General features: G+C 47.2%; 1 pseudogene across 1 annotated transcript; it reads left to right on the top strand.

The window, feature by feature from the left end:
- Positions 1-31,386: 31,386 nt before the first annotated feature.
- Positions 31,387-63,885, top strand: LOC309361275 (inositol polyphosphate 5-phosphatase OCRL-like; annotated as a pseudogene). The gene is made up of 14 exons: positions 31,387-31,425; positions 33,900-34,017; positions 34,100-34,294; positions 50,346-50,528; positions 51,253-51,352; positions 51,483-51,733; positions 55,117-55,170; positions 57,003-57,106; positions 58,517-58,651; positions 59,152-59,255; positions 59,733-59,898; positions 60,712-60,920; positions 61,300-61,323; positions 63,770-63,885. The product of its transcript is annotated as an inositol polyphosphate 5-phosphatase OCRL-like (transcript).
- Positions 63,886-71,618: the final 7,733 nt, after the last annotated feature.

The following is a 71,618-nucleotide window of genomic DNA, read 5'->3' as shown; positions in this document are numbered from 1 at the left end:
GCATTGCGTATGAAGGTCCAGGAGCTTGAAGAAAAACTCCAGGCGTTGCCAAAAATACTCCAAGATCCGCAAGGAAGAGGCATTTTTGAGAATCCTGTCTTCACAAATTCCGGGGACATGGCCCTCCCAGTGTTAAGGTGGGGAGGTGGGGTTGGGAGTTTGCAGATAAGAGTCCAAAGTTAAAAATGTAAAGGCTAATGGAATTCTGTGCTCCGAAGGCTTGCGGATTGCCGCCTGAAGCCTGGAGAGTGAGAGGGGTCTGTGCACACCGATCCCTCTTGCTCTCGAGGCTACGCTTTGCTGGAGAGGCGCTGCACAGTTTTCCCTCTCTGTGCAGCGCCCCTTCAGCGAAGCGGGAGGAGAAATGGAAGGGGCTCCGTTTCTCCTGCCACTTCGCTGAAGGGACGCTTAGCAGAGAAGGGGAGAATTTTTTTCCCCTGTTCTCCGCCTCCTATGGTCCGGTGCGTCTTATAGAGCGAAAAATACGGTATATATAGAATTCATTAATGAGAAATTTAAAAAAACTTTTTTTAAAAAAAAGAAAAAATGAGTAATAATAATGAAAATGAGTAAATGAGTAAGAAGTGAATAGAAATGGATGAATAATGAGTAATAATGTATTAATTAAAAAGGGAGGGTTGTGTGTATAACTAAAGAAGAAGGAGGGGAGAGAGAGAGAAGGGAACAAGAAAAAGGGGCAGTTTTAATTCTCCTGTGGGACCCCCAGGGCTTGGTGTCGGGTCCCTAGATCGGGGCTGAGGCGGCCGTTCCAGGAAATGGGCTCCAATGGTTCAGGCCGCCTACCTGGGTTCATAGGGCTTTAAAATACGGATAAGAAATGGACTGAAAATAAACTAAATAAAATAAAGCATGGGTTTTGCTGTGCCCCCCTGCACTGGCAGGGCAGGGTCCACGCCGCGTTCTTCTAGCCCCCAGCCGGTCCCCGGTGCGCGGTTCCTCTGCTCTTTTGCTCCAGCCGCTGGTGATATTGGCTTGGGGTCGGAGCTGGGCTAGCTGGGGCGTTCCCTCCGGGCTTCCCTGTCTCTCCCGATCCCCTCCTATCCTTTCCAATACAGTCGTACCTTGGATCCCAAACGCCTTGCGTCTCGAATGTTTTGGCTCCCGAACGCCACAAACCCGGAAGTGAGTGTTCCGGTTTGTGAATGTTCTTTGGAGCCCAAATGTCCGACGGGGCTTCCGCGGCTTCGGATTGAGTGCAGGAAGCTCCTGCAGCCAATCGGAAACCGCGCCTTGGTTTCCGAATGTTTTGGAAGTCAAACGGACTTCTGGCATGGATTCCGTTTGACTTCTGAGGTACCACTGTATATCTTCTCGGAGCAGGGGCAATCCCATTGCCGCCTTCAGTTCTGGTAAAGCTAAGAATTGCTTGTGCAGATCTTGATGCCTTCAAGGCCGAGGCTGTCATCTGATGAGACCCAGTACTCCTATCAGAGAAGCAAATCCTCAAATACAGTCATACCTCTTCTTCCGCTCGGCTCAGGTTACGTCTTTTCAGGTTGCGTCCCGTGGCGACCCGGAAGTAACGGAACGGGTTACTTCCAGGTTTCGCTGCTCGCGCATGTGCAGACGCTCAGAATGACGTCACACGCATGCGCAGAAGCGGCAAATCGCGACCCACACACGCGCAGACGCGGGTTGCGTTCTGCTCATGATGCGAACGGGGCTCCGGAACGGAGGCCCTTCGCAACCAGAGGTACCACTGTAGTTGAAATGCCTGGCTTGTTCAATGGCTTGTCCATTTAGGAGCCATTTCTGCTTCCTGGGCTGTGCCCCCAATACTACGGCTTTTGTCTTGGAATAATTTGTATTCAAATCTTTGTTACGACACAGTCTCCCAAAGTTCTTTAGCAATCGCCTCATACCCACTTGCGTTTGTGCTAACAACACCGTATCGTTGGCATGTAGCAAAATGGATACATTATGGGATAAAACTGAAACAGGGAAATATCTGGCCATTTGGGTTCCTTTATTACACCATTTACATAAATGTTAAAAAGCAGAATTTTAGAAAGTATTTCAAAGTGTTTAAAATGATTTAGGAATTACAAGGTTAACTTTTTAAAAAAGATATTAAATAGGTTTTAAAAGCCTGTATGTGTAACTACTGATGATGTTGGGGGGTGGCGGCAGCTGTGGTTGTAAGACTCCCTTAAAACTGATTTACAGTGCTGGCTCTTGGGGACTGAAAGGGCACATAAAAAGGCCTTGCCCAAATTAAAGAAAAACCAACAAACCACCCCAGTCAAACAATTAGAAAAAAAGCCTGTGGAGCTCAGATGAACAAGCCCCACTTTGGTGCAACTTGACCGGAATGACATGCACAGATGCTCCCTTCTTTTTCTCAGTGATTACAGCTCTTTTGGCTGGGGTGTGGCATGCAGCTGAAACAGTATTTAAGGAAGCTCAAGTGTTCCGTGTGAAGCTCCAGGAGCTTGAAGAGAAACTCCAGGCGTGGCCAGCAACACTCCAGGAGCCGCAAGCCAGAGGTATTTTTGAGAATCCTGTCTTCACGTGGCCCTCCCTCCCAATGATGTTGGGTTTCAAGTCCCATCATCCCTGATGAGCGCTGGCCATGTTGGCTGGGGCTTAGGGGAGTCCCACCACAGTCTGGAGCCCAGTTCAGTGCGCCTTTGTGGGCAGCTGGTAGCCATGCCAGGGTCGCCTTCGCTGCGTGGAAGGGGTGGCCTCCCCCCCACCCCCACCCCATGCGCAGGAGACCAGAGGCCAGTAGCAGACTGCGCATGTGCCTCTGAAGGGCACAAAGGTTTGCTGCCTCCTTGTGTGCCCATTTTCTTGCCAAAAAGAATAAAAATACAGCATATGGTTGCACATACCAGGCACCAATTTTAATGGTGGTTCTTTGGCTTTTCCTTCAGGTGAGGAACACGAGGAGGAGGAGGAGGAGCAGCAGCAGGTGGAGAAGGAAAAATAAAGAAAAGGGGGGGATATATATTTCCCTATATATTTCTATTCTTAGTTCTATGTATTGCTCCTTTATTTAATAAAATTTATTTTTAAAAGCCTGCAAAGTGGTTTACCAAAACAAAAAACAAAAAAACCACCACAGCAGTAAAATTAAGAAAAATCAATAATCCTACTTTAAAACATACAAAATCTAAAATATTAAAAGAGATGAAAATTACTTCAACTTCCTAAGCTTCTAGGTATGCTTGCCTCAACAAGAATGCTTTTAGCAGGTGCCTGAAAAGCGTCTAGCAAAGGCACGTGCTTTGTTGCAAGAGGCGGGGAGTTCCAAAGGGCAGGTGCTGCCACACTAAACCATGCAGTACAGATATTCTGCGGAACCTGTGGTAGCGCTTGAAACTGTGAGAATTCCAGCTCCATGATTGCAGTCATGGGATTGTTGTCTATGTTTTGACTCCACAGAGTGGGAAGTGACGGCGACAGGATGTTTGTGTTCCTGTGTTCCGTGAAGTGGGACTATTGTCCTTTGTTCTTTTTCTCTTTGCTGTCTGATGCTCGAGAGAGAGGGAGCCATGTTGCAGTGCTCCGTGTGTATGTTGATATGTAAATAAAGCCGATTAGCCAAAATGCTGAGTTGCTGAGGTCTGTCACGCATGATGCACAAACTCTGCGGATCCCTAAGTGTGCCGGTGTCACTTGGCATCAGTCGCTGTGATGTTCGGGCTGAAGGAAGCTTATGAAGATCCCAAACGATCAAGATTCCTTCTGCATTTGCAGCGCTGTCCCCAAAGTGTCCCTTTCAATCCACTTGGTAGTCCAGCTGTAGGCGCTGGTCTTCCAGGCAGAATGAAAGGCGCACCCACCAATCCCGCTTCCTTCCTCTCCCCTTCCTGCCCCCCTCCGTTCTTTGCTCACCTGCCTCCTTCCCGTCCTCTCCCCTGCCTGCCTCCTCCAGCCGGGAGCGCCCACCCATGACTCCCAGCTTCCCAAGCCACCAGTGAATGCCCCCCCCCCCGCAGGATGACACCCAGTGTGGACCGCCCCCACCCTGCTTCGCCACTGCTCTGGAAGAAGCTGTTCTGCTGAGAGCAGGACATCTCTGAAGACTCGGCTGGGGTTCTGTAATCTCTGGTGATACATCCCACTGGCTGTGGTGTGGTGAGCTGCAGACTGACTCCCACAAGTCACCAGCTGAGAGGTCCATGGTCCAGATGCCACTACACCCCTAGGTGCTGAAAAGTACCAACTTGAATGGCTCTGAAAGGAAATCAGACAAATTCAACCTTGAGATTTCTATGCTGTCCATCGGACTGGGTTGCCCCAGCCATTCTGGGCAGCTGCCTCACTCTGGCTCATCAGAGGTCCGGCCCTGCTTGGGAATATGAGTGGGAGAGGGCCATTGCACTCAGGTCCTGCTTATGGGCTTGTTGTGAGCCTCTGCTGGGCAACTATGGGGAACAAGGTGCTGGACTAGATCATCCATTGGTCTAATCCAGAAGGACTGTTCTTACATCCGGGGTGGACTGGAGGCAACTCCAACTTGCAAAAAGCCCTGGAACACCAAGAATTGCAGACTCCCACACTCGCAAGCAAATGAGCTATTGCTTCGCTTCTTAAACCAAAAGAAAAAAACAAACCCACGTCCAGTAGCAAACAGACCAATGAAAGTTGCATTTTTGCGTGGGTAGGAAGGGTGTCATTTTCCTTTGGCTGATTTAGGTCCTCGGCTTTTAGACTCCAGAACTGGCACAAACAGGGATGGAACTCTGCTTCAGTTCAAAGGGAGGTATGATTGGCAGGCAAGGTGACACAGCCAGTTAGGTGGGAGGGAGGAGGAGGCGGGTGGGGAGGTCACAAGGGAGGAAAGAGCTGTGCACCTCAGCTCGGAAGTATTTTGGAAGAGTGGAGGGGAACAGAGGAAACCTTTCTTCCCTTGCAGTCTTTTCTCTCCCCCTCCTTTTTCCTTTTTTTCCTTTTCTAAGAATATGCTACACGGAATTTCCGAGGGGGGAATTCGCTAGGGATCTCGCCTTCCCCAGAAACCCCTCCACATAGCTAGGGCGCGAGACAATGAGCTCGAGAAAGCCCTTTCCTTCCCCTGTCGCACCAAGCACCGCATCTTTTTTTAAGAAGAAAAGACCCTGCTTCCCTCTTTCTGGTATGAAAGCCTATCAATATGAGCGGGGACTTGGGCATGAACTCTGTATTTACATACTGCTGCGTATAGCCCAATCAAAAGCATCGGATTTGGACAGCTAGCCAATAGCGCTTAGCGGCCTCTAGTGGACAGAATCTTTCTTGGGCCGCTGCCTGTTTCCCTTCTGCGGAGCAGCGGAGCTTCGCCAGCTTGACTGAGCTCCTGAGTGGCCGCCGGCTGAGAGAACAATGGACTCCGTCCATCAAAAGCCCATGAACTGGTTTCTATTGCCCAAAGTGATCCTTTGTTGCAAGAAATCTGTCAAGCCACTTCACCTATGGAATGCTGGCTTAGGAAAAGCCCCTCACTTCAGAAAATCCACCCCCTGCATCAATTTCCTCCATTCCAACGCCATTCTTGCCCTTAAGGAAAGGACTCTTTCCCCCTCTATCTCCCGCCAGAATCCCTCAAGCGTGAGGACACGTGTACACCCAGGGAAGTGCCCAAAGGTGACACTTACTGAGCAGTTAGTTGGCCAAAGAAACCAAGAGCCCATCCCCAGGCTTGCCCCAGGGTATGGATGTGCAGGAGGGACGCGGGTGGCGCTGCGGTCTAAACCTGGCGCTGTGATCTGTTGGTGAAAACAGTACCAGGAGACTCTTTCAGGTGGTTCATAGTCTAACAGAACCACCTTTGCCATCAGGGTCTGATACAGAGTCCAAGATCTCCTGTCATGACTCCTGTCATGAGATAAAAAGAGGTAGACTCCACCAAGGGAGGAGGGTGCCAGAGCTCTTCCTTGCCAGTTCCCGGGGCCACGTGGAGGAGGGGGTAGGAGGGAGGGAAACAGACGGAGTATGCATGCGCATTCGACTGCCCAATGGCATCCACATCACCCAGGGGATCACAGCCACAGAGATGAGAAAAGAAGAGCCACCCCATTGTCTGGAGAGGTCACTTACCTGATCGCATGGACAAGCCGTTGTCATCGGACCCCAGTGATGGAAGCGTGCAGCTGTATTGAGGCAGCACCAGGTGCTGAAATTGTGCACCTCTTACAATTTTGTGCCTGGGGCAACTGCCCCTGTGCCCCGCAGCCCACTACGCCACTGGGTCTAGTCAAGTAAAGTGAAGTTGATCCTCCACTGTGGGTTACTTTTGTTCAAAGCAAGATTCCTCTGGGGGGAGAGGATGTTGCAAAGTAAGTCAGAGGCAAAGCAGCCCCAAGCCAGGTTCTGTGTTTGCACACATGATTTGCAGTGAGCCAAGGGCTGAATTGCTGCTCTTGTTTCATAGCCCAGAACAGCAGCTGTAGGCGAAAGGTCTCAAGTTAGACAACCAGGTCTTGGTCAAGGCATCCGCTGACCAGCAGGCCATAGAGAAGAGGAACGTCAGCATTTCAACTCTGAGCCAAAAGTTTGGCTTTTGCTATTTTTGGACACCCTTGGTCATGAGCCAAGTGTGATTCTCGAACTGTGAATGCTGACTTTGCCAAATCCACACAGGCCCTTTTCATCTCTCATGCTCAGGAAGTCGCAGCCAGAGCTCAGGAGAGGATTTTTCATTTGCTCCTTTTCCATGGGGTGGGGAAAACTCAACACTTTTAATCTTGTCTTATTGTTATGCAAATTGGGTGGTCCAAAAGAAGGAGACTTATAGCTGCACCCTCTCTTTAGCACAGATGGCCTGCAGGAGAATTTCCTGTCCTTAAAAGTAAAACTGAACTTTTTTGGCAGTGCAACTGCAGGGAAGGCATTGTCTGCCACGTTTGCAGTTGAAGGCAGAGCTGGGGGGGGGGGGGCAGGAATGTTCAGCAGAGGGCAACCAAAATTATCAAGGGGCTGGAGCAACTCCCAGATGAGAAGCTAAAACATTTGGGGCTTTCTAGTTTAGGGGGGAAATGAGTAAGGGAGGACACGGTCAGGGGTACACGCCTGGTGTAGAGAAAGTGGAATGCGGTAAGTTTTTCATCCCTCCATAATTCCAGAACCCAATGGGGCCATCCAGTTGTGGGTTACTGGGTGGTTGTTGTTTTTATTTTGATTACAGTCGTACCTTGGAAGTTGAATGGAATCAGTTCCGGGAGCCAAAACGTTCAAGAACTAAGCTGTTTGAAAACGAAGGTACAAGAGCAAAAAAAGAGGACAGCCTGAGGCACTGCCAGCCCGAGCTGGGAAAAGAGGTGTTCGGGGTCGCCACTGCCATGCCCCTTTCCCCAGCTCGGGCTGGCAGGGGCCATGATGGGCAGAGCAGCCCACTCCCGAGCCACCTGAGCCTGAGACCTCAACAACTCCCCCTCAACCTGGACATTTCCTTTAAAATGTAAAAAATCGCCCAGATAGGCATGTTGGTCCCCCAAAAGAGGACATGTCCGTGTTTCCCCAGACATATGGCAACCCTAAATTGTGGTGGAAGATGACCCTGAAAATACTGGCAAAGCCTTGTATGGTACGGCATGGAAAGGGGAACTAGAATAAAGGACTGAAGGGGCTGCATTAGTGAGGTTGTTAGAGCAAGTTTCCTTGGAATGAGGCTCAGCGGAGACTGTGGTGTCTTTATGATATATGGTTTCATCACACACATATACAACCTGAGCCGAAGATGGAGAGGCTCACAGCATTAACGCCCCAGAAGGTCTTGCTTCTTCCAGTTACAGCCTTCGAATCAAGAAGAAATCAGGCATGGCTCTCTCTCTGTGACTTCTGCCAACTTCCAGCCCAGCTCTCTCACACAACTCTGACCTTTTCCTTTCTCATTCCCAGCCAGGCGACGGAGGAGGCCCACCCTCATTTGCCCTCTGGCACAGAGCAACCACAAGGTACATAGTGGCAACTATGACCCTTGCTTGGTTAATTCAACAATGGAATCCTCCATTAGATTTTCACCCTTGCAGACTAGCTCCTAAACTCACAAGGCTGAGGGACTAGGTAAGACCAAGGCTATTTCAAAACCAGTTTTTAGGTGCATTTAGCTTTGTGTTCTATAGCTTTTAGCCCAATATTGATTGATGGGGAATGGAGGCTTATTTGGGGATGGTTTGTGGTGCACAGCCCTGTCTTGTCTTGTCCGTGTGTGTGTGTGTGTGTGTGTGTGTGTGTGTGTGTGTGTTTTCAAGGGCTTTTGGCTTGTTCACGGGGATCCTTCAGAAGGAAGAGACAAAAGAGTAGGGGCATTTTAGGACAACATAACAAAAACTTATGCAGGCATAGCCTATTTCATCAGAAGCATATAGGAGACTGAGGAGGTTGATTGATAGTTTGAGGTATTGGTTGAGGCTAAGGCACCTGAAAAATCATATCACCCCTTAATGGATGGCTCTGCTCTGCAGATGACGGCTTCCTGCAGGTACCATCTTATCGGGGGTCCCTTCTCTGCTATCTTTTCAATGCCTACTTCCTCTTCCTCTTTCAAGAAGCCTTCTAAGGAGAGATTTTTCTTAGTCTGCTTCTGTGTAGGAACCGTTTTTGGATGTTTTGGTTGTTTAACTGTTGTGTCTTTGCTGCCCTGGACTCCTTTGGGAGGAAGGGTGGGATAATATAAGGAGGCCGAGTAGTGCCTCCTGCCCATACCTGAAGGTTTTGTGGAGGCGCCAGAGCCTCAGTGTCTCAGCACCTGCATTGCATGCAGAAGGTCCCAGGTGCAGTCCCTAGCACCTGCAGTTAGAAGCTCAATGTAGGTAGGAGCCTCTCTCTGCCCAAGACCTTGGAGAGCTTCTGCCACTCAGGCCGGAAGTGGGCAATACTGGGCTAAATGGATCAATCAGGTTTAGGATCAGGGACTTCCTTCTCTTAAATGAGCTACCTTCCCAGGTGGATGAGCCCCACTGCTCGTCACTTCCCTCTACAGCACGGGCAGAAACCACCTTCTTGACTGTTGGACCCCCTAGTGGTCTCATCTGCTCAATTGGCCGGAGCCTGGCTGTCAGGGCTGATTCAGCTGCAGTTCAGCATCAAAACTCAGAGATGAGCAGTAAGGTGGACTCTTTCTTCAGAGAGACAAAACCCGACAGAGAAACTCCACAGGCAGGACTAGCCCCAGTTGCCAGAACGGAGGATCTTAGCCTCCTCCTAAGGTAGGGCTATCAGACATCAACAGCTTCTGGGTCTTCCTTTAAGAAGCTCAACAATGTGGGGGTCTTCCTAAAAATAGCTCCACAGCTTTCGGGGTGTCTTGGTTTCTACTATTAGAAATATGGCATCCCTATCCTAAGGCTCCCCCTCAGTCGGCTGACTTCCCAACAGTCGTGGAGGGGCTCTCTGTGCCTTTTGTTCTGCTCCATGTAATGCCTCCCTTGTTCCTGGGGACAGAGGAGGAGGGGAGAAGGGAACAGCGGACATGGCAGGTGCCTGGGGATCTGTTGCAGCCTCAGCCTCCACCTCCTTCTCCTCCTCCTCAGCTGCCTCAGTCTCCCTTAAACCTGTTGCTTGTTTAGCCTCCAAGCCATCTGCTCCCCCTTCTTCTTCTTCTGACCTGTCTCCTGCACCCCACCAGCAGTCTCCTGGCTTGGAGCCTTCCCACTTTGATGCTTCCCACGGGGGTTCCCTGGCTGTAGCCTCCCACCATTCCTCCTCCTCTAGCCAGTACCCGACACTAGCTTTGTCTACAGAGGAAGCCCCTAACTCACTGAGGGTTTGAGACCCATCTACACCCCTCACCTGGTTAGCCCACCAGTTGAAGCCATTCCTGGGGTGTGGCTGCTGCTGCAGGCTGACAGTTTCTAAGAGAAGAGCTGTAGTGACCAAAGGTGGACAAACTACCCCAGAAGGAGCACAACGTGCCCCCCACCAGAGGTACTATCCCTCCCCTCACACCCTTGAGTCATGAAGGACAGAGAGTGGAGAGTTGAATGTGTGTAGAAACCAGCCTTCCTTAGGAAACCAAAGTTTACATTCATCACTCCACCCACTTTCACCTGTGGCCCCTTCCACCACAGGCACACGGCCCCTGGAAGGCTTCCCAGAGGAGAATATGGCCCTTAAGACTGAAAAAGAGTCCCCAGCTCCAAACTAGTGACGAACTGCTATTGATGGCTCCAGCTGGAGGTGGAAATCTCCCTCTAAGCTCCTTCTCAGATCCATGTTCCCTTTCAACAACTGGCTTCCTCCTGCAGGTCAGACAGTCCCCTCAGTTCAAGGACCCATTGTTTCTCCATGTGCATTTTCAGCAGCCTCCCATGTGACTGCCAGTGATGTCATTTTTCCCATCCTCAGATTTTGCCCCACCCCCGGCAGCCTAAAATTCTAATCAGCTTATATCTTCAAAGGAAATAAGACATCTCCATCTGAGCAAGACCTCCATGTGGCTGGGGTATTCTGGGGCTTCTGTACCTTGAACTAATAATTTCTTGTTTGCATGTTCTACCCCAGCTGCTGCTCCCTGTTCAGTTCAGCTGGGGGATTAATTATGCCTTGTCATTTGATTCGTCAGGGTCTGTTCCATACATGTCTAACTGGTTTGAGCGAAAGGCTTCTCAGAAGCTAGGGCATGTCATAAAAGACAGCAATGTACAAAAGCGGGTGGAGGGTGGACATTAAAATCAGTCCAAAGAATTCAAATGTCTGGGTGCTCAGGAAATGTTTAAATGATAGCACAGAGCTGTTGGCATAAAAAAGGTCTTCAAGAGATGCTTGAAAGTCAGCATTTCATTCCAGATCAGCCTTCTCACGGATTCAGTCACTTGTGCAGACAGCTCAACTTCTGCAACCAATGACCTCCTGCAGAGTGTAGCCACAAAAGAGAGTTTTGGGAGGACTGGAGGACAGGCTTGCAGTTCATTCAGGGCGGAAGCAATGGGAGAAGGGCCATAGCTTAGTGGTAAAGCAGCTGCTTACATGCAGAAGCTCTCCGGTTCAATCTGTTGTATCTCCAGCTAGAATGTCCTCTGTCTGAAACCCTGGAGAGTTTTTGCCATCCATTGTGGACAAGACTGAGCTAGATAGAGCCATAGTGGGACTCAGTATAAGGCAGCCTCCTATTGTCCCAGCAAGAAGCCTTTGCCACGCACAGAGGACTCCTTTCAGACATGAAATAAATAAAGCTGCCCTGGAAAGGGATGCTGAAAATTAGAAAGCCCTGGGACAACAAAAGACTCGGACACAGTGCCTTTAAAGCACGGACCTGGGCCTAGGAAGCATGGGGCACCAGGAACCTGTGGCTGAGCCTTGAGAGACTGCTGTCCAAGGTGCTGAAGGGATTGAATACCAAGATGCAACTGTTAGCATGTCAAGGGGCATGATGGTGCTTTGAATGCATAAAGCAGATGCGGCCTAACTTGCACAGTTGCAGAATGAACTGAACTGAGCTGGAAGAAGCAGGACTACATGGGATGTAGAACGCTATACAGCAAATGGCTCGGGGTGGCCCACTGGGAGAGGCACATGATGCAAAAAGCGGCAGTTCCAACCCATTCATGGGAAAGAGAGCTCTGAAATCCTGGAGAGCAGCTGCTGGCTGTGACAGACCATACAGAGCTAGATGGCCCAGTGGTCTCACTGGCTTTTCAAGCCAGAACACAGCTTCAGCGCCCCCAGGACAAACCAATTTTTAATCCCCCAAACTCTTACTAATCAGAGTTTCCTTTTTAAAGCGACAGTAGTTCAAAGCATTGACTAGGGGCTGTTCAATGTTCAAAGGCACTTTGGATGCCTTGACTTGCAATCCCTACAACAACCCTGCAGAGCAGTTCAGTGTTATCTCGAGTTGCAGAATAGCGAGGCGCGATGCCGAGGCGGACGCAGGGTGGCCCACCTAAGGAGTTCATGGTAGGGGGACCTAATGAGGCCAAACTCCGCCTTTTGCAGCCCACTCCTGCATATTGTAATAAGCAAAAACCTGTCCTTATTCCCTTATGGGGAACACAAGAGCCCTTCTAGAGTCCTTTGTAGGCTCTCCATCGGTCGGAGAAAATAACAGAGGCCAAGCAGAGAAGATTGAGAAGCAAAGCAGCTAGTAAGCCTGATCTTTATTGAACTGTTGCAACAGGGTGCTCCCCCCCCCCCCACAGGCAGGAGAAGGAGGAGGACCCACAACAAAGATGTGCCTGCCCTTATAGAGACATTTTAAATTGCCCGCCTTGGAGGCCAAGACCACCCCCAGATACATCGTACCTACATCACAGAAAGGGCGGTCTACAACAGACATCTGAGTGCGTTGTTTACCTCCTCTCTGGCAGGTGACCTGTTAGTGCTCACTTGATTGGGTACCCTGGGGAGCCTGGCCAGTCTTTTGTAATGACAAAGACTTAGTTCCTGAGCCAGGTCACAGGCTCAGCCTATGTAGGAGTGCAAATATCCAGAGATGTAGTGATCAGATGGGATTACTATGAGGAATTATAAAAGACCCTGATGCTGGGAAAGATGGAGGGCACTAGGAGAAGGGGATGACAGAGGACGAGATGGTTGGACAGTGTTCTCGAAGCTACCAGCATGAGTTTGACCAAACTGCGGGAGGCCTGGCGTGCTCTGGTCCAGGGGGTCACACAGAGGCGGGCACGACTAAACAACAACAACAACAAAGCTCTCCATTCCTTTTCTGCACCAAACTTGATTATCGGAGGACAGGAAAATACTAGCAAAAGAAAAGGGGGGGAAAAGCTGACCTTGTCTTGTGTTTCTTTCCTGGAATAAGAAAAAAATGAAGAGACACGAGAATTCTAAGGTGCCAGAACAAGCTTTGCTGGCTACTGGTAGTAAACAAACCAGAAGAGACAGAAGATGACCGACTTTCCATTGAAGAAGCCTTGACCCGTTTGAATAAAGGTAAGAAGAAAGATAGGGCTCAGTGCTTATGCCCCAATCCAGCAAAGAAGAACAAGACATGTAAATCAGCTCCAGTACGTTTGTCTCTTGCTGGGTCACGAACTAGGAATAAAGCTGGTGCATATCTGAGTGTTAGTACTGAACTGCATTGTTTCCAATATGATGTGCTTCTGAATGGGTACTCCTCTTCATCTTTTAGCTCATCAAGCCATACTTTAAAATGGTGTTTCCATGTGACTAGGGTTGGGTAAGGTCCTTACCGTCAGGATGTTAATACTTGGATGCTCAGTTGAGGTTTATCCCCTTCTCTTCAGCTGTTTAAGGACTGCCCCTCTTTCTGATTTACTGCCAATGAACTTTGTGCCATCTGCAGATTTCAACATGCTTCTACTTAACCTGACCCAAACCATTGGTTGGCTTTCATTGAGTTCTGTGGACACAGTAAAACATAGCTGCCATCTGGTTTCTCTCGGGATGTTCGGATTGTGGAACACAGATTTGCTCTCCACCGTAACCATGTCTCTCAGCATACCACTTTATTTCCCCCCAGATAGGTGGCTACTATTCACTTGTAGGAAGATGTGCTCATTTAGATTACAACATTGCAGCTGGGAGGCTGCTCAGAGCCCGTGGGTCCCTGCGGAACAAAGAAGGAGTCCAGCCCCCAACCGGAGCAAATAGCGGAGACCAAAGTTTATCGCACAACAGGTTCAGAGAGGAATTGAACCCCGAGAACGGGGTGACAAGGACTTTTAAATGTTCCTATCTTATCCCAGCAGGCAGTTCGCTAAACATCACCACTCCATCAGAAAAGGGGCCGGGTTATGCATGATTAACATAGGAGGAATGTGTTGGGGTAACATGCAAATACAGGATATGTCTTGGGAAATCCGCTCCACTTCCCAGTGGGGAGGAGTTGCGGTGGACCACGTGGCCACCCACTCCCCACCAGGGGCGGGGGACTCTGTCCCCCATTGCCTATGGGATCCTGCCCACGTCAGAGTCCGGCCAGCCAACCCCCAGAGAACTTCCTCTTTGGCTCGCTTCCTCAATCACCCGCCCTCCCTCCCGATTTTGCAGGTTAGGCAATGGCCTTGCTATGGACTTTGGTTGGTCGCCTTGGTTGTCCGAGGGGCCTGGTAGGAATTTTTCCACTTGGCAAATTGGCACTGGACACTTGGTTTTTGTGGGAATGTTCAGGGGTGCAGGAGAGGATATATTGACTAATTATATCCTTATCCAACTTGTGCTAACAAGTTCCCAAAATATCAGCAGAGTTTATAGACATTCCCCTTTAAGTTCGCAACGGTAACGTCTGCACAGGTTCGCTAGAACCTCTATAATAATTACTCTGGTAATTTCCCCTTTGTTCCCTCTTAAAATACAAGACACAACACAGTCTTTATAAAAGTATAAAAGAGTTTACTCACGTTCTGTTCACAATATGATCCCAGAAGGCACACAGACTTAAAAAGGTAAAATTCATTTAGAATCTATCTTGTAGCAAGATAGTCCTTATCTCCTCTCTTGGCTGGGAGCCAAGAGAGCATCCTTAGATGTTTCCCCATCGAAGGAAGATGGCAGAGAGAGAGAGATGGCTGCCTGCCCTGTGCTTTTATCATTTACCTGCACAGGTGAGGCCACACCCACCTCTGGTCACATGCGGAGGAAGTCCGTACCCAGGAAGTTTACCTGCTTGCTAGACAGACATCCCTCCCCATGTTCTAACATGTACACTCTAGGAATGTTGTCATTGACTGCTCCTGTGTTTACATCCCACACTTTTCGCCTACCTCGTAGCAATCGTCACAACTTTGTTAGGGTTGTGGTTAGGCATTGTTTGACCTTGTGTGGGGGAGGGGAGGTGTGGCCACCACCTGCCCCTCCATGCTTAAGGGTATTCCGTTAAAGGGTGTTGATCTAGTCTGAAGCCCGGCTGGGGGGCTAAGGCCTTGACACGACCCCGACGGGAGCACCAGGCGGAGCTTGAGTTGGTTCGCATCGACAGGGCTCCCCCTACTGGGACTTCCTGCACAATGGGCAGGAGTCAGATATAGTCAGGTCCAATCAGTGCCTTGGCCAATACCGCTCACATTCTTTAATTTCAATAAAGTTGTGGCCAAAATTTGCCCAGTAACATAAACCTAATATCCGTGTCCTTGTGTGAGTCATTTCCAACGAGGGGGTGGCTGCGGGGTCTCGACACCCAAGTACATTCTAAGCACCTACTGGAAGAGGACAATAGAACTTTGGTTTGCATAGTCTGCCGCCTGGGTAAGTCCGGAGGAGAGCTTTTGCCCAGCGATTGTCACCTACGGGTAAAGTACCTTCCTGTGAGTAGGTGACCTCCTGCTTGGGGAATTCTGGCGGGGACCCAGGGGTTCCCAAGTCCTTGGCCAACAACGCAGACTGGCGGTGGAATGAAGAGAATCGGTGAAACCAGTGGTTTTCTATGAATTTCCAAGCGTTTTTAGGCTTTTTTTAATACAGACGGTTCTTTTGGGAAGTGGCCTGGCCTGACATTGCTACTTTGTATCTAGCTGGACCATAAAGAAGGCTGTTCGCCGAAGAATGGATGCTTTTGAATTCTGGTGCTGGAGGAGACTCTTGAGAGTCCCATGGACTGCAAGAAGATCCAACCTCTCCATTCTGAAGGAAATAAGCCCTGAGTGATCACTGGAAGGACAGATCCTGAAGCTGAGGCTCCAATATTTTGGCCACCTCATGAGAAGAGAAGACTCCCTGGAAAAGACCCTGATGTTGGGAAAGATGGAGGGCGCAAGGAGTAGGGGACAACAGAGGACGAGATGGTTGGACAGTGTTCTCGAAGCTACCAGCATGAGTTTGAGCAAAGTGCGGGAGGCAGTGGAAGACAGGAGGGCCTGGCGTGCTCTGGTCCAGGGGGTCACGCAGAGTCGGACACGACTAAACGACTAAACAACATCTAGTTTTGATTGGATTAACAGGGTAACGAGGTTTCGATTGCCTCAGTCCGTTGTTCTCGCAGCTGGAGCTGTCATCACCTTGTCAGCGCTCAGTGGAGTGTGCAAAACAGCTGGAGCTGAGCTGCCTCTGCAGAGCCATGGCATTGCTGCGATTGGCTGAAGGGCTACAATCAACGCCATCTGATTGGCTAGAGCGCATCCTCATGCAAATACATTGTTCATTCATAAAATGCATCAATCGTGTATAGCATCGGGATACGGGGTCAGAAATGGCGCTTTCTTCTCGGGGTTTTGGACTTTTGTGCGGTGCTTGGTGCAACGTTGGGACGGGGCGAGGGGAGCCCTAGTGTGGTAGGGTTCCCTTGAGGTCATCGCCTCGGGCTCTACGTCTCTTACTCGGGAGTAAGACTTTGTTCATATGCCCCCCCTCCATTCCGTAACACTCTTCATATGGACTTCATGGAGTGTGCACTACTGCAGGGTCTGCTTCCAGAAACTCCTATTGCAGATGTAGATATTTTGGCAGAAATGGTTTACAAATATGCACGATGGCAAGCAGGCAGACAGGAACAGTTACAAAGCAACCTTGGTCCTGCCTAGCCTGGAAGCTGTTTCCAACTAGTGAAATGGAAACCTTTACAACCATCTACAAACCCCAAAGTTTGTATTTTCTTGAGCTTTCTCTAGAGAAGGGGCTGTTTTGTATATTGGAGCAGAATAGTGTATTAGCTCTCATGTTTTGTGTAAAGCAAGCCCTTGTTAAGTACCGTCAGCTGAATTGGGCTTGTGCCCAGATCTTAGCACACTAACTGATAAAACAGGTGAGGGTAACCTCTGGCTCTCCAGACGTTGCTGAGCTACAATTCTCACCATCCTGCCCATTGGCAATGCTGGCTGGGGCTGAGGAATTTTAAGGAAGCTTTCGACTTGCCCCGACCTACACCTACCTACCCACTGAACGAAGGAGCAAGAAAGCAAAAGGCAAGTTCAGCATTCCAGAGTTTTCCAAATGCCATGGCATCTCAATGGGGCTCCCTTGCCAATTGATGGTAAAGCAAGCCATTGGAGAGGCCATCATGCATGAGGACGGTTTTTCGAATGGATTTGAATCACACTTGGACTTTTTCCTAATTCAAGATAGTGCCTCACGGAAGCAGGGAGCTTTGCAGAGTCCTTTGGAGACTGTGGAAAAGATTGCGCAAGAGAGAGGCTTGGCACCAGAAGAAATTCAGAACTTGCTGAACTCGCACTCAGTGCCAAGCTTGGTAAAGAAAACATGTTTTGGCTTCTTCTCTTTCCCCTTGGCAGCAAAGTATGTCAACGGAGCTGCATTGCCCTGCCTTCTCCCTTAACAAGAACCGGGGCTGCTTCGAACTTGTGAGAAATTATCAAGAGTGAAGTTGTTCAGCATGTTCAGCAGTGTCTTTCAAGGTCTTGCAGGCACAGTGATAAGCACTAGGCTACTGAAGACTCTGATTCCCATTTCCGTAAGAACAGAGGATTCTCTTCTTTCAGCTGTGTCTTGGCTCTGTGCTCGCAAGTGTTGTAGTGACTTTCAGGTAACTTGGAAAGCATGGTAATGATGTCTTGGTTCTGAAGAATGATATTTCCCCCAGCCTGACTTAGTTATCCTGGTGATGATTCAGCTAGATGTTGTACACGCTGACCATATTCCAGAAGGGGTTGGTTGTCTTGGCCTTGCTTTGGCTTACTGAGATCTGTCTTCTCCCTATAGGTGCTCATTCTCAAATGGATAATTGTAACGTTTGACTTCATTGATCAGAAGGAAAATAGGAATGCTCTCTATGGTTTCTTCTTCCGCTTCTTACAATGTGAGAAATTGGTAAGATAAAAAGGAATGTGTTGTTTTGAAGGAACTCGCTTTTATTCTGACATTAACCCAAATCAAACAATAAAGAGTACTTTCCGACCACACAAGAGGACACCATGGGAAAAGTGGGGCCTTACAAATACCTCTCCCATTTCCTTCCTTTTCCTGTCTTGTTCCTTCCCAATGGGCGCCGGTCACAGCGCCCCCCGGGGGCACGGCATCTTCAGGCAGGCAGGCAGGCATCGGATGTCGATCCCGCCCGTTCCTCCCTCCACCCCCCCAAAGACAGCCGCGCAGGCAGCTATCCGATGGAGGGAGGGGGGAATCCTGTTCTGCATAGCTATCAATTTGGGTGTGATAGTCTTATGTTTGCATACTTATGGGGAAATACAACTAATTTATTTTAGAGCTTGTATTTGTGTGTATTCATGGTATCATTTGTAGACCCAGTAGATGGCAGTGTGGTGTGGAGAGTGTTTTTGGCAGCTCCTGAAAGGATAGAGGGTGGAACGTTGACCGTTCAAAGGCACTATAAGCAAGATATATATATCTCCACATTGTCCTAGCTACGTTTCCCCATAAAGGTATCCACTCGAATACATTTGAATCAAATACATTTGGAACAACTGATTGTTACATTTAAGGAACATCCTCTTTAAAAAAAAAAAAAATTATTCATTTTTCAAACACATAATAAAAAACAAACACAACACAAAACAAAAATATACACAACATTAAACATATACCGACTTCCCCATACCTCCCTTTCGCTGCATCCTTATTCCACAATTCTTTAGCAACCCTTTAGTCAATTTATCTATTAGTTCCCTTTCATTAAATTTCCTTAAACTTATTAGTTACAGCTGTAATTCTCTACTTCTTACCCCTTGACATCTTAACACTCCTCAATTTTACAACAGTTTTTAAGATATGTTTTAAATTTCTTCCAGTCCTCTTCCACTGTCTCTTTCCCCTGGTCTCGGATTCTGCCGGTCATCTCTGCTAGTCCCATGAAGTCTGTCACCTTTGTCTGCCATTCTTCCAGAGTAGGTAGTTCTTGCATCTTCCAATACTTTGCCAGAAGAATTCTTGCTGCTGTAGTAGCATACATGAAAAAAGTCCTATCCTTCTTTGGCACCAGTTGGCCAACCATGCCCAGGAGAAAAGCCTCAGGTTTCTTAGGAAAAGTCCACTTAAGGACCTTCTTAATTTCATTATAGATCATTTCCCAAAAGGCTTTAATCTTTGGGCAGGTCCACCAAAGGTGGTAAAAGGTACCTTCAGTCTCATTACATTTCCAGCATTTATTATTGGGCAAATGGTAAATTTTTGCAAGCTTGACTGGGGTCATGTACCACCTATAAATCATTTTCATTATGTTCTCTTTTAAGGCATTACATGCCGTGAACTTAACACCAGTGGTCCATAACTGTTCCCAGTCAGCAAACATAATGTCATGACCGATATCCTGTGCCCATTTAATCATAGCTGATTTCACCGTTTCATCCTGTGTATTCCATTTCAACAGCAAGTTATACATTCTTGACAAATTCTTAGTATTGGGTTCTAACAGTTCTGTTTCTAACTTTGACCTCTCCTTCTGAAATCCTATTTTCCTGTCCTGCTTAAATGTCTCATTTATCTGATGGTAATGTAACCAGTCTCGAACTTTGAACTTTAGTTTCTCATAACTCTGAAGTTTAAGCTTCTCACCATCTTGTTCTAGGATTTCACAGTATTTTGGCCAATTAGAATCCATATTAAGTTTTTTCACCGCCTTAGCTTCCATTGGTGACAACCACCTGGGAGTTTTACTTTCCAACAAGTCTTTATATCGAATCCAAACATTGTATAATGCTTTCCTGACAATATGGTTTTTGAAACTTTTATACACCTTTACCTTGTCATACCATAAATATGCATGCCAACCAAAATTATTATCATACCCTTCCAAATCCAAAATGTCTGTATCTTCAAGAAGTAGCCAGTGTTTCAACCAGCAAAAAGCTGCTGATTCATAATAAAGTCTTAAGTCCGGCAGGGCAAAGCCCCCTCTATCTTTTGCATCAGTTAAAATCTTAAATTTTATTCTGGGCTTTTTGCCCTGCCAGACAAATTTGGATATGTCTTTCTGCCACTTCTTGAAGCAGTCCATCTTGTCCAAAATCTGTAACGTCTGAAACAAAAATAACATTCTAGGCAATACATTCATCTTAATAACAGCAATTTGACCTAACAAGGAAAGTCTCAGTCTAGACCATATTTCTAAATCTTTCTTTACTTATGTCCAACACTTTTCATAATTGTCTTTAAATAAATTCACATTCTTAGATGTTAAGTTCACCCCCAGGTATTTCACTTTTTTTGTTATTTCCAACCCTGTTTCACTCTGAAATCTCTCTCTTTCTTCCATTGTTAAATTTTTTTCCAGCACTTTCGTTTTCTGTTTGTTCAGTTTAAATCCTGCTACTTGACCAAATGTCACAGCGCCCCCCGGGGGCACGGCATCTTCAGACAGGCAGGCAGCTATCGGATGTCGATCCCGCCCGTTCCTCCCTCCACCCCCCCAAAGACAGCCGCGCAGGCAGCTATCCGATGGAGGGAGGGGGGAATCCTGTTCTGCATAGCTATCAATTTGGGTGTGATAGTCTTATGTTTGCATACTTATGGGGAAATACAACTAATTTATTTTAGAGCTTGTATTTGTGTGTATTCATGGTATCATTTGTAGACCCAGTAGATGGCAGTGTGGTGTGGAGAGTGTTTTTGGCAGCTCCTGAAAGGATAGAGGGTGGAACGTTGACCGTTCAAAGGCACTATAAGCAAGATATATATATCTCCACATTGTCCTAGCTACGTTTCCCCATAAAAGTATACACTCGAATACATTTGAATCAAATACATTTGGAACAAGTGATTGTTACATTTAAGGAACATTCTCTAGGCGATGAGATTGGGGGAAAATACAAAAACCCATTCGGATACATTTGGATACATTTAGAAAAGGACAGCATTTTGAGGAAAAATACATTTGAGTCGAAAAATACATTCAGATCCATTCTTAAAGTCAATGAGAAAGATACAGCGAAAAAGGATCCATTCCCCAAGGCACCGTTGACCTTCTTGTAGGGTGTGAAGGCAGAATACGGTCTATTTGATATTGGTAGGGTCCTTCTCTGTGTGGTTTGGGGCAGATCCAAGAAGCACCAACACCACGAGGTGATTCCTCTGGAAGAGGCTGCCGAGGAATACAAGGTACCTTGAGGGGGAGAAATAGCTGTGTATTCTTCTTGGCAGGTGATCTTCTTAATTCTCAGATCCAGAGTAGGCATGGTGGTTGTTTATTACCTTAGAAGCAGCCAAGGGGAAGCCTGAGGGCTGCTGGGATGGCTGGGAGGAGGGAGTCAAAGTCTTTCTCTCTGCCAGGGGGGCCAAGGGATCTTCCCTTGAAATACAGCAGCTTCAAAGATTTGGGTTGGGACCATGGCAGGGAGAGAAAGGGTTAACCTCATCCACATCCCCCAGCAAGGTTGCTTTGTACACATTTAGAACACTACAAATGTGAATTGCACATGTCTCCTTTGGCTAGCAGGATGCCTCCTCAATACCCTGCCAAGCAGAGAGCAGCAAGGGGTCAGCTGCAAGGGGGTGGGGACTGGGGGCTCCTTTTCCCTTCTGGGGTACCTCAGAGCCCATATAGGGTCCTTTTGTAGCTTCTCTATCGGTAGGAGAAAATAACAGAGGCCAACCAGAGAATACTGAGAAGCAAAGCAGCTAGTAAGCCAGATCTTTATTACCTGTTGCAACAGGGTGCTCACCCCCCCCCCCCACGCAGGAGGGAGCAGGAGACCCCGAACCAAGTCCTTATATAGACATTTGAAATTGCCCACCCTGGAGCCCAAGACCATCCCTCCATACATCATACATACATCATAGAAGGGGCGGCCTACAACAGACTCCTGTCTGGCAGGAAACCTGTTGATGGGTTTACCTGGCTGTTCATGGGTTTACCTGCATATTCTTTTGTGATGAGAACTACTTATGGTATTTATGGATGTGTTCTGTACTTTTCTTTCCTCCAGTAAATTACTTTGCTATTATACTATTGCTGATATTATGGCTAAAAGGTTAAGAAAGATACTGGTAGAAGAAAGCCATAAAGATCAAGCGGGCTTTCTCCCGGGGAGACACTTGTCTGACAATACGAGGAATATAATTAACATTAGAAAAAATTACATTAGAAAAATTACAAGTGAAGATCAACACAAAAGCAGTTTTGATATTTGTGGACGCGGAGAAAGCCTTTGACAATATTTCTTGGAGTTTTATGAAGAAAAAATTACAGGGAATGGGGGTAGGCCAAGGTTTTGAAAACGGTATAGGTGAAATTTATTCAGAACAAAAAGCCAAATTGATTGTGAATAACGTAGTTACAGAAGAGTTTAAGATTGAGAAAGGAACACGGCAGGGGTGCCCAATCTCTCCATTGCTTTTTATATCGGTCCTGGAGGTTTTGCTAAATATGATTAGAAAGGACCAATTAGTTAAAGGCATACAAGTCGGAGCTAAACAGTACAAATTGAAAGCATTTGCGGATGATTTGGTATTGACATTACAGGAGCCAGAATCTAGTACTAAAAGAGTATTGGAATTGATTCAAGAATTTGGTCAGGTAGCAGGTTTCAAGTTGAATAAGTTGAAAACTAAGGTTTTAGAGAAAAATCTAACACCGATTGTGAGAGAGAGGTTTCAGAAAGAGACAGGATTAACATTGGTTAAGAAAGTGAAATACCTTGGGGTTAACATGACTGCTAAGAATGTGAACCTATTTAAAGATAATTATGAAAAATGTTGGACGGAAGTGAAAAAGGACTTAGAAATATGGTCAAATTTGAAGCTTTCATTGCTAGGCCGAATTGCAGCGATAAAAATGAATGTATTGCCAAGGATGTTGTTTTTGTTTCAAACATTGCAAATTTTGGACAAAATGGACTGTTTCAAGAAGTGGCAGAAAGATATTTCTAGATTTGTGTGGCAGGGCAAGAAGCCCTGAATAAAATTTAAAATATTAACTGATGCAAAAGAAAGAGGTGGATTTGCCCTGCCAGACCTCAAACTTTACTATCAATCAGCCGCATTTTGCTGGCTGAAAGAATGGCTGCTTCATGAGAACACAGACATTTTGGACTTAGAAGGTTTCAACAATGTATTTGGGTGGCATGCATATTTGTGGTATGACAAGGTCAAAGCACATAAAGCATTTAAAAACCATATTGTCAAGAAAGCTTTGTTTAACGTTTGGATAAGATACACGGATCTGCTTGAAAATAAAACCCCAAGGTGGTTGTCACCAATGGAAGCTAAGGCCTCAATATGGAGGCCAACTGGCCAAAATATTGGGGGATATTGGAACAGGAAGGAGACAGCTTAAAGCTGCAGAGTTTTGAAAAACTAAAAAACAAAGTAAGGGATTGGCTTCATTATTATCAAATAATGGAGGTTTATAATTTGGATAAGAAAATTGGGTTTCAAGTGGAGAAATCAAAATTGGAAACAGAATTGTTAGATCCTAAAACTAAGAATCTGTCAAGAATGTATAACTTGCTGTTGAAATGGAACACTCAGGATGAAACGGTGAAATCAGCTATGATTAAATGGGCTCAAGATGTTGGACATAACATTATGATGGCTGACTGGGAACAGTTATGGACCACAGGTATTAAGTTTACGGCATGCAATGCCTTAAGAGAGAATATAATGAAAATGATATACAGGTGGTACATAACACCAGTCAAGCTTGCAAAAATCTATCATTTGCCCGATAATAAATGTTGGAAATGTAAAGAGATTGAAGGTACATTCTTTCACCTTTGGTGGACGTGCCCAAGGATTAAGACCTTCTGGGAGATGATCTATAATGAAATGAAAAAGGTACTTAAATATACCTTTCAGAAGAAACCAGAGGCCTTTCTCCTGGGCATGGTCGGCCAATTGGTGCCAAAGAAGGATAGAACTTTATTATGTATGCAACAACAGCAGCAAGAATACTCATCGCAAAATACTGGAAGACACAAGATTTACCCACCCGGGAAGAATGGCAGATGAAAGTGATGGACTATATGGAACTGGCGGAGATGACTGGCAGAATCCGAGACCAAGGTGAAGAGTTGGTGGAAGAAGATTGGAAAAAAATTAAAATTTATTTACAGAAACATTGTAAGATAATATTCATCTCCTCTTTTTGTGTCTCAATCAAAGCTGAGTTTTCCCTTTTCTTGTCAGGGAGAGATCTGTCGCCGCCTGGAGATTCGGAGGAAAGAGAGAGGGGAAATTCTGGCCTATCAAGCAGACCTGGACAAGGAAAGCAAAGACCTCCTTGGAAGTGTCCCTCTTGTTATTAGTGAGGGAACAAGCACTTCAAGAAGCAAGTCCGGACTGACTTCTCATTTCAACTTCTCCCCATTTCTCCTTTTCCCATATCGGTTTGCTATTTATTTATTATTCTGAAAATGAATCAAATGCTAGGGTGGCTACCCGCCTCCGGCAATGGCGGAGCTCCTCCGATCAGGAGGAACTTGCTCCATGGAAAGCAGGGTCTGACCACCACGGCGAAGGCGGAGACCCACTGAAATCACAAGCGGGAGAAGCTTGTGAACCTGGGATTCGGCTGGCACCCTTTGCGCCTCCCCTACTCGCGGGGAAACCCTGTTTTGGGGATCCAGAGTGACGTGGGGTGAGTGGCGCGGTGCTTCGAATTGACTGCTTCTTTCACGGAGTGAAGCCGCATTGCTGTTGCCGGAGAGCGCTGACTTTTTCCTGTGGACAATTGGACTTTAAACAACTACCCGTGAGTAGAACGGAAAATTGGATCTTTAAATACCTTAATTTGGCACCAAAGCGGGAAGGTCTTAAACAGGAAGTCCGCCTTCCGCTTTTGTAAATACATTGAAGCAAAGACGGTACAAGCTAAAGTCTTTGAAAGCTTTTGGCAAAGGATTAAATTTCCATCGGTTAAAATTACAAAACCCCCCTTGGAAGCAGGACAAGAGGGGGGAAATTTTGGACCTAGCGAGCCTGCAGGAGAGAGTGAAAAATCAAATTACCACTGCTCTGAACCTGGAAAGAAAAGAGTTCATTAACTGCGAACAGACCATATTTGACAGCTAGCTAAATAAGAGAAAGATACTGTTTCCATTGCCCTCTTCTGCTCTTAAAAAGGAGGAAAAGTAACTGAAAATGGAAACTATTTTTATGGTTTGAGTTGTGTTTGAAAGGATTGATACAAGTGGAGACTGTTTCCCTCTAGAGGGAGCTTTTGAAACTGTTACAGGAGTGTAACTGGGGAATCGCCAGCTGCAAGATAAGGAATTGTGAGAACCAGAGATTGACCTTGGACCATTTTAAAATGTTGACAGGAGAAGCCATAGTGACTGTATTATGTAAGATAAGCTATTCGCTGGAACAGCTTCATAAGAAGACGGATGACATGACTTTTAAAATTGATAACTTGGAACAGAAAGTGATTAATTTGAGACAAAAAGTGAGCATCAACACAGAAGTAATTCAGGACTTGGTACAGGAATCTACTTGGGCAGGACAAATTGTGGAGGAGAAGGAGAAAGCTGTTGTTGTTGAACCTAAAGTAATACAAGCGGGATCCTTAGTCTTACAGAAGCAAATTGAGGACTACAAATTGAGGCCTTTTATGATTGAATCTAGAAGAAGTCAGATTTTGAGGATCGGATCCCGGCTTGGACTGAAGAAGGAAAGTTGGAAAGATCCCTCTATGCAGGGATTAACTGACATGGACTTGGGTCTGGAGGAGATTGAAGTTCTGGGGGCCTTTGGATTTGGAGGAATCCTGAAACATGTTCTGAAACACTTTATGGATCTTAGCTTCAAATATGGAAATTTGGCTGACCTGTCCAGAAGGAATAAAAGTATTGTTAGGTTGGAGTTTTCCCGAGATTTGCTCTTTAGCATTAAAGAATATGAAGAAGACCTGCAGAAGGGACCTGGAAAAGAGTTAAGAGCCTCGGACATAAGATCTCCAGGTTGATGGACTATATGGAATTGACGGAAAGGACTGGCAGAATCCGAAACCAGGGAGAGGAGATGGTGAAAGAAGATTAGAAATATTGTAAAATTAATGAGTGATAGAAAAATGGTGGAATGATATTTTATGGCCTTAGCAGAAATGTTATAAAGAGTTAAGCATATATAAGTATTTTAGTTTTAATGGAAAATAAGGTTAAAAAATATGTTATTTATAATATGATAGAAAATAGAGAAAGATGGAAAGGATTTGCTGAAACAATTAATAGAAGTGGAATACAAAAAGGGAGGTGAGAGGAGGTCGAGGAAACAAGGGAATGAAAGATAGAGTATGGAAAAGGTGTGGTGTATGTTTTTAAATTGTTTTTGTTTTGTTTTATTTAGGGTTAGGGTTAGGGATTCGGTTTTGTTTAGTTTAGTTTAATGTGTTTAGTTTAACGGGTTTAGGTTGTGTTTTGTATTGTCTATATATTGTATTGTTTTTTTCTCCTTTGTTTTTTTCTCTTTTGTCTTTTTTTCTTTTCTTTTCCTTTTTTGTAATCTTTAAAAGTAATAAATATTTTTTTAAAAAAAAACAAATGCTAGGGTGGCTACCTTCTCGTATAAATATGTTGATACGTGCTTTACCCTCATAAATTCATTTTTTGTGAACATTACCTGGCTGGGTCAACCTTGAGAAATTCAGAGGTGTGAATTTCAAAAGAATGCTGTTTTGGTCTCCATATTTTCCCAAGAATGGTGAATTAGGTAAGTTCACCTTTGAATGCAGCTAAATGGAGTTTATTTCCCATTGTTGTTTATTATGTGAAAAGCAGTCAAGGAGAAGCCTGAGGACTTGTGAGCTGAGAGGGTGGAAGCAGTTCAATTCAAATCCCAATCCTAATTGTGAGTGGAGAGGCTGAAGACTGTGGAGAAGTTGAGACAACTGCGCCAGTTCCTGGAAGAAGAAGAAGAAGAAGAAGAAGAAGAAGAAGAAGAAGAAGAAGAAGAAGAAGAAGAAGAAGAAGAAGAAGAAGAAGAAGAAGAAGAAGAAGAAGAAGAAGAAGAAGAAGAAGAAGAAAAGCGTCTGCTGAATCATGTGGAAGAGGTGAAGAAGGAGATTGCAGGGAGAAGGGATGAGCAGCTGGCCGGACTCTGCAGGAAACTCTCCTCTCTTGAGAGGATCAGGTGCGCAGGACCAGGTGCGCAGCCTGGGAGTCATTTTGGACTCACAGCTGTCCATGGAGGCACAGGTTAATTCTGTGCCCAGGGCAGCTGTCTACCAGCTCCACCTGGTACGCAGGCTAAGACCCTCCCTGCCCGCGGACTGTCTCATCAGAGTGGTGCATGCTCTAGTTATCTCCCGCTTGGACTACTGCAACGCGCTCTACGTGGGGCTACCTTTGAAGGTGACCCGGAAACTGCAATTAATCCAGAATGCGGCAGCTAGACTGGTGACTGGGAGTGGCCGCCGGGACCACATAACACCGGTTCTGTGAGATCTGCATTGGCTCCCAGTATGTTTCTGAGCACAATTCAAAGTGTTGGTGCTGACCTTTAAAGCCCTAAACGGCCTCAGTCCTGTATACCTGAAGGAGCGTCTCCACCCCCATCGTTCAGCCCGGACACTGAGATCCAGCGCCGAGGGTCTTCTGGCGGTTCCCTCATTGTGAGAAGTAAGGTTACAGGGAACCAGGCAGAGGGCCTTCTCGGTAGTGGCACCTGCCCTGTGGAACGCCCTCCCAGCAGATGTCAAACCAATAAACAACTATTTTACTTTTAAAAGACAACTGAAGGCAGCCCTCTTTAGGGATCCCGGGTTCAGCCCCAGATCTCTGGAGCGGAAAGGCTCTTGGGCGTGAATATGAAAGGCAGCACCTGTCAGAATAGGTCATACTGAGCCAGTACAAAACAAAAAAAAATCCTTCCAGTAGCACCTTAAAGACCAACTAAGTTAGTTCTTGGTATGAGCTTTCGTGTGCATGCACACTTCTTCAGATACCTTGCTGAAGAAGTGTGCATGCACACGAAAGCTCATACCAAGAACTAACTTAGTTGGTCTTTAAGGTGCTACTGGAAGGAATTTTTTTGTTTTGACTATGGCAGACCAACACAGCTACCTATCTGTAACTGAGCCAGTACAGATGAACATGACTATTGGTTCGCTTCCTCGGCATCCCAGAACTGTGAAGGTTGCCTCAACTGTTGAGCAACACAGCTAAGGAAGAAGGAGTGGAGTGTCTCTGGGGGGAGCATAGCTCCCATTCCCTTCCAAACACACAGACAGGACAGTGTGGTGGCACCCAGGGAATAGTTGCAGCAGCCGGATGGCTGGCTGAAACACACACCATTGCACTCTTTTTGAATGGGATTCAATCTGAATCAGCCAGTTAGTGAACTTGGTGCTCCTGTGCAACAAACCCACTACAAAACTGCTCTTCCCCGCACACTTCCAGGTCCCTCCAGCTGGGCTTTTGGAGTGTGAAGGGTTTTTCTCACTCCAGAGCAGTTTGTGTTTAAGCTGAAGGTCACCAGGAAAGCAAGGGAGACTTAAAAAATTTGTTAATATAATAAGGTTTTAATAACTCTAATAATGACTAACTGTGGAAATGACTGGAAAAAGAAAAAAAAAACGGAAAATCAAGGCTTTCGACTCTTAGTTTCCTGGAAGAAGATGAAAAGACTCCCCTGGACTAGAAGAGACATCTCATTAACAACTGGAGAAATGCCAAAGAACTTTGGATATCTGCTTGGGAAGTTTCTGATGCAGTATTAATTTAACAAGGAGCCAGGAGTGAAACCGAAAGTAGACTGACCAGCTAGCTGAATCCAATTATATTGCTATGGGGTGGGGGGAAGCCTCTAACATTTTACTTTTTGATACTTGTACTTCCAGGGTGAATTGAATGGTTGGGGGGTGGGGTGGAGGAGAGGCAGAAAGAAGAGCTAACTTGTCCCTGGCTGGGGGCGCAATCTGGACGGTTCTGCCGGGGCGCAAGATCACCTAACTACTGCTCTGCGCCTCTGGAGCAGGGGTGGATGGTGCTCATTGGGACTGGGAGGGTGGAAGGCAAGGAGGCCAACAGTAGGTGGCGCCAGAGCCAAGGAGTGGCAGAGCAAATGTGTTCTGTATCTGAGAAGGAGTGGGAAGGGGCTGGCGGCCACCTCAGCCATCCCCTGTCTGCCCTCATGGAGCGGCCAGAATCCACTGGGCAAATGCTCATCTTGCCAGAGTCTGGGTCTTCTGCTGTTGCTCTCTCAGAAACCGTGCCCAGGTGGGATGCTTCGTTTTTCGTAGCTGCTTCATCCCCGAGGAAGTTGGAGGTGACGCAACTCCTGCATCTCTGACGTGGGAAGTTTGGGAGGTATTTCAAATTCCCCCCTTCTCCCTTGGCTCCCTGGAAAGAAGGCATCTTTACATTTTGAGCGCATCTCACAGGCCAGGAGCCCTTCCCAGCCCAAAGGCGTTCCCCTGAGATTCAGCTTCCGGGCTATGGCTAACCAGGTTAGGAGCAGGAATATTGGGAGCGGGAAGGAACTGATGTCATCTGCCAGAGCAGCTGGCTAATTGAAGGGAATGAGGTGATAACAAGGCTTTCAAATCTGAACTCTTGTTTGCGGCTGATTAGGAAAGAGGGAGGTGGAGAACAAGGGCAATCGGAAGCAGACTCTGGGTAGCTGGTTCCTTCTCTTTGTTCGGGTTCCTACGTCACACCTGCAGTTTAAATGGCAACACTCCTTTGCAAGATTGGCCGCCTTTTTAATTCTTTGTTATGGAAAATCAATAAAATGATAAGTTGCCCCTGCCAAAGGGTTGCATGACATCTGGCTGAAGACTTTTGGTGCTAAACGCTGAAGCTATGCTGGGGTGTGTGGGTGTGGGTGTGTCCATCCGTCCATGTGGCCGCTGTGTATTCAACATTCCACCCCCTCCAAAGCATCCTAAGAACCTTACTTTTCCTTTCACAGTGCTACGATTCCCAGCACCCTTAACAAACCATTGTTCCCAGGACGTTTTGGGTGTGGGTGGGAGGAGATGTGCTTTACGTGTGCGGTGTGCAGGCATCTCCCAGCACATCTGTGTGGGGATTCAAGACTGACTCTTATGCTTTTCTTCCTTAGACCAGCTTGACGTTGAACAAGAGGTTCTCTGGGTTGAGGAACACACGCCATTTCACAGCGAAGCAGAACACGGGCCGAATGGTCACTCTGCCATTGCATTTGGTGAAATCAGACTGGCTTTGCAAAGGAGCTTGCCCCTGAAGCCAGTTGGTTGCCTGCCTCTGGCTGGCTGGCGGCCTGGCATCACCAAAACACAAAGAGACAGCCCCATGCAACCTCACACCCAAAGATTTCTGCCCATGCTTCAGACATGCAGCCCTAAGAGCAGCTCTGACTCCCACTCTAGGCCCCTCTGCCCCAGTCTTCCTCCTGATGTAGGCTACAGGATCTGGGAAGTCTGATCCAGCTTTGAGGTGTGGTTCCATATGGCCGTTAGTACTGTTGTGTTTTTGCCAGAGAGCCACGTGGTAAGGAAGATCTCCAAGCACGCTTCCTAGGGGGTCCTCTTTAATCCTCAGATGGGCCCACAAAGGCATGATCCAGCACCCTCATGCCACAGCTGCCTCTGGAGTGACCCTCCCTCCGGTAAGAGGTGTGCCTCACAGCTGAGTGCCTGGTTGTTTGTGTAGGGCGGGGGCAGGGAATCTTGTGGGCTCCCAGATATTGCCAGATCCAATGGCCTTCTGCCTCAGGCAGCATGGCTGACGGTCAGGGGTGATGGAATCCAACAACATCTAGAGGGCCACACAATTCCCCACCCCTGGTCTAGTGAATTTGAGGTTCTTGGTTTCTCTCCCTCTGCCCCCTTTTGCCTGGAAAAGCACTTTGGCAGATTCCTTTGGAGGATTTGGGTGTGACAAGCTGTAGCAGCGCACTGAATAAAACAACTCTGAGAAGCTGAAACACCGGGCTGTTTTCTTTTCTAATAAAAATATGCACTGTGCAGTTCACAGGCACAAAACACAATGTTGATATTGTCCAGGAAATGGGTTTTCAGTTGGAGGGCATGGGTTGTGTGAGAGCATATTGTGCGGGATAACCAGTCTCATATAACCAACATGCTTCAGTCTAATTAGTGCATGAAGGGGTTAACACCATAGAGTAAGCTGTCCTGCCATCTTAGCCATGTCTCTTCCCCTTACCTTGGGAGTGAGTTCTGATCTATTCTGGTATTCACTTCTTCAGCGTTTAATTTTATGAAATAAATAAATAATTTTGAATAAATAAATAAATAAATAAATAAATAAATAAATAAATAAATAGGAAGATGTAAAACCACAACCTCCGAAATCAAAGCTACTGTCCCGCCAGACGGATGTTTTTGCCTGGAGGGGGGCCGTATTCTGCAATGTGCTATCGATGCAATAATAGTGCAGCTTTCTAATGGACTGTCCACGCAAACATCATTCTGCTTTCTCAGTTGCTCTGCAATGCTTCGCCAGGGTTACCACATCATGGCCCCCTGGGGGTGCGCTCCTGTGTTGTAGCTCAGCAAATGCAGGACAACATTCCTCTAGTATGGCTCACAGTGAGGGCTGCTGAGAGTCGGGAGAGATCTCGGAGGCCAAAGAGTTTGCTTTCCGGCTCAGTACAGGGGATCTTGCCAGCTCTTCAGCCCTGACTGGCCGAAGATGCCCATCTCTCATCCATGCAGCTCCACAGCGTGCCTGGATGATGACTCAGATGGAGCTTGACACACCATTCTTGAAGGATGCAATAATCTTGCAATTGTGGTGGACCAACTACATGCCAACAGGATGTCGGACTGAATGGGCCTTGGCCTGAGCCAGCAAGGCTCTTCAAATGCGCTTATGTTCCCCTGACTTTGGGGACGCCTTGCAGGAGTCTCACCCGTCTCATGGCTATTCTTCTAGTGTGGACCAGTTCGACAAGCTCTCCCCCGAAAGCAGGTGCACCATCCAGAACATGCTGGCGCTGTACCTGAAGAAGAAAGCGAACACAGACCAGGAGGCAGGGACTTCTAGGGGAAGCGAGGCCTTCATGCGGGAAGCCTTGACTCCTCACGTGCTCCCCGGGATCAGCTTCGACCCCACCACCCAGTCTTCTGCTGGTGTCACTCTTCCACCTGGCCCAGAACAGGAGGCTCCTTCCCAACATGCAGAATGCCTTGCACGTGATCGATGGGCCTGTGCTCACTGTGACATAGGCAGGGCCGGATTTATGTATAGGCTAAGTAGGCAGAAGCCATGGGCCTCTAGATCTAGGGGGCCTCGCTAGCCTGCCTGCTCCCCAGCGCCGCAGACAGTCTTCCCTCTCCCCAAATTGCAAACCCAAGACTTCATGCAGGGCATTTCTCCCCCATTTCAATGACATTTTGCTTCAAAAGGAAAGGTGGACTTGGAGAAGGCAAGCAAAATGCGAGGGAGATAGTGAAAGATACAGGAAATTGAATGCAGATTTCCAAAAAATAGCAAGGAGAGACAGGAGGGCCTTCTTAAACGAGCAATGCAAAGAAATAGAGGAAAACAACAGAATGGGAAGAACCAGAGATCTGTTCAAGAAAACTGGAGCTATGAAAGGAACATTTCATACAAAGAGTACCATAATAAAGGACAAAGGTGGAAAGACCCTCACAGAAGCAGAAGACGTCAAGAAGAGGTGGCAAGAATACACAGAGGAATTATACCAGAAAGATATGGATGTCTCATACACCCCAGGTAGTGTGGTTGCTGACCTTGAGCCTGACATCCTGGAGAGCAAAGTCAAATGGGCCTTAGAAAGCACTGCTAATAACAAGGCCAGTGGAAGTGATGGTATTCCAGCTGAACTATTAAATTTTGTTAAAGATGATGCTGTTAAGGTGCTACACGCAATATGCCAGCAAGTTTGGAAAACTCAGCAGTGGCCAGAGGATTGGAGAAGACCAGTCTACCTCCTTTAGAGGAAAAGGCCTTGAGGGGAGGACCTCTTGCCTCCACAATCCTTCCTAAACATGCATAAGCTGAGAGGCAATTGTCCGGCAAATGTGGTGCTGTGGGGAGGCAGGAACATTTTCCTGCAGTTAAGTATTTTCTAAGTTCCTTTCCCGAAACTTCCCCAAACGGTTCTGAAGCCTGTTACAGGAAAGTCCGAGGGCTCTCTTGGACAAATGAAGACACCGACCAGAGCAATTCAGAGCAAAACAGCAGCCAGTAGGCTCGGTCTTTATTCAAGAAAAGACTGTCGCGACAGGACTCCCACCGCCCACGAGGTGAAGCAAGATGGAAGCCCCGAACAAAGGGAGACCCTAACTTTTATTAGTTGCTAATCCCCTATGCTACACCCCCAGAATTACATCACATTTACATCATGATTACATTAATATTAGGAGGAGTCGAGGAGGGGCTACACAGGTAATCTGAGTGACCTGACACCTGGTCGGAGCCTCCTCTCCCCTCCCCATATGAGTTATTTACAAGAACAAAAGAGAAGGGCGAAGTTTCCTGCCCCCTGAGGGGAATCCGGTCAGAGTCCTTTTGTGCGAGTCCGCATGGAATACACTAAAGGGTGCAGTTTATTGTGTCCTTGATAGCCTTCTGTCTGAGCCCATCATGATGGCTATCAAGGTAGTCACGTCCGCTGAGAAGGGCCGCTGACTACGTGACCGCTCGGTCAAGGGATTATGGCTGCCCCACATCAGGTCACCCCCCTTTGATAGTCCTTGTAATATGTAGCAAAATAAAAGTGGTCCGGTGAAAATCCGATGTACGGCTGATTTTTGGTGAATTTATAAAGAATATTGTCCTTGAAGTTCAAAGTACTTTCGCCTTTCGGAAGTTACTTACTACATTTTGATTACATCAGTCACGGTCAATTAAACTCGGAAACATTGTATCGAGAGCTGTCAAAAGGTGAGGAAAAGGCGCTTGCAGCCTGCAGTACCAGCGTGGCCGCCGCAAGGGGCGCTGTTTGGCAATGTTGATTGGCTGAGGCGGCCGCCGTTTGACCTAAAGTTCAGGCGGCCGGTCTACTCACAATAAAGATAGGGCGATGTGGAGCGCTGTAGAGAAGAGCTGTCAGACTAGCGCTTCCTTATTTACGGAAGGCTGTTAAGAGATGGCCCTCTAAAGGGACATCTCTGGGGTCAGGGAGGGGAGATGCGTGCATGTGTGAGTGTGGTGCTTGTGCGTTACACGTGTTAATGGAGGGGGGGGGTGATTTCCGGCGACAAGCCTCTCTAACCTCAGAAGTCTTTTCCTCTCTCGGGAATTCTGGGATTCGAGGATAACTTCATGGAGAAGGAAAGAAACCTGCAGAATCAGCAAATGGGGAGCCTCCACCCCCACCGCTGCCACCAAGCAGGCTGTAAGTTGCCTTAGAGGTGTACTGTGCCCTCCCGCCTCCTTGCTTTGAAGGACTACTTGAGTTGTGTTCTCATCTCCCTGAGGCGTATCCGTGACAAGGAGAGCATGAGCAAGAAGCAACCCCAATGACCCACACTATGCGCCAGCTCTTTGTGCCTTCCACACATCCGCAGTCCGGACAGAGAGAGGGACTCATCCAGCACGTCCTCGCCAAGAGAGAGAAGGAATATGTCAACACCCAGAATTTCAGCTCAGATCATGCCAAAGTGCAAAGACCAGTGGAACCACCACAGCATAAGAGGCCTGAGAGAGGCTTCCGGGACACGGCTGCTGCTGCTGCTGCTTGCGTGAGTGTTGGGAGGACCGCTCCCTCTCCTGCCAACTCCATCCGGCCTAGGGGGCGGGGCCTGCACTACCACTACAGTTTATTTTTTTATATATATATAAATATTTATTAGGGTTTTTAGAAAAAAAAAATACAATAATAATAAACAGTATTGCTTTGTTTTAACAAAATTTCGTGTCATCCTTGAGCTTCCTCACGCCTCCCGCTCCCATTTACATCGTTAATAAATTTTTGTCAAGCAAATTATCATCTTATTTCCAAATTTTGTGACCACTTATTTAGTTACAATAAAATAGTTCTCCTGCAAATTTGTTTCTCTTAATCTCTCTTATCATCAAATCCTGATCTATTTCAGTGATGGCCAATTGTTTATAACCAAGCATCCTTCTTAACATTCCATTAAATCACAATATTTTTGTAGATAAATCTTGAATTTCTTCCAATCTTCTTCCATCCTTTCTTCTCCCAGGTCTCGGATTCTGCCAGTCATCTCCGCCAGTTGCATATAGTCCATCAGTTGCATCTGCCATTCTTCCAGTGTGGGTAGATCTTGAGTTTTCCAATTCTTAGCGAGTAGTATCCTTGCTGCTGTTGTTGCATACATGAAAAATGTTCTATCTTTCTTTAACACCTTCTGGTCGACAATGCCCAGGAGAAAGGCCTCTGGTTTCTTGGTGAAGGTATACTTAAATACCTTTTTCAACTCATTATATATCATTTCCCAGAAGGCCTTCACTTTAGGGCAAGTCCACCAGAGGTGGTAGAATGTTCCTTCATTTTCTTTACATTTCCAGCATTTGTTATCTGACGAATGGTATATTTTGGCCAGTTTAACTGGGGTCATGTACCATCTATATATCATTTTCATTACATTTTCTTTCAAAGCATTACATGCAGTAAAATTCAACCCAGTGGTCCACAACCTTTCCCAGTCCTCAAACATAATGTTATGCCCAATGTCCTGTGCCCATTTTATCATAGCCGACTTAACCATTTCGTCTTGTGTATTCCATTTCAACAGCAAGTTATACATTCTTGAAAGTACCTTAGTCTTAGGTTCTAACAGTTCTGTTTCCAACTTCGATTTCTCCACCTGGAATCCTAACTTTTTGTCACTTTTAAAAATTTCCTTAATCTGAGCGTAGTGTAACCAGTCTCGCACTTTATCCTTCATTTTCTCCATACTCTGCAATTTCCAATTATCTCCGTCTTTTTCTAACAGTTCCCAATATTTTGGCCAGTAGGCTTCCATATTGGGTCTTTTCCAGGCCTTAGCTTCCAAAGGTGAGAGCCACCTTGGAGTTTTATTTTCCAGTAAGTCTTTGTATTTTGTCCAGACATTAAACACTGCTTTTCTGACAATATGGTTCTTAAAGGCCTTATTGATCTTAACTTTATCATACCACAAATATGCATGCCAACCAAAAGCATTGTTATAACCTTCCAGATCTAACACATCAGTGTCTTCAAGAAGTAGCCAATCTTTTAACCAGCAGAAAGCTGCGGCTTCATAATACAACCTTAAGTCTGGCAGGGCAAAGCCCCCTCTTTCCTTTGCGTCTGTTAGTATCTTAAACTTGATTCTGGGCTTTTTGCCCTGCCAGACAAATTTAGAAATATCTCTCTGCCACCTCCGGAAACACTCTGTTTTGTCCACAATTTGCAATGTTTGAAACAAGAACAACATCTTTGGCAGCACATTCATCTTAATTGCAGCAATTCGGCCTAACAAAGAAAGCTTCAGTTTTGCCCAACTTTCCAAGTCTCTCTTAATTTCAGACCAACATTTTTCATAATTATCCTTAAATAGACTCAGATTTTTGGCTGTTATATTAACCCCTAGGTATTTTACCCTTTTCACCAATGATAATTCTGTTTCTCTCTGAAACCGTTCTGACTCTGTGTCTGTCATGTTTTTCCCTAACACCTTCGTTTTTTGCTTATTTAGCTTAAATCCTGCCACCTGACCAAAATCATGTATCAGTTGTAATACTCTTTTCGTACTAGATTCTGGCTCCTGCAATGTCAAAACTAGGTCATCTGCGAAAGCTTTAAGTTTATATTGTTTCGCTCCGACCTGAATCCCCTGCACCAGCCGGTCACCTCTAATCAAGTTCAGGAGCACCTCCAGAACTGAGATAAATAACAGAGGGGAAATCGGGCAGCCTTGTCGTGTTCCTTTTTCAATTTTAAATTCTTCCGTTACCACATTGTTAACTATCAATTTAGCTTTTTGTTCTGAATATATTGCATCAATCCCATTTTCAAAACCCCGCCCCGCTCCCATTTCTTTTAAATTTCCCTTCATAAATTTCCAAGAGATGTTGTCAAAGGCCTTCTCCGCGTCTATAAATATCAGCACTGCTTTAGTGTTTATATCTGTTTGCAAAAGTTCCAAAATGTCAATAATGTTCCTTGTGTTTGCAAACATATGTCTACCTGGGAGAAAGCCAGCCTGGTCCTTATGAATTACTTCATTCAGAACTTTTTTAAGTCTGCCTGCTAAAACATCAGCAAATATTTTGTAATCCACATTTAAAAGGGAGATGGGGCGATAGTTCTTAAGTTGTGTCTTTTCAGTTTCTGATTTTGGTATCAACGTGATAAAAGCTTCCTTCCACGATTCCGGCGCCTTCTTTCCCTCCAGAATTTCATTGCTGACCTCCATCAAAGGTTGAATCAAATAATTACTCATTGTCTTGTAATACTTGGAGGTCAGACCATCTGGTCCTGGAGATTTGCCCAACTTCATGTTCTGAATGGCATGTTCAATTTCTTGTCGTGTTATTTGACTGTTCAGGAGTAGTCTATTTTCTTGTGTAAATTTTTTAAGACTGTTTTTTTTCAAAAATTGTTCAATCTCAACCTCATTTTGCGGCCCTTGAGTATATAGTTTCTTGAAATATTTCTGAAAAGATTTCCTGATTTCCACAGGGTTCTGAATATTTCTTCCTTCAATTTCTAAATTTGTTACTGTATTCAACTTTTGTCTCTTCTTCAACTGCCAGGCCAGCAGTTTCCCACATTTATTTGCCGATTCAAACGTTTTTTGTTTCATTGACTTAATCTTCCATTCTATTTCCTGATTTATCAGTTTAGAATATTGTGCCTGATGGAGTTTAATTTCTCTCAGAATCGGCTGCGACTTCGGGTTTCCTCTTAGCTTCTTTTCTAATTCTTTTATTTTTCCCAAAATCTTATCTTTCTTTTCATTTTGTTTCCTTTTCTTGATAGCATTCTGTTGTATTAAGAACCCTCTCATCACAGCTTTGCTTGCGTCCCAAATTGTTCTTTTTTCCACCGTTGTGTTCAAATTTATTTCAAAATAGTCTTTCAAAACTTTTTGGGCCTTTTTAATAATCTCCTGATCTCTAAATAAATTGTCATTCATCTTCCATCGAAAGGAGCCGGTTGGTAGTAATGTCAAATCCATTTTCAAAGCGTTATGGTCGGAGCAGGTCTTTGGGCAGATTTCCACTTTTCTGACCTTAGGTGCCAGACATCTAGTAATCCATATTTGGTCGATTCTTGTCCAAGTCAGATGGGCTTCAGAGAAGAATGTTCCTTCCTTTTCCAAGGGGTTTCTCGTTCTCCAAATGTCAATCCAGTCCATGTTGTCTGTCATTTCAAAAAAGGTCTTTGGTAGTCTGCCATCTTTGGTAACTTTTTGACTTTGCGACTTATCCATGTTAGTTGATACAATCCCGTTCATATCTCCCATCATGATGATGTTGTCAAAGTCCAGATATTCCAGCATGCTCTCATGCAACTTCTTATAAAATTCCGATTTCCCTTCATTTGGTGCATAAATTCCTAATAACAAGATTTTTTCTCCTTGATGCTGTATTTCGACTGCCAAAATTCTGCCTTGTTCATCTTTAAATAATAATTTGGGTGAAAGGCTCTCCTTTGCATATATCACCACCCCTCTCTTCTTTACTCTGTCTGAAGATATAAATTCCTGGCCGAGTCTTTTATTTACCAGAATTTTTCTGTGGAGCCTAGTCACATGTGTTTCTTGCAAGCAAATAATGTCCAATTGTTCCTTTTTTAATATGTGAAAGATTTTCTTCCTTTTCTCGGGAATGTTGCAGCCATTTATGTTCCAGCTCAGAAGTTGCAGAGACATCCTGTATAAATCTGGTTATTTTTCAGGGGGTGGTACTTTGTCATCCAAGGGTGCCGGTTCCTTTGGTGCTCCAGGCTCCGGCAATGATCCAAGTCCTTTATGAAGGTCTTCTCCGTACTGGTTCAGAAATTTGTCTCTGTCTTCCAATGTTCTGATTTTAATCTTCCTCCCTCTAAAAGTAAACGATAATCCTTGAGGGAAATCCCACCTAAAGATGATTGAGTTGCTCCTCAATAGTTTTGCTAATTCCGAGTATTCGGATCTCAAATCCAACAGCTGTCTAGGAATATCCTTATAAATTTCAATTCTTTTACCCAGAATGTCCAGTGAATTTCTGTAATGTAGGCCCAAAATCTTGTCCCTTTCCTCCTTTGATCTCAATGTTATCAAGCAATCTCTGGGTTTGTCTTTTCTTATCAATCTTCCCAGCCTAAAAGCTGATGTAATTTTAAAGTCTTTTTCCTCAAGTTTCCACTGCACAGAAAATATTTTGGTCAGGAACTCAGCCAGTTTGTCTTCTTCTACTTCAGATACAGATCTTATCCTTAAATTAGTCTCCCTATTCTTCAATTCAATCATCGAAAGATAGGTCTGGTGTTCACCTACTTGTTTGTTGAGTGGTCTTACCTCTTTTTCCAACTGTCCAAGTCTTTGGCTAGTGTCTTCAACCAGTTTCCTGTTTTCCCCTGCAGCCTCCTCCAATTTTGCAATCGATTGAGTGTTCTGTGCCACTTGCCCAGTTATTCTATTTAGACATTCTGTGTTCTGATCTATTTTCGCAGTTTGCTCATCAGCCTTTTTGTCCAAAGATTCCACTCTCTTGTCCAAAGATTCCAATTTTTCATAGATTTTTTCTAGAATGGAAGAGGCTGATCCTGAAGCCATATCCTCCAATTGTAAATCCTCTGTCTCTCCTCCCCCTGCCTGTGGCAAGGAGGCAGCTTCTGTTGTTGATAAGCAGTATCCAGTGCACAGCGGAATGATGAGAGGTATGAGCCAACATGCTCTATACTACTTTATTTACAGTTCAAAGCTGGTAAGTTACAGAAAAACATCTTCCCTCTGCCAGAGCAGAGAAAGCGTCATCTCTCCTCTAAAGCACGGAGAGAATCACAAACTGAAACTGCAAAGAGCAGGGAAAAACAGGAAACCAGTATACGTCACATCCAGTCTCCCGTTCCCGTGGGAAAACCTCCAACAGTACAGACTGTGTGGAATGTAAACAACCTGTCTCGTGACAAGCACTTCGCTGCACAGAGAAGAAAGCAGAAACCAACATCCTCCCCCTTTCTGTGAACATCTCTGGGCAGCGTGTTCGTACAATATCAGTACAAACCCAACTTCTGCACATAGGTACAGTGTTGATCCCTTGATACAATCTTGGACAATACATCAGCAGGAATTTCATTACCTGGCATATAGGACACCGTTACGAGTCCCTTCTGAATACGTTCCCTAGCATGTTGCAACTTCAATTGCAAGTGCTTCGTGCTTTGCTTACAACCTTCAGAATTCAGCAAAGCCAAACATGCTTTGTTGTCCTGGTAAACCTGGATTGGACATTTGACAGGAATTTTCATGTCTTTGCACAATTGTAACAACCATTCACAATCTTTAAGTGAATAAGACAGTGCATTCAGTTCAGCTTCACAAGTACTTAAGCTAACTGTTGTTTGCTTCTTGCATGACCAATCAAATAGACCCTGATTGTACTTATAGCAAACTCCAGACGTACTTTTCCTGTCTGTAGTGTCACTTCCAAAACTTGCATCTGCAAATATCTCAAGACCACCAGACTTCTGATTGTTAAATCTCAGTCTGTAATGCATAGTGCCTTTCAAATACCGCGCTATGCGTTTCAGAGCTTTCCAATCCTTAACAGTAGGATTGTTGACATGTCTGCTTAGCAAATTACAGCTAACAGCAATGTCTGGTCTTGAACATCTGGCAATGAAGTTTAGTTTGCCTAGCACACTTCTGTACAGTGTAGTGTCAGAAAATGCTTCTTCAGTGTCATCTACCTGATAACCTGTTATCATCGGTGTGTCTACAGGGTTAGCATCCATCAGGTTTAGTTTGCTTAACACATCAGCAATTTTCCGTGACTGGTGTACTAGAATGTTACCATCTTGATCTCTCTCTATTTCCAGAGATAGGTAGTTGTTTACCTCACCAAGATCTTTCATGTCAAAGTGCTCTTTCAGTTGAGCTAGGGCGTTATTGTACATTGTGACATCTTTCCAAAAGAATAAAAGATCATCAACATAAAACAAACAATACAGTTTCTTTTGCCCCTCCTCTTTGACAAATACACATGGATCAGCTTTCCCTTGCTTAAAACCTAGAGAAAACAATACTTCAGTGAGTTTTGTGTGCCAACACCGTGCACTTTGTTTGAGACCATAAAGAGACCTTTTCAGAGCACAAACATATCCCTGTTTTACCTGTACTCCATCAGGTGGAAGCATATAAAGTGATTCATTTAGAGATCCGTACAGAAAAGCTGTATTCACATCGTGGTGACTAATGTGTAGATTTTCCTCTGCAGCTAGCTTGAGCATAAGCCTAATGCTCTCATACCTCACTGTGGGTGAGTAGGTCTCGTGATAGTCTTCACCTGGTACCTGAGCAAATCCTCTGGCTACCAATCTGGCTTTGTGTCTAACTATCTTGCCATTTTGATCAGTCTTCGCTTTGAAGACCCATTTGCTTCCAAGCAATTTCATTCCTGGAACTACTGGAACAAGTTCCCATGTTTTGTTCCTTTCCAAGGAATCAAGCTCAGCCTTCATGGCATTTAACCATGGCTCAGCTTCCTTTGAATCCAAATCCTGGATTTCTTGGAAACTTGAAGGTTCAAAAACCTTCTTGGAGCTTTTAACAGCTGTTACTGCTATCTTAGCAAACTCATCAGCAAATCTCTTTGGAGGTCTGCCTTTTGTGGCTCTCTGTGACCTACGAATTAGCCTTAAGTCTTCAACACTCTCCTCTTCCTTCTTAGGAGAAAAGTGACCTATTGTGAACAATGGTTCCTCCAATTCTTGATCAGAGCTTTCAGAGGGTCGCATAGAGGCTTTCGCACTCTTGAAATCCTCTGAATCATCTGATTCAGTTTCAGACTCAGAATCAGAACCTTCATCAGTGGGTGTGGGTTGTTGCGGTTGCTTTTGACTATCCTCAGTCTCATCACTGTCATCAGGATAACATTGGAAAATTCCCACATTCTCCCCCCACTTGGCATTGTACTCAACACTTCTTGTGAGCTTAATTTCCTTAGAGTCAGTCATCATTATTCTGTAAGAGCCTTTCTGATAACCTAGAAAGATACCATGCAATCCACGCTTGTCTAACTTTGAGTGTTGTGGTGAGTGAACCCACATGTCCGAACCAAAAATTTTCATGTGTTTGATGTATGGCTTCTTGCCAAACATCTTCTCATAGGGGGTACAACCAATCGCTGAAGATAACCTGCGATTGTAACTGTAAGTGAAACATGAGAGAGCTTCGGCCCAATAACTCTCTGGAAGATTTGCATCATGCAGCAAGGTTTTTAACCCTTGAAGCAATGTTTGATTTGCTCGTTCTGCAAGTCCATTCTGCCATGGCGAGCGAGGACTAGACAAATCGTGTTGAATTCCTTTCTCAGCCAGAAAAGCTTCAAACTGCTGAGAAGTGAATTCTCCCCCCCGGTCAGTAAAAAGAATCCTTATCTTCTTACCATGCACATTTTCCAACCAAGCACAGAATTCCTTGAACCTAGGAAAAGCCTCTGATTTCTGCTTGAGATTGTACACAAAAATATACCTGGAAAATGCATCAACAAGAACCATGAAGTACCTATTCCCACCCAAAGAGGGCGCTAGTGGTCCAACCAAATCAGCATGAATAATTTGGTATGGTTCTGTAGCTTGCCTACTAGACACCTTACCTTTCGCAGCCATTTTCACCTTGTTTGCTGCGCATGCCTTGCACTTCATGTGGTACCTGCAGGGTTTAATAGTCATACCTTCAACCAAGGCAGGCATTTTAGATACTGCCTCAAAATGCAAATGTCCAAATTTCCTGTGAAAAGCATGAATACAATCTGCATGCAAACTTTTGTTAGAACCTGCAATGCAACAAGTGTCATCCTGCACAACATCATCATAATACAAAAGAAACAAACGATCAACAAATTCAGCATACAATTGATAATCATTTTTCTTGGTGATGATGCATCTTTTGTTTTTAAAGGAAACGTCTATTTTCCGCTCCATCAGCTGTCCAACGCTAAGCAGATTATGTTTCGCGTCCGGCACATAAAGCACGTCCTGTATCGATAAGTCCAAACTGTGAAGAACAACAGTTCCGTAGCCTTTACTGGGGATTGTGTGGTCATCCGCCTGGTGAATCGCACCTTCCTGCGGTGTAAAAGACACGAACAGTCGCTTATCGTTGCACATGTGATGCGTTGCAGCTGAATCAACAACGAAGAAAGATCTAGACTTCTTCTGGACCTCAGCAACCTCTGCAACCTTTGCAACCTTTGGAGCGAAGCGTGAGACCATTGCCTTGTGCTGCGTTGTCCTGGACACCGGACCTTTGCCTTTGCTCTGGCCTTTTCCACGCGATGAGCTTCCGCTGCGCTGCTCTGTCTTGGCCCTGGGATATTTGCATTCCCTCTTCATATGGCCTAGACGTCCACACGAGTAGCATTTCACTGCCTTCAAAGCTTTGGCGCCATCTGGTGGTTCCACTGCACTATGGGATGACGTCTGTGAAGACTCCCCCTTTCCCATGCAGCTATCACCCCGCCGATCTGCTACATTCTGAATCATGGCAGTATCACAAGCTACTGTGAGTTGAGCATTTGGCTGATCAGTGGTATCAAATTCCCCACTTGCCTCATCCAGCCTTCTGCAGCTAGCCATCATGACTCTGGCATTTGCCTCCTGCATCATCTATGCTGCTTTAAATCAAGCTGCTGTATACATGCTGCTTCTGTGTACAGCTGCTTCAATCCAAAGGCAATCTCAAAACAGCCTCTGCCTTGCCTGTGCCTCTCTTCTGTTTATTTGCTTTGCTTATCTGCAGCTGCTTCAAACTGCATTCCAAAAGCAAGCTCAAAAGTGAAAGTCCCCAAGTGCTTTCTCAATGTTGCCCTTTAATTTTTGTGAAAGTTACTTTCACTTTCCCAGCCATCCAAGCCACTACGCTTGTGCCGTGGAAAACGGCATTAAAAGTTCAAAGTCCAGCCTTAAAGCCATTAATTAGAAGCTGGCAGGCTGCCCGGAGCAGTAGCACATACCTTCATCAATCATTTTGACGCGCAGAGCAGATACCTTGCGATCCGTGCCTCTGCCGCTGTTCCGATCCTCTTTGCCGGCACTTCGTCTCTAGCTCCTTTGTTCCTTTGCCAGGAGCCCGACTTCTGGAGTGCATCCTCAAAACACTGCATTTTTCTGGGCCCGAAACCAAATGTTGTTGATAAGCAGTATCCAGTGCACAGCGGAATGATGAGAGGTATGAGCCAACATGCTCTATACTACTTTATTTACAGTTCAAAGCTGGTAAGTTACAGAAAAACATCTTCCCTCTGCCAGAGCAGAGAAAGCGTCATCTCTCCTCTAAAGCACGGAGAGAATCACAAACTGAAACTGCAAAGAGCAGGGAAAAACAGGAAACCAGTATACGTCACATCCAGTCTCCCGTTCCCGTGGGAAAACCTCCAACAGTACAGACTGTGTGGAATGTAAACAACCTGTCTCGTGACAAGCACTTCGCTGCACAGAGAAGAAAGCAGAAACCAACAGCTTCTTCCTCAGAGTGTAAGATAGGCACAGACGATCTACGTTGCTGTAAAGTTGAGGCTAAAGTTGTTTGTCTCGTTCTTGGTCTTTGTTCTTTTTCCTTAGTCTCCTTTTTCTTTGCGCCACTCATTCCAAACTTATCTAATAGTCAAGGTCAAGCTGAGTTGTTCCCATGAGAAAAAGACGGCCCAGGTGCAGCACTCAGCCAGCAGGCCAAGAAATGGAAAGTAAAACAATATCACTGCCGTTAAGTCCAAAAACCTCTAGGGGGAGCCTAAAATGTCTTCTCAGGAAGGATTACCCAGAAATAAAAGTTAAAGTCCAAAAACCTTCCAATGTTAAGTTTTTAGCAGAGTTGGTATTATAAAAACACAATGTCTCAAAACAGTGCTTGCTGGTACTTCAATTGATGTTATAAAGTAACAAAGTCCAAACCTCTCAGGTTTTCCCAGTTTGTGTATCAAAATGCTTGGGTCTGCAAACTGATTGCTACTGTTACCAGGCAGTTCCAGCCCTGGTTTCCTTCTTTAAATTGTAACTTCAGCAGAAAAAGATTTCAAAGTCCATGCTAACACATAATCCAATGCTTAAACTCCTTTTCTGTCTTTAAATACAGCTCAGTAAATGCTCAGATCCAGTCAATAAAAAAATTACTCACAGCCTCCACTCCTCCAGCTCTTTGCGTTCAAGTTCAATGGCGGCGGAAGACGGACTTCCTTTTTCTTTTTCGTCCTCCGCTTTCAGCCAAATTCAATTACTTTGGTCTCAAATTGGTCTCCAATTGATTGAAAGTCTCTATTACTCACGGATTGCTGTCTTTTAAAAGCCAAATCCAGGAAGAAAGGTCGGCGCTCACCGGCAACGGCTTCGCGGCTTCTCTCTGCCGATTGCGGAACGACCCTCAGCACCGCTGCCTCCTCCGCGATCCGGAGCCCCTTACTGGGTTCCTTCAACGTTTCGGGGGCAGCTTCTGGCGCCCGCCGGGTCCCAAGGCTGCAGGCTTCTGCCGCCTGCAGTTTTCCGGTGTGGGTATCCGCTTCGCCGTAGCGGACGACCCGTTCTCGGACAGAGCACCCTTCCCAGTTAGGAAAGGGCAGCCATTACCCTTCGCGCCACCTCCGGAAGTGACTACCACTACAGTTTAGAGCAGCTACCGGCAGCAATGGACACAATGGTTTTAAATGTTTTAATCGCTTTTAATTTGCAGCACTTTAAATGGTGGTTGTTGTTTTTTTTTTTATAATATTATATTATTTCATTACTTTATTTTTGCTTGGGGTGGGATAAGCATTTAGTCAGGGCTATTGTTTCTTGCTTTGTTTTGTTTTGTTCTGTTCTGTTTTGTTTTATTATTATTATTATTCTGTTAAATTATTATATAGTTTGTATTTTGCCTTTTAAGGGGAAGGGTCATGGCTGCCTGGGAGTGGGCCTCAGCCAATAGATTGGGTGGGGCAGGTTCCACAGGGGGAGATGTATTGGGACACCCGATCTCAGTGATCACGGGCAGGAGGAGGAGTTATGCTAAGACCAGACCATGTCATTACCGAGGAGGCAGGTTTAGTCATTGTTTGAGGACTATCCCTGCCTCCAGGTCTGGTCCTGACCGGAAGGATACAGTAATCAGCAAGGGAAACCCACATGACCTGAAAGTGTTGCTGTGCAATGCCAGGTCAATGATGAATAAAACCACTGCCATCCACGACCTGATTGTGGATGGAGGATTTGATCTGGCATGTGTGACAGAGACCTGGTTGGATGAAGCAGATGGGCCTGTCCTTGCCGCTGCTTGCCCACCAGGTTTCTCTTACGCACAGCAACCCAGGTCATGTGGGCGGGGGGGGGGGGGTTGCAGTGATTTTTAGGAAGTCATTAGTCTGCACCAGGCGTCCTATTGGGAAGACCCAGTTTTCTGAGTGCATGTTCTGGAAGTTGGGCAATAGGGGCAGTACAGGATTCCTACTGGTGTACCGACCTCCCCGCTGCACCAAGGATTCCCTGCCCGAGCTGCTTCAGGTCATGGCGGATATGCTCCTGGAGACACCTAGCTTGGTTGTCCTGGGGGATTTTAACATCCATGCCGACACGACCTTACAAGGGGCTGCTCGGGACTTCGTGGAAAGCATGGCCTCCATGGGGCTGTCCCTGAATAAGTCTGGCCCAACTCATAGCCACGGACATGCCTTAGACTTGGTGTTTACCTCTACGGATGTTGGTGATCTGACATTAACTAAAAGCGAAACAAAAGAAGTGCCATGGTCAGATCACTTCCTGGTGCAACTGGACTTCTCCGCAACCCTTCCCCTACGCAGGGAGGTGGGACCGATTCGGATGGTCCGCCCCCGCCACTTAAGGGATCCAATTGGCTTCCAGAGAGTGGTAGGGGATGCTTTATCCCAAGTTGATGGCCTTTCAGCTGATTCCCTGGTGGCACGCTGGAATGCGGAGTTAACCAGGGCTATTGACTGTCTGGCTCCGAAGCGCCCTCTCCGATTGCATGGAGCCCGGACAGCCCCGTGGTTTTCCCCGGAGCTGAGGGTGATGAAACAATCGTTGAGACGGCTAGAGCGCTGGTGGCGGAAAACTCATTCTGAATCAGACCGGACACGGGTTAGAGCTCAACGTCGAGCCTGCCAAGTGGCAATGGCGACGGCGAAGAGGGCCTTCTTCGCCGCCTCCATTGCATCTGCAGAAAACAGCAGCAGGAGACTTTTTCAGGTGGTTCGCAATCTATCAGAACCACCTGTACCACCGGGGCCTGGTAGGGACCCCAAGACCTCCTGCAATGCTTTTGCAAAGTTTTTTGCGAATAAAATCGCTCAGATTCAGAAGGAGCTAGACTCCACCGTGGGAGCAGGGCCAGGGCGGGAGAGTGCTAGAGTTCTGTCTGGTCCTGTTACATGGGATCAATTCCAATCTGTTACCTCCGAGGATGTGGACAGGCTGCTTGGACGAGTGAAACCGACCACCTGTCTCCCTGATCCTTGCCCATCCTGGCTGATAAAAGCGAGCCGGGAAGGGCTGGGTGATGGGCTCTGCGGGGTGGTGAATGGCCAACTATCGCCCAGTCTCAAATCTGCCATTCTTGGGCAAGGTGATTGAGCGGGTGGTTGCTGAACAACTCCAAGCACGCCTGGAGGAAACGGACCATTTGGATCCCTTCCAATCGGGATTCAGGCCTCACCATGGGACTGAAACTGCCTTGGTCGCGCTGGTTGATGATCTCCGGCGGGCTAGGGACAAAGGTGAGAGCTGTTTCCTAGTTCTGCTGGATCTCTCAGCGGCCTTTGACACCATCGACCATAACATCCTTCTGGACCGTCTAGAGGGGCTGGGAGCTGGGGGCACTGTCATACAGTGGTTCCGCTCCTTCCTCCTGGGCCGTGTTCAGAAAGTGGTGGTGGGGGGTGAGTGTTCAGACCCCTGGGCTCTCACTTGTGGGGTGCCTCAGGGTTCTGTCCTCTCCCCCATGCTTTTTAATATCTATATGAAGCCGCTGGGAGAGATCATCAGGGGGTTTGGACTGGGTGTTCATCAGTATGCAGATGACACCCAGCTCTACCTCTCCTTTAAATCAGAACCAGTGAAGGCGGTGAAGGTCCTGTGTGAGTGCCTGGAGGCGGTTGGAGGTTGGATGGCGGCTAACAGATTGAGGTTGAATCCTGACAAGACAGAAGTACTGTTTTTGGGGGACAGGAGGCGGGCAGGTGTGGAGGATTCCCTGGTCCTGAATGGGGTAACTGTGCCCCTGAAGGACCAGGTGCGCAGCCTGGGAGTCATTTTGGACTCACAGCTGTCCATGGAGGCGCAGATTAACTCTGTGTCCAGGGCAGCTGTCTACCAGCTCCAACTGGTACGCAGGCTAAGACCCTACCTCCCCGCGGACTGTCTCGCCAGAGTGGTGCATGCTCTAGTTATCTCACGCTTGGACTACTGCAACGCGCTCTACGTGGGGCTACCTTTGAAGGTGACCCGGAAACTGCAATTAATCCAGAATGCGGCAGCTAGACTGGTGACTGGGAGTGGCCACCGGGACCACATAACACCGGTTCTGAGAGATCTGCATTGGCTCCCAGTACGTTTCCGAGCACGATTCAAAGTGTTGGTGCTGACCTTTAAAGCCCTAAACGGCCTCGGTCCTGTATACCTGAAGGAGCGTCTCCACCCCCATCGTTCAGCCCGGACACTGAGATCCAGCGCCGAGGGCCTTCTGGCGGTTCCCTCATTGCGAGAAGTGAGGCTACAGGGAACCAGACAGAGGGCCTTCTCGGTAGTAGCGCCCGCCCTGTGGAACGCCCTCCCATCAGATGTCAAAGAGATAAAGAATTACCTGACGTTCAGAAGACATCTTAAGGCAGCCCTGTTCAGGGAAGTTTTTAATATGTAATGCTGTACTGTTTTTAACACTGATTGGGAGCCGCCCAGAGTGGCTGGGGAAACTCAGCCAGATGGGCGGGGTATAAATAATAAATTATTATTATTATTATTATTATTATTATTATTATTATTATTATTATAACCTGTATCAGAGTTGGGGCTGGAGAAAGCGACATCTACATGACAGCTTTATTGTTGGGTGCCAGGCAAAGTCTGTCCTGTTCACTCAGGCCACATGGGTGGGTAATTGAAAGTATTAGTTGTGGTGGGCAATTTCCCTTGGTGCCACATACTGAACCGTGGCTTCATATTATGAGCAGGACGGCAGCCTCTCCTCCAGGTTTGCACACCTCTCCCCCACCCCAAGCCTATTGGGAAGCTTCCACTTGGATTTTAAATTAACCACAGTTTGGTGTGTCCAGATCCTAAGGTGGTTCATTTGACCAGCTTTGTAAACCCACGATTGGAAATGGGCTTGTTTCAAGGAGCCATGGTTCAAATGAAGCGGTTTGTGCAGCTTCAGACATTGTGACAAGATGCAGTTAATCCAAAACTGAAGCAAAACCTTTGGAACTCCTCCTAAAAGCTGTGCTGGAGGAAAGGGAGGTGTGACACACCCCCCCAACACTTGGTGTGGGTCATCCTTATAATGCTAAGCTTACTACTTCAAACAAAGTTTTTGAGTTTTTGCTTTGGTTATTTCCTCGTACTGTTAGTAGTAAGGTAAAGTTAAAGGGACCCCTGACCATTAGGTCCAGTCGTGACCGACTCTGGGGTTGCGGCGCTCATCTCGCTTTACTGGCCGAGGGAGCTGGTGTGCAGCTTCCGGGTCATGTGGCCAGCAGGACTAAGCCGCTTCTGGTGAACCAGAGCAGCACACGGAAATGCCGTTTACCTTCCCGCCGGAGCGGCACCTATTGATCTACTTGCACTTGGACGTGCTTTTGAACTGCTAGGTTGGCAGGAGCAGGGACCGAGCAACGGGAGCTCACCCCGTCACGGAGATTCGAACCGCCGGCCTTCTGATCTGCAAGTGCTAGGCTCTGTGGTTTAACCCACAGCGCCACCCGTGTCCCACTGTTAGTAGTACCCAGTGGCCATTTGTTTTTCATGTCTTCTCCTTTTATGATATGTTTATCAGTATGTGGTTAGCAGCTTCAGATGCTACTGTTTTACAGAGGCTGTTTAGCTTGCTCTTTTTACCCCTTTACTAGACAGGCTGTATTTCTGTGCTGTTTTCAGAGTCGGGAATGCCCATTCCTTCATGGCCAGCATGGAAACACAGAAGGCTAGCCTTTTAGGAGGTTTGCAAAGAGGACAAGGGTGTTACGGGGTAATCTTCTAGCAAACAAGCTTGGCACAACAGATCTGAGAGGTGGTTTTCTGCTCCCGGAAAGCCAGCCTGGAAACCAGGTTGCCAGGTGAAGGAAGAATGGAGAGATCAACCAACTCACTTGCCTTCCAAGAATTTCTGGTTGCCTGTGGCTACTGGGATAGTGCTTAGATATCAGGCTGGCTGACACATCTTAAAAAATACAAGGGAAAAGCTTTTTTTCTTTCATTAGCAAAGCTCCTTTGGGGCCCCGAATAGCTAAGCTGAGGAAGAAGTGGCTGGTATTACTTGTTTGTTCTTGGTCCTGATCTTGCCTGCCCTTGCACACTCCTGTTGTCTTTGCATATTTGACCAGCACGTCTGTTCCGATTGGAGTCCTATTCCTGCACTTCCACATCCTTCTCTTTGGCACTTGGGCATTCGGTTCCAGGAGCTGGACCTGAGCACAGAGGCTTTCTTCTACTTGGACTCGACAAAGGAGCAAGAGTGGCTGACAGCTGTGGAAAAGGCTTTGCGTTCCAAATCCAAGTACAAGAAAGTAAGTCCAACCCCACCCATTTCTTCAGCAGCCAGACAGCTGTCAGGAGCTGGAGTGAGGAGGAGGAGGAGGAGGAGGAGGAGGAGGTCAGCAAGAAAAAACACCTGGTGTCAGTGGTGTTTTATTCAAAAGAAGCCAACATTCTTTATTCAAAGAAACCCAAACCGTGCAGGCCTCGTGATCACAGAAACCTTTCCCAACAGGTCTTGCCCCAGTGAGGTAGTTGTGAAGGCTGAAGGTTGCTACCCACCCACCACTCTCTGAAGTCTCCTCCTCCCCCTGGTCCTTCCCAAGCATCCTGAGACTCTGACACCTTGCCTGTCTTTGCTCCCTCCTCTTAATTTCTCTGTGTTCTGGGAGACCAGCAGGGAGGGGAGCTGATCGCAGCAGGATGGGGAGACCCCCTGGCTTCTTCAGCAGCCTGCCTGATCTCTGCCTCTTGACCCCCGCCTCCAGCCTCCACTTCTGCCTCGGATTCTGGGCTGCTGTTTGCCACAGAATCTTCCTGCCCTCCTGCCTCTTCAGTTTCCAACACCTCCTCTTGCTCACAGTCTGCTCCCTCTTCTCCCTCGGACGACCCCCCACCAGTTCCCTGGCTCTGAGCCTTCTTCCCTTGGGGGATCCCCAGTTGGTGCCACCTGCCACTCCTATCTGCATCCAGCCGGCCCAGGACAGCAAGCAATGAACAGAGCTGGTAGACATCCCAGTACCTTGCATCTTCTAGGTGCAGCTGGTGCTCATCTTTGTCAGGAAGGACCAGCTCAGCCGCATCAAGGAAGTGATGAGGGAGACAGTGGCCACAGGCATCATGGGGAAGATGGGGAGTAGACCCTGACAGCGGAATTCCCTACGTCGATCTTTCTGTCTGTCTGTCTGTCTGTCTGTCTGTCTGTCTGTCTGTTTTTCTAATCTCTGCCAACCAGTTCCCCCTCTTTCCTGCTTGCTCACTAACAGCCATCTTTGCTCCGCCCCTGCAGGGTAACAAGGGGTGTGTGGCCGTGAGGCTTGTCTGCAACAATACCAGCTTCTGCATGGTCAATTCCCACCTTGCTGCCCACGTGGAAGACTTCGGGCGCCGAAACCAGGATTACAAGGATATCGGTGCCCAGATGAGCTTCCTGCCCCCTGACCAGGGTCTGCCGCAGCTGACAATCATGAAACACGAGTGCGTTTCGAGGGCTTGGAGGGAGAGAGCCTTGGCTGATGTAACTTGCTGGTCTCCGCTATCTGGAGAAGCAAATTGAGTCACGTTTCTGTAACTTTCCTGCCTGTGTGTCGCTCAGGGTAGGCAGCATTTGTTGTTGTTTAGTCGTTTAGTCGTGTCCGCCTCTTCGTGACCCCCTGGACCAGAGCACGCCAGGCCCTCCTGTCTTCCACTGCCTCCCGCAGTTTGGTCAAACTCATGCTGGTAGCTTCGAGAACACTGTCCCACCATCTCGTCCTCTGTCGTCCCCTTCTCCTTGTGCCCTCCATCTTTCCCAACATCAGAGTCTTTTCTCTTTTTTAAAGAAATAATTATTAAAGTTTTACAAAAACATAAGTACAAAAATACATGAAAAAATAAAAATAAAAATACAACATGTAAAAGACAAAAGACAAAAAGAAAATAAGAAAAAAAATTAAAACAAATCTGTTTTTTTATAACTTTAAACTCATTTGCTTGTTTCCTTGACCTCCTCTCACCTCCCCTTTTTGTATCCCCTTTACATAATCAAATCAGCAAATCCTTACCCTCATTCATTGTCTTATCTCTATATCTTAACATATTATAACTCTTTATTTCCAACCATTATCAATTCATTTTTGCATATTCTTAATAACTTTGTTGCTAATGCCACTTATTTTCAATCCAACATCATTTTAACATTCGTTAATTTTACAGTGTTTCTGCAAATAGTCTTTAAATTTCTTCCAGTCTTCTTCCACCAACTCTTCTCCCAGGTCTCGGATTCTGCCAGTCATTTCCGCCAATTCCATATAGTCCATCACCTTCATCTGCCACTCTTCCAGGGTGGGTAAATCTTGTGTCTTCCAATACTTTGCAATAAGTATTCTTGCTGCTGTTGTTGCATACATGAAAAAAGCTCTATCCTTCTTTGGCACCAATTGGCCGACTATGCCCAGGAGGAAGGCCTCTGGTTTCTTCAGGAAGGTATATTTAAATACCTTTTTCATTTCATTATAGATCATCTCCCAGAAGGCCTTAATCTTTGGGCACGTCCACCAAAGGTGAAAGAATGTACCTTCATTTTCTTTACATTTCCAACATTTATTGTCGGGCAAATGATATATTTTTGCAAGCTTGACTGGTGTCATGTACCACCTGTATATCATTTTCATAATATTCTCTCTCAATGCATTACATGCCATGCCATAAATTTCATACCGGTGGTCCACAATTGTTCCCAGTCAGCAAACATAATGTTATGACCAATGTCTTGTGCCCATTTAATCATAGCAGATTTAACCATTTCATCCTGCGTATTCCATTTTAACAGCAAGTTATACATTCTTGAAAGTATCTTAGTTTTGGGATCTAACAGTTCTGTTTCCAATTTTGATTTTTCCACCTGGAAGCCATTTTTTTTGTCCAAATTATAGGCCTCTCTTATTTGGTAATAATGAAGCCAGTCTCGCACTTTATCTTTTAATTTCTCAAAACTCTGCAATTTCAATTTGTCTCCTTCTTGTTCCAATATTTCCCAATATTGCGGCCATTTGGCCTCCATATTGAGTTTTTTCTGAGCCTTTGCTTCCATTGGTGACAACCACCTTGGGGTTTTATTTTCCAGTAAGTCTTTGTATCTTATCCAGACATTAAACAATGCTTTCCTGACAATATGGTTTTTAAATGCTTTATGTGCTTTAACCTTGTCGTACCACAAATATGCATGCCACCCAAAAACATTGTTGAAACCTTCTAAGTCCAAAATGTCTGTGTTCTCAAGAAGCAGCCAATCTCTCAACCAGCAGAATGCTGCTGATTCATAGTAAAGTTTAAGGTCTGGCAGGGCAAATCCACCTCTTTCCTTTGCGTCAGTTAGTATTTTAAATTTTATTCTGGGCTTCTTGCCCTGCCAGACAAATCTAGAAATGTCTTTCTGCCACTTCTTGAAACAGTCCATCTTGTCCAGAATTTGCAATGACTGAAACAAAAATAACATTTTTGGCAATACATTCATCCATCAGAGTCTTTTCCAGGGAGTCTTCTCTTCTCATAGAATCATAGAGTTGGAAGAGACCACAAGGGCCATCGAGTCCAACCCCCTGCCAAGCAGGAAAGACCATCAGAGCACTCCTGACATATGGTTGTCAAGCCTCTGCTTAAAGACCTCCAAAGAAGGAGACTCCACCACACTCCTTGGCAGCAAATTCCACTGTCGAACAGCTCTTACTGTCAGGAAGTTCTTCCTAATGTTTAGGTGGAATCTTCTTTCTTGTAGTTTGGATCCATTGGCCACTCATGAGGTGGCCAAAGTCTTGGAGCCTCAGCTTCAGGATCTGTCCTTCCAGTGAGCACTCAGGGCTGATTTCCTTCAGAATGGAGAGGTTTGATCTTCTTGCAGTCCTTGGGACTCTCAAGAGTCTCCTCCGGCACCAGAATTCAAAAGCATCAATTCTTCGGTGATCAGCCTTCTTTATGGCAGGCAGCATTGTGCTCTCCAAATGTTGATTGACCAAAATTCCCATAATTGCTAAGAATTGGCCTTGCTGACGGGCTCATGAGAGTTCCACTTCAGCAACACCAGGAGGGTGCAGTGTCGGCGATCCCTGCTGCTGCAGCTGCACCACTAAGGTTTCTACTAGAGCAGCCAGGAGAGAGCAACATAAACCGAGTGGCAGAGATGTATTAGATGAGATTATAGCAAATGTGGGCAACTTCTCCAGTGATCGGGGTGGGAGTTGCAGTTTGTTAAGGGCAGTAACGCGAAAGCAGAGCGGCCATTTTGCATGGAGAAGGTTCCCGGCTCAGTCACCAGTGTGTGCAGCTAGGGCTGGGCATGATCTCTGCCTGAAAGCTGCTGCCAGTCCATGTAGTCCGTCCTGAGCTTGATGGGTCAATGGTCTGCCTCAATATAAGGTCGCTTCCCATGTTCCTGTGTACTACAGCAGGGTTTGGAGGGCCACAAGCGCCCTGCCCATGAATTCAAGAACCAGGGGAAATTCTAAAAGTCTTTGCTGAAAGGACATCAAAGCAGGGGCCAGGTGAACCTCTTTGGGAGATTATTCTGAAAGGTCGGGTGCCATGACTGAAAAGGCCCTGCCATGCTTGAAAGAGCAGGAGTTCCCTGGGAAAGGGATTCTAGTCAGTGGAGAGGCAGTGCAAACATAAGTGGGCCTTCTTCTGGTACCCTTTCCCCAAACCTTGAAACACTTGAAAGGCCAAATGGGATGCTCTGAATTGGGCCTGGAAGCAGTTCAAGAGCCAGTCTAGTTCACAGAGCACTAGCCTAATATGATCATACTGCCCAATCCTAGTTATCAGTCTTACTACATATTGCAGGAAGTGGCAGCAGGCTGCCTCCCGACCCCCGACCCCCGACCCCGTGAGCTAGCCTGTAGCTGTGGTTGCTTTGCTTTTTTCCAGCATTGTCATCTGATCACTAAAAATGAGCTTCAGAGACTTCTGACCTACGACCAGGTGAGAGACATCTTTGTGTTATATGTGGTGGTTTAGGATATTGCCCTGTTTATTTCCTTTGTCTGGGATACCCCAGCCTAGGCTAGAGAAACCACTTTCAGGCAGTTAGGAGCAAAGTGTAGCTATAACATAGGATGACTGCGACTTCTACAAATGCTTTTTAAGGTTGCCGGTTTGTGCAACCTGAATTAGAAGCAAGTCCCAATTAAGTTGGAGGGTTGCCTTGGAATAAGTAGGACTGCTCTGCCGTTTCCCAGTTAGAGGGCTTTCCTAGCTCAGCACACGCTCCAGATGTTGTTGGACTCCCATCAGCCCCAGCATAGCTGCTGTCCAGCAATATCGAAAGGTCTAAGGTTTCCTGCTCTAGGTTTTGCATCTGTCTGGAAAATCTGCGTTGCTCACATGTTCTTATCAGCAGAGACTTCCATTAAGTCCAATTAAATTGCTGGTGCTTTTTGTTTTACATTTTTCTCTCCAAGGTTTGTGTGTTCATCATGTTGACGACCTTTCTCCCACTTGGCATAAGGAGCATTGGTATTTTGTGTTGAAACAGGCCTGATTGCTGCACCTTACGGTGGATTTAAACTCTGTGAGCGTAGTCGTGCCTTAGCCCTTTGAGAAGGATGCTGCAAGGAAGGCAAGGGGGGGACTTCCAACATATGCAAAACCATCATAAAACATTAAAAACTTCCCTAAAGGCTGTATAGTTACTTATCTCCTTGACATCTGACGGGAGGGTGTCCCACAGGGCAGGTGCCACTACTCAGAAGGCCCTCTGCCTGGTTCCCTGTAACTTCGCTTCTCACAGTGAGGAAAAGGCCAGAAGGCCCTCGGTGCTGGACCCTGATGCCTGGGCTGAACAATGGGGATGGAGACACTCTTTCAGGGCTGAGGCCATTTAGGGCTTTAAAGGTTGGCGCCAACACTGAGAATTGTGCTCAGAAACGTCCTGGGAGCCAACGTAGGATGCAAAAGGGTGGTTTTGCAGTTGCTCATAGTGTCGGGGGTGTATTCTGGTGGTTGTTAACAGTTTGTATGGATTATTGGTACATATAAGATTGTCTATTGGAGGTATAGCTAACCTGTGGTCTGCCGGATGTTACTGAGCTGCAGTTCCTGTTGGCTCCAGCCATCATGGCCAGTAATCAGGGATGATGGGAATTGTAGTTCTGCAGCATTGTGAGGGCCACGTGTCTGCTACTCCTGAGTTAGAGGATTTTCCTGTCGTGTGATGCAGCAAAGTAATTTAAGATGACATGGGGCAAAAATGCACAAGCATCCTGTACCTTTAAGAATTGGGTATAAGATAGGATCTCAGCAGGTATACCCCTTTTTTGCACTTGGCTAACCTACTAGTAGGGACGCGGGTGGCGCTGTGGGTTAAACCACAGAGCCTAGGGCTTGCCGATCAGAAGGTCAGCGGTTCGAATCCCCGCGACGGGGTGAGCTCCCCTTGCTCTGTCCCTGCTCCTGCCAACCTAGCAGTTTGAAAGTACGTCCAAGTGCAAGTAGATCAATAGGTACCGCTCTGGCGGGAAGGTAAACGCTGTTTCTGTGTGCTGTTCTGGTTCACCAGAAGCGGCTTAGTCATGCTGGCCACATGACCCGGAAGCTGTACGCCGGCTCCCTCGGCCAATAACGCGAGATGAGCGCCGCAACCCCAGTCGGTCACGACTGGACCTAATGGTCAGGGGTCCTTTTACCTTTACCTTTAACCTACTAGTACTTCACCTTGGTCTTCCAGCACAACAGTGGCTGTTAATAGACTCCATTGTCAGGCAACAGGGGGTCTTCTGCTTCTCTGCTGATAAGCGATTTCTTTTTGGCTTTAGCTAAACATTCAGCGTACCCAAAAGACAGCTTTTGCTGATTTCACAGAGGGAGAGATCAAGTTCATCCCGACGTACAAATTCGACTCTAAAACAGATCCTGCTTGATAGTTGAGCCTTTGTAAGTAAGTCCTCTCAATCATTCTTCTGCAAGGCTTGTTTGTTTTTCCTAGTCTGCTGAGATGCTAGTAGTGTCCTGCCTTTCCATCCTCCTGAGCAGGCTAGTAAAACATATATTTTAAACATGGCTTTCTGCTAAGCAAGCTGTTGGAGGAGGGCTAGAGTTGAGGGCTGGACGGACTTCCTTTCCTCTGCAGCCAGAATGGACACCAAGCCACGGAGGAAGAGAGAGATCCAGCTCTCCTTCACCTGCTCACTTTGCTTGCATGGAATTCCCGGTTGCCAAAGGCTGCTAGGCGAGTTGTGAAATGCAAGGCTGTGATATGTTGTCTTCCTCAAGCCATCCCTGCTCAAAGTCTCTGGAAATGCTTTGGCTCCTTTTCCACAAGCAGCCTTTCCCCCACATTTGTCCTGATAATCAGCATCCTGTTTCATGGCGTGTTTAAGCAGAGAATCCTGTTTGTGTCAAGGAAGTCTGGGAATGAGACTTGGTGCTCTCTCAAGATGAGTCTGCCAGGGCATAAGAGCATGAGAGCAGCCCTGCTGGATCAGGCCATTGGTCCATCTGGCCCAGCATCCTGTTCTCACATTGGCCAATGAGATGCCTCTCGGGGAGCCCACAAACAGGACCTGGGTGCAACAGCACGCTCCCCTCCTCCAAGCCATACTGCTTCTCTTGGTGGAGTATGTTCTCTGGCCATTATGGCTAGTAGCCATTGAGCCTCACCATCCAGGATGTGGCATATTCTTGTGGTTCTTGACAACTGTCAGAAGCCACCTAGGCCTGCTAGTTTCATTGCTCTTGCTGTGGTAATGGGGAAATCAAAAGGACAGGCGGAACATGTAGTGACGAAGCCGGAAAACGGCAGGCTCCTTTGGGCAGCATTTCAGGTGCCAGAAAGGGTCTTTTGGATCACTGAAAAAATAGTGTCTGAACAAGAATAACGGGGCCCCTTGTTTTGGGGAAGGATCATCATTTGGTGGTGTGCCATATGCTTTGTATGCAGAGTCTCAAGTTGAAAGGCACCTCCACCTGAAAAAGGATTGGGCCACAGAGAGCTGCTGCCAGCCAGAGGAGACTTAATTAATGAATTGTGGGGTTGGAAGGGATCACGAGGGTCATCTCGTCCAATCCCTTGCAATGTAGGAATCCAAACTGGGGGAGGTCAGAAAATCATTCTGACCTGGTAGAAGGCAGCTTTTGATTTCCTGACAACTCTCTCCATGAGGCAAAATGCGTGCACACCTGCAAGGTCCGCCCCTTCAGAAGTTGGACTCCCAAGCCCCATCATCTCCAGCTCTTGACCGTGGTCAAGATCACAGGCCGTGTGTGGAGCCAAAGTTTGACTGTGTGAGCCTTGTGTGTTGCCTCAGCCAGTCCAACTGTCTCCTTGCAGTGGGAAGTGCCGTGTGCCAGCATGGTGTGAGCCAATCCTCTGGCGAGGAGGCAGCGTGAATCAGCTCAGCTACCGAAGCCACATGGAATTGAAAAGGAGCGACCACAAGCCCGCCAGCTCCCTCTTCCTCACAGGGTAACACCTGCCCTGGCCAGGGCTATCGTCTATTCAGGCTTTTTAGTTGCCTGCTATGTGGCACCTCCTCGAATCTGGGCAGGCCCTGACCAACAACCAGGCCCCTTTCCACAGAGCTCCTCCTTGGCCAATGACTTCCGGTGCAAGGAGTGGGCAGGTTTTGGCTCTGTTAAATCCCTAGGCTTCCATTCTCCACTGTTCTGAGTACACGCTGCTCCTGCAGGCATGGCAGACCACATGGGCTGAACTGTATACCTTAACCGTTGGCTCCATTCATGCAATGGAGCTTCTGTGGTACTTGGCTTGGAGCATTGGGCTTCAGCCCATTGGCTCTGGAAGTCACAGCCGCTGCCATCCTGGGGAAGCTCTCAGAGTTACAGTACTTGCCTCTTTCAGGGCTGGGAACAGGGGGTGCATCAGGCCTTATTGCTCTTAACTCATGCCCCCCCTTTTTAGTCCATAGCCCCAACAAATGTGCTCTGCCCCCCCCCCCCCGATAGGTGAAGGTTGTGGATGACCGACGGTACCGGAAAGTGATTGAGGATATTGTTCAGTTGATGGACAGGATGGAGAACGAATTCCTTCCCTCCCTCCCTGGAGGGAGGTAAGGACGAATAGGATCCTCTCCAACCCCTTAAAGAGGGTTTGCTGCAAAAAGACCAGGGGGGAAAGAAGGCCTTGGCCCATCTAGCTCAGTCTTGAGCGGTTCCCCAGGATTTCCGGGGGATCTCTCCCAGCCCTACCTGAAGATGCTGGGGATAGAACCTGGGACCTTTGCATGCAAGGCAGATGCCCTTCCACTGAGTGGCAGCCTCTTCCTCTTCCTTGCAGGCAAAGACTCCAGGGGTCGCCAGCGTGGTGCCCTCCAGATGCTGGACTACAACTCCCATCATCCCCAGCCAACATGGCCAGTGGCAAGTGCAGCAATATCTGGAGAGCCCCACGTGGACCTGTTGCATGTGCAGTCCCCTAAATGAGAGGCCGGGGCCAAGGACAAACTTCCCCCTGGAGCATGTTTCCTTGCCTCTGCTGAAGGCAAACACTCTCTTTCCTCCCCCCCCCCCCCCGTTTTGCTCTGCAGTTTCCGTTTGAGAATGTGAAGTTCCGGCAGCTGCAGAAGGAGAGGTTCCAGATCACAAACAACGGGCAGGTCACCCTCCACTTCTCCTTTATCCCCAAGCTCAGTGACAGCCAGTATTGGAAGCCATGGCTTCGCGCTGAGCCCTGCGAGGGATACTTGGAGCCCTGCGCGTCTCTCTCTGGAATCAGAGAACTGTAGAGTTGGAAAGGGACCCCAAGGCTCATCTAGGGAAGGCCTTCCTTTTCCCCTCCTCTTCCCAACCCTCCTCCCTCAAACCTTGGGAGTTTGGTAGAGCAGGGGAGGCTTAACATTTGTGGGCTGCATTGCCCCATGCTCAAGCCTCCAAGGGCCACACGTCAAAGCAGCTGAGCCCAAAGTGTAAAAGTGTGTGTGACCAGCTTTAAACAAAGACACACAGACAAATGAATTGAAGCCAAGCAATGCTGGAGGGTCCCCAAACACCTTTTGGCATCGCAGGGAACCAGTGAGAGCAGTCCGTCCAAAAATTACTTTTTTAAAAAAATAATCGTATTTTTATGTTGTGGAGGCACAAAAATATCTTGGGGAACATATAGAACTAGCCAAACATTTAAAAACTCAATGAAATGTAAACTAAAAAAGAAAGTTACATTGGGGGCGCAAAAATCCTTTCCCTTTTGATATTCTTTTGTTAGGATCACTTTCTCTCACCCCCCAGTATCCTGTCACCATCTTCTGTGCAGCTGCTGCTTTGGAGGACTAGAGAGGAAAGTGGGGTGGGGGTGGGAACTGAGTCGCTTCTTCTCCTAATTCTTGAAGTTAAGGTTTGCCCCATACACCTGTGAGAACAGGATGCTGTACTAGATGGGCCGTTGGCCTGATCCAGCAGCCTCCTATTGTGTCCTTCTGTTCAATTCTTCACCGTCTTCACTTTTAATTTACAGACAAGCCAACTTGGCTGTGCCCAAGAGTGTATCTACCTGACCTCCTCCCGTTTTAGGTGAGACGGTGGACATTTCCCTGGATGTGTACGTCAGCAAGGAAGAGAAGATTGAGGCTATCTTTGTCCTTCACCTTGACCCTGGCAAGGACTATTTCCTCATCATCGGTGGGAGCTACCTACCAAGCTGCTTCGGGACCTCCTTGGAAGCCTTGTGCTGGATGAGGCAGCCGCTTGGCGGAGTTCCCGTCACCAGACTTATTGACCTGGTAGGGAAAGGGGTTGATTTACCTGGCAGGTTCATGTGCTGGATGTCTACCCTTCCCACTCTGCTTGCCTGCTTGGAAAACAGCTGCTCTTCCACTCAGCAATGTGGGGGCTGGGGGTCCTCCGCTGCATTCAGCTTCAGCTTCTGTAGCTGTGCATCCGCTTCCTGTGTGCTGTTCATGCCCTTTGTTTGCCTTGACTGAGTCATCCCAGGTTCTGGTCCTCCCACCTGCCCTTTCGCAGGGCCACTGAACCATGTGCATTTCCCTGCCATCTGCCCAGATTCTGTTCAGCCAACGGGCTGTTTCTTTCTCTTCTCAGGGCCTGTGCCATTAACACCCTTGGTTGTCTGTTGCTCTTGCCTTCCTCCTCTGATCTCAGGGAGAAGACGGCTTCCTAGAAAAGGTAACAGTTGGTTTGCTATCCTCTAGATGTTCTTGTAGCGGGCTCAAAGCAGGTTTACACGGGGGTTGCGTTCCGAGGTGCCGTGCGTTTAAATGAAATTGCGTATATTGGGGGCAGCATTGGAAAAGCCTGCAAACACCCTCTAAACTCCCGGAAGCCCTTTTGAAAGGCCTTTTGAAAACCAGCAGCCTCCCTGCAAAACTCCTTGCTCCAACTCTCCACAGGTCTGAAAGGTCGGTGCCAAAGCTCCTGGGAGGGAGTCGAGATGCTGTTTCCATGCCGCTTTGACGCTTTTGTGCTCTTGGGGGGGGGGGGACGACATTTTTGCCCCTTCCAGTGCCCCTTCCAGCTTTGCGGCAGTGTGCATGTGCCTCGAAGGCACGTAAATGGAGTTGCCCTTGTCAACGATCAGCAGCTGCTCCATGCAGTGGCAGCTGGTCCCTTAGGGCAAACCAGGCACTACCCCACCAACCGGACTTTCCTCTCAGGTACCCACACCTGCCTGCCTTCTGACTCAAATCCAGTCCAGGTGGTGGCTCTAGCTCTCTGCTTTGGTCTCTCCCCTAGTCTCAACGTGGCCCTTGTAGAACTCGGCAGAGGAGAACGGAGACGAAACCAGAATTTGCCATCGCTGCTTGACTCTGGGTCCGCTTGCGATTGGCAGCACGGGAGGCAGAAAGCCCAGTCTCATGATGCAGGTGCCAGCCCCCTCTGGCCCCAAGAGCCAGTTTTCTCCTTGTCTCTGTGCTCAGCAACTGCTGCACAGGCTGTGCCACTCTGGCTTACTCTCACCACCTGAGCACTGGCATTTGGGAAGCGGTAGTGGCTGCTTTGGGGTGGCTCAGGGAAATGTCACTCCTCTCGAAATCAGATCAACTTGGGTGTATTATCCTAGCCACAAGGAGACCGTGGTGACTGTCAATTTGGACAGCTGTAGACATTTAGAATCATGGAGGATATGTTGATCAGTGGCTCCGGTCAGGGCTATTTCTTGCCACTATTATCACAAACCACATGCTTTTGATTACCAGTTTCTGGGGAACATGATGGACAGAGTGCTCTTGTCCCCGTGTCCCTATGGACTCCCAAGGGCATGTGGTTGGCCATTGTGGGAACAGAATGCTGATCTAACCCAGCAAGGCTCCTGTGTTCTTTAGCATGCACCAGCTACTCTTGCACTAAGACTCTGATACAGCATGTGTCATTCCCCACACCAATACTCTCTCTCTCTCTCTCTCTCTCTCTCTCTCTCTCTCTCTCTCTCTCAACAGGGGCGGGGAGTATTGGCGGGGGGGGGGAGGGGGGATGAACTGGGTCCTAATCAACAGCTGCCCTGGGGATGAGGGGATCAAATTCTCCATCCTTGCCAACTCCTTTCAGTGATGGGCTGCTTGCCACTGCTGTGCTCCTAAAGCTCTCTTGCTCCCCCCTCCTCTCTTTCTCTTTCTCTTGAATGTGGTAGCTTGAGATAGAAATAACCACCCTGAACATTCCTGGAGAGGAAGATGGGAAGGAGGCCGGAGGCATTGTTCACCAGCTGCTGTGTGCTGCATTGCCCAGACAAAGTCGTGGGCTGGGGCTCCAGCTGTTGCTCAGTTTCTACCCCTGCCTCTGCAACGTGCTCTAGACAAGGGGTGGTGAACATGTGACCCCCTCATCTCATCATGCTGGCTGGGGCTGCAGCCCATCAACCTATGAAGGCCCATCCATGTTCTGTTGCTGTTTTTGTTACTTATTTCCTGCCCTTCACCCTAAGGTCCCAGGGCAGGTTCCAACAATTTAAATAAAATGTTAGCCAAACCTCATGTCCACAGCTGCATATTCAGTAAGCTTTTGGGTGAACTGCACATCCGGAGTGGGAGGATTACTAGCTGCATATTAATAGGGGGAGGGGGAGCTTGGATTTGGGGTGCGAGCAATTAGTTTTTTGTTTCCCCACTTGAGATGCTTGCTGTGGCTAGGGCCGGGCGATATATTTTCAAATCAGCTTGAAGTCTAGATAGTGAGACTGGTTTCATAATTTCTGACCTGGCAATATATTGCGAATCATGATGTGTGTGTGTGTACTATGCAAAAAACACCATGTGGGGGGAAACTGTGAAGCCAGACAATGCTTCTTTAGATTCCTGCAGCCCCTGTGGACTCTGCCGGTTCAGCTTTCCCCTGCCCTCCTGCAGGGGGCAGCCGAAATCACAATGCGGGGGAAACCGTGAAGCCAGCCAATGCCTCTACATAGCTCCATCTTATTTCAGACATCGTGATATATTGGTGTATTGCAATGTTTAGCTAGTGATATATCACCGTGTTGAAAGCCAGCTATCGCCCAGCCCTAGTTCTGGCCTCAGAGGGCAAGACTTGTCCACCCAGCTGGAGCAAGGAAAGAATGCATACAGGCACACATTCTGTCAGGCTCTCATGCCAGTCCCCCTTGTCATTGGACCTCCAGGAGAAGCAGTTTCTGGATATCGTACCCCAGGATGGTGATGACTCCACTGAGCGGCCAAGGAGATCTGGCTTTTGGTGGACCACCTCTTCAAGAATGCCTGCCACCAGGTGAGCTGAGGGGGAGGGTACCATTGAAAGGATGGGTGTGGGCTGGAATCCAGTACCAGTTTTGGGGTGTGCAGGTTCCAAACGTCCCAATTGATTTATATCTTAGCTACCGACTCGCTCTTACGAGCTCCTGCTGTGAGTATAGTGGCACCTTGGTGGAGCGCAGCGGGTGGGACATCCAGCATACGGTCTTCCTTAGAGCGGCTCAGAAGAACCCAAGTGTTCCCAACCATTGTCTGTCTATCCCTAGCAAAGCGGCTCTCTGAGACTCGCCACTAGAAGACGCGGGGAATGATTTGACTCTCCCATTGCCCCAAATCAGGAGAAGGGTAGTAGGAATGCTACTGTGGAAAGCAGGCGGGATACAATTCTCAGCCCTTGTGCCAGCTCTCTTGGTGAGGGGCTTTTCTCCATTGTGGCATTCCTCGACCTCACGTTATGCACCCCAGGGCTGGATTGTTCTTCATGCTATCCAGGATGTACCTCATCCCATTTGGAATGGCCCTTGAGAAAGGATGGTCTGCCTATAGTCAGCAGCTTACCATCTTGTTGTTTGTTAAACACTTGAATAAAAAGCATGCTTAAAATAAAACAGGAAAGATGAAATTTTGCTGGCTTCTTGAGAAAAGAATAATGCCTCATTATTTGTATCTGCTTTTAAATGTTGTTTCTCTTCTCTTTGTAATGAGTTTTACTGGGTCTGGGGTCATTTTAAGTTGCTTACCTTCACTAAAATATATAAATCTACTCGACTGGAAACTTTTATTATCCAAATTCAAACCCACTTTTCTTTCTTGGAATGTCCTCCATGGAAATGAGATGAGCAACTGGATAGCAAAATTCCTGGAGTGGGGAGGAGGGTTCAGTGTTCTAATAGATTAGATATGGACAGTCCTTCAGTACAGCAAAACTTGACACTTTGAAACCTTTGAGTCCTTTCCAAAAGGACTTCACCCACTATTTAGGGGGGAAGTATGTCAGAACTGACCTTCTGCAGTACTGATTCCACATTCTTGGACTCCTAATCTTACACGTAAATTAGAGCTGGAACCATCTCAGGCCCTATGGCTCTTGAAATGACCATGACCTATTGAGCAAAACCACAGACTCCACCTCTTTGGTGACTAAACCCCACTTGCTTTTACAAAATAAATTAACAAGAGAGGAAAATCATGGAAGAAATAAAATGGCTTTTGAAATTAACAAAGGCGATTCCTTTTATCCACATGTATTACGGGACATGTTCAAAGCGCCCCTCAGGAGAAATTCTGTAAGCAAAGGTAGCAGGCTTTGAAAAGCTTGTGCAGATACACAAGGGCACATTGCTAAAAGAAACAAAGGGATTTGGAGGGACCATGAGTGAACAGGTAGTACCAGAATGTACAGAATTGTACCTAGAAAAGGGTTACAACTGGACTACCTTTTTGTAAACAAAAACAACAACAACCCCCAAAATAAAACTCGGAAGCAGCAGGACTCCTTAGCAACTCTTCAAAAAACAAAACACAAAACTGCATATCCCTACCTAGTCACCAAATGTGAGGGGAAACGTAAACCAGCGTCTTACACTGCTTTAAATGATAGCCAGATTCTGCCATTTTTTACCACACCAGAAGTAAAAGCACGGGGCATTAATAAGTTTTTGAAAAATCATGCACTTCATTTGTAGGCAAGGGGAAGCTTTCTGAAATGTACACACAATCTGTTGAAATGACCAAGCAGCGGACGAGATTCGGGGACAGTGGTGTGCCGCCTGGGGAAATGTTCCTTTCCATTCACCTTAAGCAAAGATGTGGTGACCTTGTGCATCCATAAATAACTTTCAGAAATGTATTTCATTACTTCCCAAAGCTTCTCACTGGGCCACCAAATGGCATTTCTTTCTATTTTGGATGAAACTGGGGAAGCAGCTTGAGAAGAAGGGGTTGCTGACATTCACTGGCCTGGAGAACACCTGATGCCAATATGATGGCAAATTGTGGGTGGTGCATTGATGGAGAAACTAAGGCAACAAATGGGGACATGACGCCACCGGTGTTCTAAAGATACATTTCATGTAAAGATTATGATGGGCTTCTTCAAATGCCCATAGCCTCTTACAAGCAGAGGGTTTAGATCAATTTTCTGTAAACCTCTGTCATAAATAGTTGTCACTGGAAATACGACCCAACAATGCAATGCTGGACTCATCCCTCCCGTCAGCGTGCCTGGAAAGCACGGGTCCCAGTAGGTTCCGCCTTACTCTGCTCCTTTCTCTGTGAAAGCCTGCTCTTTCGCTTTCACATGGGAGCAAACCTCAACCCACCCCCTCCCAAAGAAACCTTTTTTATGAGCTCCCCTACTCTGCGTGTGCTTTCTTTGGCTCCTGTCTCAATGAGCAGAAATTGAGCACATGAATTTTCCAGCATCAGGAGTTTCCCCCAAGACAGTGTCGAGATCAGGCGTGTTTGTGTGGCTCCACGCTTGCAATTCTTGGGGCTTTGGCTAAGAGGAGTGCATGCTAGCTAGACAGTTTACCTCCCTTTGCTACAGTTTAAATTTCTGCATGCCATCTGCTGTTGTGGAACAAGTCATCCCCATGATCCCTCTAGCCCAGTGGTCTCTAGGGCGGCCCACAGAAGCTCTCAAGGGTTTCAGACAAAACATTTGTTCACTTCAGCATATAGCAGTCCAAAGAAATGTATGCTCTAGAAGGTCACAGGCTCCCCCGTCTTTGGGGTAGAGCTTTGACGTCTGAGACTAGATCTGCAGGACTCATAAACATTTCACTCTGTAGAGATGAGTAGTCGGCACCGTCCGAGTATAGGAGGAGGGGGGTGGGGGTGGAATACAGGGCTGAGAACTAGAAGAATGCGTTCAATCTCCTACACGAAGCCAGAGCCAATTATGAAGATTGACCAGTTGCTTATAGATCAAATGCATGGATCATGCAGCTGCAAAGAGGTCTACCCAGCCGCTCCCACAGGCAACATGGAATTCTTCTGTGCAATTTACTGTGTTGTTGTTGTTGTTGTTAAAGATGTAAGACAAGCCTATATTGCACTTCATTAAAAATGCCAGGTCACTTCACAACAATCTACTGATGGACTCAGTAGAATCAGCAAGGGCCAGAGGTCAGGAACCTTTTTCAGCCGTGGGCTGGTCCACCGTCCCTCACAGCATGTGGGGGGCTGGACTATATTTTGGAGAGAGAAAATGAACGAATTCCTATGCCCCACCAAGAACCCAGAGATGCATTTTAAATGAAAGGACACATTCTGCTCATGGAAAAACACATTGATTCCCGGACTGTCCGGCCCCCGGGCCTTCGCTTGCCTACCCCTGCTCAAGGCAATCACTTCCTGCACTTCACGTTAACGCAGAAGACGGCCCAGTTGTGCTCAGATGCTCAAAATTCCCTTTTCACCTTTGGAGGGTCTGTTTCAGTTGGCATCGGGACAGCTCACCTAGCAGTGCAGCTGCCTTTATTGCAGAGGCAGGAAGTTTCCTTCCTTTCATATTCAGGATTTCTGTACTCACATAGAAATAATAAAATGGTTTCTGCTGTTTGTTAAAAGTCATGAATGAACTCTCACAACTCGTTGATAAGGTAGCTTGCTTGTGTCTCGAGAAATCGTATAAGAGGAGCATTCATAGGAAGTTGCACTTGACAGAGTCAATCTAGCCTAGCACTGCCTACACTGACTGGCAGCAGCGCTGCAGGGTTTTCAGACGGGGGCAGTCCCAGCCCTGTCTAGTGGAGATCCTGGACTGAACCTGGGATCTCCTGCATGCAAAGCAAGGCCTCCCTCAACTCGGGAGGCGTGAGTTCTCTACTGTATTTCAGCAAATGCTTTCACTTTATCATTTCATTTTCCTCTGTATATTTTGTGCACCTATTTTCCTGTATACTTTAGACAGAGAGGAGTAGCAATAGGGTTGGAGGCAAGGTTCACAGTTAGTGTTGTGTGAGCATTTTAAAGCAGTTGAGTTTAAACAGGAGGGGATTTCAGCTGAAGAGATGGCCAGCATCGTGAATCTGTAAGTAGGATGTCTTCTGCTTCTTTCTTTTAATCTTCTGGGGCGAGGGCTTGGGGTCCCCCACACGGCCAGCATCCCCATGGAATTTAACCCCTTCCTGAACAGCTTAACTTCTCTTCCCACCCGCCTTCCCATTCTCCCTCCAATCTCATTGCAGCTCAGCTGGTTAGAGGGAGCTGCAGATAGCACCAAGGTTGCAGGCCCGATTCCCAGAAGGTACAGCTGCAGATTCCTGCATTGCAGGGGGTTGGACTAGACCTTCCATGATCATTATTTGGGGATGCTTTTTATTACATTCGTAGCCCACTTTTCATCCAAGCAGTTCAAGGTGGCATTGATGGCTTGCCTTTCCCCCTGTTTCTCCCCTCACAACAAACCTGTTAGGCAGGCTAGGATGAGAGTGACTGGACCCAACATCAAACAGTGCACTTCATGACTGAGTGGGGATTTGCGCTCGGATCTCCCAGGTCCTCCTAGTCCAGAATTCTAGCCACTATACCCCCCCCCCTCTCTCTACCCCTTCTCCGTTTCTCAACTCTTCAGCCATCAACTGCAACAGACAGGGGTTCTGTCAGTCTTCCTGTCAGTCACTCTGACTCCAAGAGAGTTTTCATTGCATTCTTTGGCTCATCTATGCCTTGATGCTTTGACGACCTTCCTAGCAGCCCCCTTCGCTCTCCAGGCAGGGCTGCTGTCCTAACAGCATTGTGCTGAGGGCTCTTTTAAATGCTGGAAATGCTTCCCTTTCCTTTGCTGGGGATGGGGGTGGGGGGAGTGTTGGAATCCCCCCCACATACATGAGATGCACCACTGTGTTCCTGTGGAGAGCCGTTTGGGGTCTGTGGGTGCATAAAAAAACAAAAAGAGCCCTATTGCGTGGCGAGTTCCCGCCCCCCCCCCAGGGGAAATAAAGACACACGACACAATTATTTCAGGTTAATGGGCTAAATATGGCCACAACTTTATTGGTTACAGGTGATGAGTGGCATTGGCTTAGGCATTGGTCCTAACCGACTATCCGGCTTCAGCCCGTCCGCTTGAGGTCCGGGAAGGGTTAACCACCAGTAGGGGGAGTCCTGCTGATGCACGTCAACTCGCACCCCCCTCCCCGGGGTCACCACTCAGGGGCGTGCCTTAGGCCCTCACCTCCATAGGCTTCGGACAGGGCCACGCCCCCGGAATCCTTTATCGGACTACCCTTCAATATGTGGGGCAGGTGATGGCGCTTCCTCCCCTCTTCCATCTACAGAACAATACCAATACCAATGCCTAACCGCCAATACCCAGAAAGTTGTGACGATTTGCTACGAGGTAGGCGGCGATAAATAGGGCTGGTCACGCCCCCTGAGCCAGCCGATTGGCTGTCCAGGGGCTGACGCGGCCGGGGATTCCCTCAGTCGCCCGCAACTCCACCTCCTTTGTAGGCGGAAGTGGCTTTGCTGGATCAGAGGAAAAGCCCATCTAGTCCAAACTCACAAGCAGTAGCCCACTCCTGCTGCTTCTCCTCTAGCTGTTGGCTTCAGAGGTAGAGCGCCTCTGTTCCTGGAAGCTCTATATTGCTATGTTGAGTGATAATAAGAGATGCTGTTGTTCTCCTCCAACGGAATCGTGGGTGACCCCAAGGCTCCACAGGCAGCAGTACCGCCTCAGGCAGAGTCCTTGGAGTTGAGGCTTTCGGGGTTCCGGGGTCATAAGGAGGCACTGGAACCCGAAGATCAAGTTCTTGGAGGGGTGGTTTGAGTCCGTGTACACATTTGTGGCCCCTCCTACCTCGATCTCGGTCCAATTCGGGCTCCTTGAGACTTTGCCGTTGCCATAAAGAAGGTAGGTCCCATTATAGCACTTCAGCCAGTAGTAGGGGTGATCAAGGGTGAGGGCAGCTGACCCAATGCGTTGCAGGTTCTTGTCTCGAATAAAAAGTTCCCAGTATTCGTTATCGGTGAGCCGGGGTACTAGCGAGTGGCGCAGCAGGGTTCAGGACTCTGGAAGGCAGAAGTCAAAGTCTCCCATTCGGTCGGGGTTGGACTTTCCGCCGGTCTCGATCCTGTGGTAATCCAAGAAGTGGTAGTCTGTTTGTAGTCCTGTACAATGGTCCGACGGAAAAGCGGAGATCTCAGTCAGGGTGGTGAGGATAGGAAAGGTGGGGATCAGGTTCATGGTCGGCGGTTGTGAGAGGCTGAAGGAAGGGAAGAAGAGGCGAGCTGTCAAATGTGGAAACGGAGTGGTGAGCATAGAAGTCAATGGAGCTGTCAAAGGAACTGTCAAACTAGCTGTCAAACACGCTGTCAGGGAAGCGGGGAGGAAGGCAGTCTATGGAGCTGTCAAACGAGCTGTCAAACGAGCTGTCAAACCCGTTTAAAGCGTAATTTGATGGCGTTGGTGTCTGGGATGATTTCGGAGGTCCAGTTGGGTGATGTGGTTTCTGGTCTGGTCTGTTGAGCCCGATTCTGGCCCTGATCTGGTCCGGTCTGTTGAGCCCGATTCTGGCCCCGATCTGGTCCGGTCTGTTCCTCGTCCTCGTCGATGTAGGAGGTCCCCGAAAGAGGTGGGGTTTCGAAGGTGTAATCCTCTCCGAGGCTCTCCTGCGTCTCCTGGGGTGGTGGTGCCGCCTTGCACCTCGTGTGATGTATCCACGTGGTTTTCTCCCCCACTTTCACAGCAGTTGGTGAGGTCAGAAGTACTTGGTAGGGACCTTCCCAGGCAGGCTGGAGGGTTAGCTTCTGATAGACCTTGACCAGGACCCAGTCACCTGGATGGAAGGAGTGGGCTTGGACGTCAATGGGCAGGTTCTGTCCCTCGATAGCCGCGTACTGGTGGAGGCGCTGCAGCTGTTTCTGAAGCTGAATAATATAGTTAGTAAGTTCTGCTTCCCCCACCTCGAGTTCTGAGAGGGGGAATAAGGTGTTATAAACGGGAGGGGGTCTCCCAAATAGGAGTTCAAACGGGGACAGTTTCAAAGGTCCAGTTGGGGCACTCCGTATGTTATGGAGGACCAGTGGGAGTGCATTTACCCATTTCAGTCCAGTGAGCCTGCAAAGTTTTCCCAGTTGTGTTTTTATCTCTTGGTTCATACGTTCTACTTGGCCAGAGGATTGTGGATGGTATGGCGTATGGAGATCCCACTTTATTTGGAGGGCCCTGGTCACCTGTTGTACTACATCGGCAGTGAAATGGGTTCCCCTGTCACTGTCCAACCGGCGGGGCACTCCATATCGGGGAATAATGTCCTGTAGGAGGGCCTTAGCAACTACTGATGCGGTGGCTTTTCGGCAGGGAAATCCCTCCACCCAGGAGGAGAATTGGTCTACTATGTAGCACCTTAAAGACCAACTAGGTTAGTTCTTGGTATGAGCTTTCGTGTGCATGCACACTTCTTCACATGCACACGAAAGCTCATACCAAGAACTAACTTAGTTGGTCTTTAAGGTGCTACTGGAAGGAATTTTTTTATTTTGTTTTGACTATGGCAGACCAACACGGCTACCTATCTGTAACTGGTCTACTATGATTAGGGCATGTTTGAAGCCCTGACATTGGGGCAAATCAATAAAGTCCAGTTGTAAACTTTCAAAGGGTACAAAGGCCCATGGTCTAGCCCCTGGCGGTTTTCTGGGCTCACGCTTGGGGTTGAAGTTGTGACAGGTGATGCAGTTCTTTGAGGCTGCTGTAGCTGTGGCTGCTCTCCCTGGAGCGTACCAAGACCTCTTAACATGCTCTATTAA

The sequence above is a fragment of the Podarcis melisellensis genome (genome assembly GCF_964234715.1).
Source record: "Podarcis melisellensis genome assembly, chromosome: W".
Lineage (NCBI taxonomy): Eukaryota > Metazoa > Chordata > Lepidosauria > Squamata > Lacertidae > Podarcis > Podarcis melisellensis.
The sequence above is the reverse complement of the archived record's forward strand: the minus strand, read 5'-3'. Positions and strand labels throughout refer to the sequence as shown.